The sequence below is a fragment of the Ochotona princeps genome, chromosome 15 (assembly GCF_030435755.1).
Source record: "Ochotona princeps isolate mOchPri1 chromosome 15, mOchPri1.hap1, whole genome shotgun sequence".
Lineage (NCBI taxonomy): Eukaryota > Metazoa > Chordata > Mammalia > Lagomorpha > Ochotonidae > Ochotona > Ochotona princeps.
In genome coordinates, this window is record NC_080846.1 from 25580172 (window position 1) to 25641119 (window position 60948).

Below are 60948 nucleotides of genomic sequence, written 5' to 3' on the forward strand. Positions count from 1 at the left end.
GTCAGAGTCAGAGTCCACATTCTTCCCCTTTGGTAGTTCCCATTCTACAGTTGGACCCCCCACATACTCTTCTGAATTTATGTATCCACCTGTACTTGTTCCATGTGCCAGCTAGCCTGCATTGTCTGCCATCACTGAACACACTTATTGGTCTCTTACTGTGGTTTTTGGCTTGTTTGTCTTGCTCTACCTCATCACTACTTCTCTCACCCCAAGTCTTGTCTCAGGTGATGAGCCTAGGACTGTTAGTTATCTGCAACATTTGTTCTTCCCCACTTCTCTTAGGATAAGAACCACTGATTTTTAGCTGGGCACATAGCTACTCAATAGAAACTACACTTGATCAATACAGTGTAGATGTGGTGAGGTATGTGTCCCTTGTAAATGTTCAATAGAAATGCGCATTCCTTTCTGCCCCTACCTCCTTCTTGATGGATGGGACAAGGACATGATGGCAAGAACTTGAGCAGCTATCACATACCATAAAGTAAAAGTTCTGGGTTCAAGATGGTAAAGCCTGGTAGTCAGAGATAGCCACCTTATCAAACCTGGACAGCCTACATATATACACACGCATATATATAAATTTATTCATAAAATAAAATGTATTTTATATATATGTACATTTTATGTTAAGGTATTATTACTTTTAACTTTTCACCACTATAGAAATCATTCTTTTCCTAAAAGTATATTATTTAGGATAATTTTCCAGTGGCCTGCTATGGGATCCACTTACAATTATATTAAGTAAAAGAGGAATTAACTAAGGAATACAAAGATTTCTCATAGGGAGCCTCACAAGTAGACTGGAACTTGGGATTGAATTTTTACGGAGAATTCAGCAAGTACATTTGTGTCTCATGTATCTTTATTTTCCCTCTTATTAAGACTGTTTATGTAATTGGCTTAAAGAATACATAAACACTTGCATAATGGAAGGCAGTGTGTAAGAGAGAGAGAGAGGTGGAAGATTTGGAGTCGATTTTTAAAATACTTTCCTATCTACATGTAGTTTGTTAAAGTGATTCATTTGAAGAGAATCATACGTTTTTATTCTTACCTCACTTTCAACCTTTTCTCTCTTTTTTTCACAGCTGCTTATTTTGAGATCATGTAAGGGGCCTGAAATGCCATGTCGCCCACAATTGCAAAGACACTTTACAGGGAGCTTTGCTTTCATCTTGGAATTGGAAGAGCCAAGTTTGATTTGAGCCCTGGACCTCAAAAAATTATGTTACTAGATAGGAAAGAACGTCTGATTTTTGATACAATTTCCTGGTAACCTGTGTTTTCCATTTGCATTGTTGTTATTTACTGACTGAGTTACCAGTTTTACCAGGTTTTCTTCCTTGAGATTTTCTTATGTTCTTGTTAGCTCACCGATGTGATCTGAGAAGAAGCCTTATCTATTTTATCCTGCACTTTGTGGCTAAGATCTTCATCTGTAAAGATGAAGAAAGCTACCTTTACGTTATAACTAAGCATAGGAACAACCTGAACATAATTTATTCAATTTAAACTTTCTGGATTTTGTACTCATCCTGCTTTCTTGCTAAAGGTATGAAATGGAAAGTCTTAGGCTATAAAAGAAATCAGTTTAATGAGTTGTATCAGACTTGACTTAAAATTTGGTTTTTATTAATTTATTATTTTTAAAGATTTTTTTTTTTTACTGGAAAGTCATATTTACAGAGAAGGAGATACAGAGAGAAAGATCTTCCATCTGCTGGTTCACTCCCCTGTGGCCACAACAGCTGGAGCTGAGCTGATCCAAAGCCAGGAGCCTCTTCCAGGTCTCCCACGCAGGTGCAGGGTCCCAAGGCTTTGAGCCTTTCTCGACTGCTTTCCCAGGCCACAAGCAGGGAGCTGGATGGGAAGGAGAGGTGCCAGGATTAAAACCAGTGCCCATATGGGATCCTGGCGCGTTCAAGGCGAGGACTTTAACCACTAGGCTATTGCGGCAGGTCTTAAAATTTGATTTTTAAAGAAAAGGAAAGGTGGCCAACTTGAATACCCTACAAAATCTATGAAGTATTTAAAGTTTGAGAAGTCTGTCCTTTTGATACATCAATGAGCAATCTAATGGAGCATGCTCACAACACTGTCCACTAAAGCAAAATGCAGGCTGAGCTAAAATATTAAGTGTTCTGGCTTCCATAACGTGTTGTTTTATGGGCTACAAGGACATTGTTAGCCGTAGTACTTTGTTTTGGATACTAGTTTGGTTGTCCCCCAAAGACCCATGTGGTACAGCTTTATCCCAGGGTATCACTATTGGAAGAGGATGGGAACTCTAGGATGCAGGATCAAGTGGCATGTACTTGTCACTGGGGCTGTGCCCTTGGAAGATCATTGTCATAAGAGAATTGTTAGAAAATCCTGAGTTTGGATCCAGTCTCTCTCCTTTCTGGCTCCATTTAGGAACACTTGTTTCAACCTATAGGCCTCACCATTGTCTTCCATTGCCCTTAACAGAGGCTAAAGCAACAGAATCAGCCAGTCTTAAACTTACACTTCCAAAATGATGAGCTAAATAAACCTTTTCTCTTTTCAAAATTAGTTGCGTTAGGTCATTAAAAAGAAAACAGTAAAACAAGCTGAGTAACACAGGCAAATACCCATAGCAATCTTGCCATTCTTACACTCTGCTAACAGGTTACGTATGAAGGGAACTACCCCGGGCACATTCCCGAGAGTCGTGTGGATGGTAGATGGTTTGCACATGGACTTATATAGGATTCAGGTGTGTGGCTATTTTCTGTAATGCATCATACTTAGATCTTCTGTAGGATGTATCATAGGGCCTTTAAAGATAGCATTTACAAAGACAGTGCACTCTGCATGTATGCCAGTCACGCATTTTTTGTTTATTGAGTCAGTCCGACTGCATGCAGGCCTTGTACTTGCTATCAGGAAACTCATACGATAATAAGGAAGATAGAGAAATAAATCTCCGGTTACAGTTGTATGTGATGAATGCTAGGAAGAGGTAGGATGCTCCGGGAGAACAGGCAGGGGCACCGAGTCCTTACTGGGAGGGTGGGATAGAGCGGTGTGGCAGGAGCAGGGACAAGTACAGCTGATGTCTGCTGGACAGTGAAGGAGAAGCTGCAAGTGGCAAGGTAAGAAAAAGGTGGGGCTCAGGACACGGGGACAAGACACAGCCAGACAGGAGTGGATGAGCTCTGGGCAGGACTGGGGAGCCCACAGTGTGCTGGCTGTGGGGCTCATCCATCCAGCTAGTTATCTGAGTCCTTGGTTGGTGGGACAGTTATTAACAATTTCTCTGTCCCTACAGCTAGGGCACACAGGTGGCACACTTATTTGATAAATGAATGCCCACCTACACGGAGTAAGGCAGTCCATTAACGAGTCCATTGTAAACTAGAATGCATAGGACTTACGACACATTGGAAATAGGGTATGCATGAGTTAAAGTTGACTTTGTACACCTCTGGCTTAATTGTAGGTGGGTACTAGTTAAAATAATCATTGTTAATATTCTTTAGGCAGTCTGTATCATGCAGTGAAGTTTTAGGCATATCAAATCACCTAAACTTTCAACAACTTAGTGAGCTACACACCCGTACTAGACTCATGTACTGGTGGGAAAACTGGGGCTACTAAAGATTAGCTTGCCAAAGCCACTCACACAGTCAGTATGCAGTGGATTCAAATCCTGAAGTGGTGATTCCAACAGGCACAAACATAACCTACAGTCCTTTACTGCCTCTAACAGACATGACCAGAATGTGGAATAATGGTCTAGTTCAATGTGTAACGTGCACACTAATGCCATCTTTCATCAAATTTATACATGCAACAGCCAACTGTCTCTTTTGGTCACTTTTCGAGCTTTGTTGTTTTCACTTTCCCTACCTGGAGGACTAGAAAAGGAGGTGGTGGGGCGGGGAAGTTTGATGACACAAAAGATAAGAGAAGGTAAGTACAGAAAGGACATTCTCGAACGTTCTGGAAGTTCCTGGAACACAGGGCTCTAGGTTCGCTCGGATTTCATCTCCCATCCCCCGCAATATACTCGCACACACTTTGTTATAAAGGTACATGTGGACACCGTCCCAGATCGGTTCTAGGGGTCATAGTTCGCGGCCCAGGTGCCTCTTCCGACGCCCGGCGAGACCAATGCGCTGGAAGCTGAGTCGAGGCCACGCGCGGGCCGGGGAATGTCGGCTTAGGCACCTTCGCGTCCGTTTCCAAGGAAACCGTCGGCTTAGGCACCGGGGCCCGGCCGCGACACCTGCCGCGAGCCCTGCCCTCGCCGGAGCCCCGCCCCCAGCCTTGCCCGGAGCCCCGCCCCCTCCAGGCCCCGGAGCCCCGCCCCCGCTCCGCCCTCCCTCCGCGGGCGCCGGCCGCTCTGGGCCGCGCTCCAGGCGCAGGCGCAGTCCTACGCTCCCTCGGCGGTCCCTCAGCGCTGGCTTCTTGTCGCCGCCGAGCGTAGCGGCTTCGATAAGCCGTCTTCCTTCGCCCGGGGCTCTTCTCAGGGAACGCTCCTTGCCGCTGAGCGCGGGCCGCGGCCGCGGTGGGGTCGTCAGGTGAGTGCGGGAGCGGGAGGCCTGGGGCGTGGAGCACCGCCCCCCTGGGCGCCCGCGCGCCCTCCTCCTGCCCGCCTGCCCGCCGCCGAGGAGCGGGGCCGGTGGCGGCAGGTGTGAGTGCCTTGGCGGCGAGGGCGCGGCGCGCGGCGCGCGACCGGGGCGCACCGGCTCTTGCACCCGCGGCGGCTCCGAGGGGTGGTAGGCTCGGCGCCCGGGGTCAGCCGGGCGCCCCTGGGCCGCTGGTGGCCCGCGGGCGGCGGCCCCTGCTTGTCCCCGGGCGCGTTACTTATTAACTGCGCGGTCCCGAGTGTCTGAGGCGGGGAGCCCGGAGCCCGGCTACCTGTGGGCTAGCGGGAGTAGCCGAGCTCTGGGCCCCGGGGTCGTGGACGGGGAGACCAGAGTCCCGAACCAGCAGGCATCCCGGGGCAGCCTTGGGCCGCTGCGGCCCGGGTCGTGGGTCACGCCCGGAGGTTCACCGGGAAGGTGTGCAAGGCGTCCCGCGAGGCTTGTGGAGGTCACCCTGGGGAGGTTTCGGTGAAACCTGGTGGGGAAGAGCGAGCCAGCAGCCTGCCCCTGGAGGAGCTGGGTCTGCCAGCCTGGTGCTGGGGGATGGGCTGGGCCGGTGGGGGAGATGGGGCACAATGCACTGCCCTCCCGGCCTTGGCTGCTCGCCCCGCGCCCCAGGAACAGCGAGTTTGGCCGCTGTGGAAGTGTTGGTTCCGGATGCAGTCTGCAGCAGGTGGAGAGCTGCCAGTTATTAGTCGAGTTGAAAAAAAAAATCTAATAGGGCTGAAGGGTAAGGTCCCGGAGAACAGTGCGGAGTCCGTGCACTTGAGTCTCGTGGGAGTGTTACCTGTTACATACAACATCCCTTCCCACTCTTCTTTTCAGGGTCAGCTGAGAGCCCCATCGGGGTGCTGGGGAATGGTTGCATAATTGAAGGAGAACCCGGTAAGAGGATTAGAACGGAATCCAGCTCTTGTCGGTCAATAGACCCACGTTCTCTGCCTTCCCCTTATTCTTGTGCATGCTGTTTTAAGGAAAACAATGGTGAATGACACATCAAGGAGGAAAGAGGCAGACTAGGTTTGTATGCTGGTCATAGCAAATATTGGATACTGTTAAATATTTCACTAGTTTTATGAGATCTTGTACTGTTAACTTTTGTTATTTATTGACTAGTCTTGAGTGTTTAGACAGGGCTTCTCAAGTTTGGTCAGACATGGTTATGTGCTCTCTGCTGCTAAAGCTCCTGTGGAATTCATGCGAATAACTTCGCAGTTAAACAGTATTACTGCTATGGTGTATTTCTTACTATTAGAAGAAACGCCTTGAAGTGTTTTCCATTACGGTAGTGTTAGGCATTCATGAATTCTTGTGTGAACCACAGTGCTTAGTGTAACTCTTGTGGGTTTGACATAGCACTACAACTCTTGTCTGTTAACAAACACCTAATTTTTCACCAGGATAGATACTTGATGTGAATCTGCTTTTTGATTAGATCCATTTGTACTTTCTGCATTCATGTAGATAACAAACTTCCATATATATTTAAATATGTTTAAAGATTAAGTTTGGGGCCTTGTGCAGTAGCCTAGTGGCTAAAGTCCTCACCTTGCATATGTTGGGATCCCACGTGGGCACCAGTTCTAATCCTGGTGGCCCTATTTCCCATCCAGCTCCCTGCTTGTGGCCTGGGAAAGCAGTCGAGGACGGCCCGAAGCCTTGGGAGCCTACATCTGTGTGGGCTCAGCTCTGGCCATTGCGGTCACTTGGGGAGTGAATCATCAGATGGAAGATCTTCTTTTCTGTCTTTCCTCCTCTGTAAATCTGACTTTCCAATAAAAATAAAAATAAATCCTTTTAAAAAAGAGATTACATTTGATCACTGGTGCTGTGACCTAAGTCTTTCCTGTCGTACCGGCATCCCGTATGGACACCAGTTTGTGTACCAGCTGGTCCACTTCTGATCCAGCTCACTGTTTATGGCCTGGGAAAGCAGCAAGAGGGTGGGCCAAGTTCTTGGACACCTGCACCCACTTGGGAGACCCAGTAAGAGGTTCCTGGCTTTGCACAGCCCATCTCTGATGACTGTGGCTGTTGGTGAGTGAACCAGCAGTTGGAAGATTTCTATGTCTCCTCTGTATAACTTTGCATTTCTTTTTTTTTTTTTTTAAGATTTATTTATTTTTATTACAAAGTCAGATGTACAGAGAGGAGGAGAGACAGAGAGGAAGATCTTCTGTCCGATGATTCACTCCCCAAGTGAGCGCAATGGCCAGTGCTGTGCCGATCCAAAGCCGGGTGCCAGGAACTTCCTTCAGGCCTCCTCGTGGGTGCAGGGTCCCAAAGCTTTGGGCCGTCCTCAACTGCTTTCCCAGGCCACAAGCAGGGAGCTGGATGGGAAGTGGAGCTTTCGGGATTAGAACCGGCACCCATATGGGATCCCGGCGCGTTCAAGGGAGGACTTTAGCCACTATGCCATGGTGCCGGGCCTTAACTTTGCATTTCAAAGAAAAATAAATAAGTCTTAAAAAAAAGATATATTTATTTTGAAAGTTTTACAGGGAGTGAGGGAGAAAGAGTGAGAGTGCATGTACTTTCATGCTGGCTCCCTATCTGGGTGGCTGATGTGGCCAGTGCTGGGACAGTGTCAGAGCCAGGAGCTTCATGCAGCTCTCCTACAGGGTGACATATCCTAAACACTGGGGGCATCTTCTGCCCTCCCAGGCTATTAGCAGGGAGCTGGGTTGGAAGCAGAATAGCTGGGACATGAACCAGTGCCAATATGGGATGCCAGTGACCCAGGCAATGGCTTGCACTATTGAAGCACTACCCTGGCCAGATTCGGTAATATTCTTCACCTCTGATTTTCCCTCAACTTGCTCTTCCTTCAATACAGGCTCTGCAAATGATTTTTAAACTGGAAACTTCTTAGACATCTGGGCCACCCCCGTGTTTTAATAGCGCAGGACAAAAACTTGGTAGGTTACTCTGGTTTTCCATTTAGTGCAGTGATTGGTAGACATTGTTTCCCACTCCCCAAGTGGGATTTGCTCAACAGTGAGTGAGCTGGACAAATGAAACACTGTGTAAGGCTCAGTTCCGTCACTTTGGCTAAGCACGTGACTTTGAGGAAGCCATGGCTCTGAGTTCATTTCTCCCTTTGTAAGAGGAAGTATCAGATCCCAGTATGTGTCATCGCCAGCACTCTGCTGGTGTTCATGTTCCAGCCTTGTGTGGACTTCTGCATAGTGGGAGGGGGATTTTATGAGGTGCACCATAGGAGATGTGAGAGCTGGCTTATGGGAAGCCAGGCTCAGAAAATGTGAGCCTCCCTCCTGCGGAGCTCTCTGAGTACCTGTTCCAGCACATCTGTATAAGGGAGTACTGCAGTTAACATAGGCACACTGATGACAAGTGTTGGTGTCATGTGCTTTCCTGATTGAAAACTACCCGAGGTTTCCGATGATGCCCTACTATCATTTTGGCTTGTGTTTTATATGTGAAGCCTGGGCCAGTCCCTGAGCCCTTTTGTGTCTCATAGGAGACAAGGAGCCAGGTGGCACTATCCCCATTTCACAGATGAGAAAATTGAGACAAGGAGAGATGAAGTCTCTTGCCTAAGGTTATGTAGCTAATTAAGTGGCAGGCCTAGATTAGAGGTCATGCAGCTTGCCTTTCATCTTTTTGCTCCTAAGTACTGTGCTCTCCCTGGCTTCATGGGTACTTTGTAATGTGGAAGAACTGTTTGCTGTTTAACCACTACCCTCTGCCATTTCATGTATAGGTTGTAATGCTGAAGAATTGTTTGTAATTTAGCTTTTATGAGATCCTTAATATTAGTGTAGCCTATAATTCCTACTGTGCCAGCAGAGATTTCTTTTTTTGAAGTCAAACATTCAGTGAGCATCTGCTCTGTGAGATATTGGGGGTAAAAGGAAATATTCATATTTGTAAGGTGTCTGGAAGGTAAGGCTAGGTACTTGCTCCCCTGTCTTGTGGAAGCTGCTCAGTTTAGAAGGTATATGTATGCATCAAGAGTAGTATAGTGGGCAGGGGAGGAAGGATGGGTGGTGGTGGAGATGTCTGGGCTTTGTGGTGTTGAGGGAAAGCTTTGAGGGATGTTGAAGGAGAACACTCTTAGACTGGTTCAGCAAAGGGGGAAGCAAATTGGTATACACTGATATCTTAAAAAAATTAGCTGAGTTTTGAGAATTCCCTCTGGTTATTTTCTAGCTTCTTGTACTAGTCTTCTGAATTGTACTAGATTGTACTCCCCACCCCCTGCCTTTTGTTTCTATACTACTGAGTACATGTCTGTTTTGGTATTTATAAGATGTCTCTGTTTTGGCATTCATTACTTTTGATATTTGCGGAGTTTCTATTATCAGTGCAACATGTTATTAGCAAGGTGATGTTTTCCTCTAGTGTACCAAGCTTTGAAGGGCTTATTGGGACCAATACCCAGTGGGAAATGTTTGTTGGCAGATGGGCAGTTGAGGACTGTTAGGATGTGTCGAAATTGATTGAACATTAGAAAGTAAAATGAGTGTTCAGAATGAGAATTGAGGGGGCGAAGGAAAGAGATATTTAACACATAACACTAATTTGATATTTCTATTTTTCCTTTCTCTTTCTGTTTACCACTAAATGAATTTCATAAGCTTCAGCTGTGTATAGTCATGATTCAGAAACAGTGAAAAATGTAACCAATTTGTCTTAAAATGTCAGCATTACAAAGTTAGATAGCTATAGTTGTTTTTTTTTTTAAAAGATTTATTTTTATTACAAAGTCAGATATACAGAGAGAGGAGGAGAGACAGAGAGGAAGATCTTCTGTTCGATGATTCACTCCCCAAGTGAGCCGCAACAGCCGGTGCACGCCGATCCGAAGCTGGGAACCAGGAACCTCTTCCGGGTCTCCCACGCGGGTGCAGGGTCCCAAAGCCTTGGGCCGTCCTCGACTGCTTTCCCAGGCCACAAGCAGGGAGCTGGATGGGAAGTGGAGCTGCCGGGATTAGAACCGGCACCCATATGGGATCCTGGCGTGTTCAAGGCGAGGACTTTAGCCACTAGGCCACGTCGCCGGGCCCAGATAGCTATAGTTGTAAGATACCATTATTTAGGGGAAGATGAAAATCATCAAGATAAATTCTTGAGATATTTGTTGTTGGTTAATCAGGATTATAAACCCAAGCATGGTGGTGGCTGGTGAAATTCCACTGGTGGGTGTGAATACATAAGCATGTATTCACATGGATTAACGATCTAAAACTAAGAAACTTTAATAATGCAGAGGGTCGCAGAAGTGTAAAGGAGAATACAAGTGATAACTTAGAACAAGTTAAATGAATGGATTTAATTTGATGTGTCCAGGTGAGAGTAATAACATTATTTGTGTTGGGTTACCTGTTTGATAGATTGGGCTAAAGCATAAAATAACGCTTCAAAAACAAATACATATACTGTTTTATTCCCTGTTGGGGGCAATTCATATTTCAGTTGTACATGGGGACTTGAAAAAAGTATGTAGGGAAGTGGAATTAAAAGATAAAAATATATACTTTATTTCTCAAGTTCAGGACACCTTTACGAAGGTGAGGTTGGCTGTTCAGCTCACCCCTAAGGAATGATGTCCTTTTTACATAATTAACTGAAGAAACATGCGTGCCCTTTACTAAACAGAGGGTCAGAGAAGCTAAGGTCAGGATTGTGACTTGGATGCCTCCTGGGTTCCCATGGAAACTCCCATTACCTGACCCTTCTGGTGAGAGGCCTGACCGTAAGCGTCATTGTGGGTGTGGAAGAACTCTGTTGAAGCGTCCCTTGGCATTTTTCTGCTGAAGTGCTGGCTGGTTTTCTCAAAACATTCTCCTAAAAAGCAGCTGCTGCTGTTCTTTGCCCTCAAGAACTTTTGCAAGCAAAATGTTTGTAGCATTCCGAAAAACTGTGGTCATAACTTTGCTCTTGACTAGTCTGATAGTTTTTCGGGTCATACCTACAACTTTCTGTGAGCATTATTTTCACTTTTTTAAAATTTATTTTTCATGATGTTTACATAGTTGATCAGGATGGGAAGGGTTGAGGATCAAAGGATAATGGGTGAGACCGTTGCTTACACATTTTCTTTTTCTTCTTCCTGTATATGGGGGAGAAGGCGATAGAAGAGGAATAACCATGCCCAGCTTCCCAACCACCACATAACCCTGGGGATTGGGGAACTGCCATTTGTTGTCATCCCAGGGTCCCCACTGTGGAGCATTTTCTGAGTATTCTGCTCATGTGGTTTCAGTAGTTCTGAGATGCTGCTGATAGTGCTGCTCCAAGATGAGGAAATCCTTCCAAAGTCGATTGGCTGTCATTGTCCACCTCTGAGTCTCCATTAGCCCAAAAATTTGCTGTCAAGGTTTGCTGGGGTAGCTGATCAATTTGTTCTGCCCTGCATCCTCAGCAAACTGGTGGGTGCTGTGGCCCGGCCCAGCCCTGCCCTCTACATGCTTGGCCCTCATGTACCACATGGGAAATTGCAGTCCAGTCAGAGCGAACCCCAATAATCCCCACTGTACTGGCCCTCCATCTCTGGTTCCTATGCCCGCCAGCATGTACAGTGGACTGGTCTGGTTTGCCCCACATTATATTGAGATCTTGTATACATCATCGGGCATTGAAGCCTAACTCAAACTGACTGGTTCCACCATGCAGCCCACATTCATGCCGGCAGGTACCACTGCCTGTGCAGTCAGGACAGGCCCAGTCCTGATTCTCGTGCTCACTAGTGGGAGTTGCAGCCCATCCGAGAGGAGCCCACAACCTTCCCACTGGACCCAATCTCTACCTCAGATACTGCACTCCTAGGTTGTTCTGCAGTCTAGTGTGAGCATTATTTTGGTTGTGCATTGTTTCAAGATTTTATTGATGAGGCCATGTGTCCTGTCTTCTGCAAGTTCTTCAAAGCAGTGCGTCGGGATCTTGATCTCACGTAGTGAATATGTCCACCTCAAGCTATGTGCTTGTCAGTAGCAGAACACACAGCAGTTTTAATACTTACCAGGCAGAAGGTTTGCTCCCATTTAGTTGTTTGTTCAGCATTGTGGCTATTGTGGATTGAGGGCTCTCATGCTGGCCATTGCTTTTTTTTTTTTAATTGGAAAGTCAGATATGCAAAAAGGAGGAGAGACAGAGAGGAGGATCTTCGTTGAAGATTCACTCCCCAAGCTCCACAACAGCCAGAGCTGAGCCAATCTGAAGCCAGGAGCCCACAACCTCCTCTGGGTCTCCTGCACAGGTGCAGTGTCCCAAGGCTATGGGCCGTCCTCGACTGCTTTCCCAGGCCACAAGCAGGGAGCTGGATTGGAAGCAGGCCTGCCTGGATTAGAACTGGCACCCATATGGGATCCTGGTGTGTACAAGGTGAGGACGTTAGCTACTAGGCTATCGTGCCGGCCTGGCTGTGCTTTCGCTGTTAATTGTGCATCTGCTTCATTTAGGGAATGGGTACAATTATCTTTTTTTTTTTCACAGATTGATGTCGATCATGTACTATTGTGGGCTTCGTCTTCAGTATTGTCTCATCCATTCTTGACAGAGTTGCACACCATAAACTGATGATACGTTTTGGGCATGTTCTGCTGATACCGCTCTTAGAGAGCATCTGTGATGTCACCTTTCTCTCAGGCATTTCTGTAAACTGAGTGTGTGTACCTGCTTCACGTTTAACATACTTCGAGTGGCTGTGATAGGGTTTCTCTTCTGATGTCTTATCCTTGGTGCCTCAAACTAGCTCCTGTTCAGATCTGTTACAATAAGCCAGTGTATGTTTATTTTTGTGCAGCACATTTTTGAAATCTATGCATAGTTTTTTTAAAATAATATACATTTACCCTGAACTTCTTGAAGACCCCTCATATTTCTTAGACTTGCTTTCCTCTTTAATCTTGGTTAAATGATGATACCTTTGTATTAATTACACAAACCCTTGATATGCTGTATTCCTGTTTTTACTTATTTCTTAGATCTTTACAAGTGCTAAACATTGTATTATGCTTTATACTCTTCAAACATTGTGTTGGTAATTAAGCCATGATATTCTAAAATGCAGGCAGGGAAGATAATAGTACCACAATTGTTGTCAATGACAAAATCTGAACTGGAGTAAGATTTTCTGAAATTAGTCTGATGAATGTTCAGGTTTTCTCAAACCTTAAAACTATTTTCTTGGGCCTGGCACAATGGCTCAATTGGCTAATCCTCTACCTTGCAAATGCTGGAATACCACATGGGTCCTGGTTCATGTCCTCGCTGCTCTACTTTGCGTCGAGCTCCCTCCCCGTGACCTGGGAAGGCAGTGGAGGATGGCCCAAGGCATTGGGTCTCTGCACCCATGTGGGAGACCTATAAGTAGTTCCTGGCTCTTGGCTTTGGATTGGCTCAGGCCCAGCCATTGTGGCTTTTTAGGGAGTGAACCAGTGGATGGAAGATCTTTCTGTCTCTCCTTCTCTCTGTAAATCTGTCTTTCTAATAGAAGTAAGTAGACCTTTTTAAAAAATAAACAAAAAGCTGTTATTTCTCATCTTGATAACTCTCCAAGGTGCTTATGGTTTTATATCTGTCTTTCACCAAAGGTAGCCTGTATTAACTGTCTCCAGTCGTCACTGCTTTGCTATTCATTCCCTTTCCACAGACTGAGCGTTCAGTTTTCATATATTATTGAGTATGTAAAATAAGGTTTGCACTGTCAAATGAAATTTGAAAAATTTTTTATTTGTATTTTTTTGTTTCAAGGATTTATAATTAAATACAGTATAACATTAGTGACCCAAACAGTTCAGAACGTTTTTGGAAAACCCCCATTGTGAAAAACTGTAACAACTAAAATCTCTAAATATATCAGTCTGTACATTGAGGAACTGTGGAATTAATAAATGAGAAATAGTTGGTGGTTTATCTTAACAAAAATGGAAAGATTGTATTGTTTGGCTACTTGACTAGTTTTTCCTTTTGATTGTTAATTAAGTTCGTTCTTGTAAACAGAGTGCTTCGTAAATTGCAGATTAGAGGGTCTTTCAGTTATAACTAAAATGCTGGTTTGGAAAGCTGACTTCAAAATTATAATGAAATTCAGCTCAGATGTTTGGTGCAGTGGTTCAGATGCCACTAAGAATGCCCATCCTCCATCCCGAGTACCTGCACTCCAGCCAGTTCCCCTTCTGATGGTACCTTTCTGCTGATGTCCCCCGGGAGACAGTAAGTGCTGGCTCAAGTAGTGGAGTCCCTGCAGTCCACATGGGAGGTTTGGAGCAAGTTCTTGCCTTCCAGGAAGTGTATGGAAAGCCTCTTTATCCCTTCTGCTTAAATAAAATAAATATAATTTAAAAGCAGTATTAGAAGTAAATGAAAAAATGATTTTATACGTGCATTTTTCTTTGTGTGTAGGTGTATATATATTTGGATACTCTGTAATATATTTGGATACTATTAGTTGGATGTATATCAATTAAACTTTATTCTGAATGGATCTGGACATCTTTTAAGAGCATTGTAATTCTGGAGAATTTCAAATAAAATAAGCAGACACAGTGTGTAGTGAACTTCAGAGTTCCTGTCATTCAGCACAGTGGCCATCAATAATGGTCAGTCTGCCTACCTACTTTTCTTCTTTTTGTATTATTTTTCAGGAAAATTAAGCAGCTGTATGATTCTTTTTAAATATATATTCATTTGAAAGGCTTGATTACACAGAGGGTGAGGCAGTGCTCAGCCTGCTGATTCACTCCAGATGACTGCAGGGCAGGGCTGTGCCAGAGGCACAGGTACTTGGGCCATCTTTCACTTGAGCAGGGAGCTGGATCAGAAGTAGAGCAGCCAGGACTGCACTGATGCCTTTATGGCCTGCTGAGGTTGTAGGTAGTGGCTTAGCCTGCTACTCTGCAATGCTGGTCCTGATTGTTTTCATCTGTAGACATGTCAGTCTGTTTTTCTAAAGGAAGTTAACTACATTACTACTACTATTATATTTTTATCATTATTTTTCATGATACAGTTTTGTAGGAAGGGATCCTCCTCCCCCCACTTCCACTCCATTTTCCCTGGCTGTCATTTCCTCTCCATATTATCACAGCAGTATGGTCCTTTAGTAAGTTACAGGTGTAATGTTCTGATATTTAAGTGTATCGTGGCTTTAACTACAGTAGTATTACAGAATTAAATATTCACATGCTTTTTCTTTAATACACAGAAAGCAGGGTACATCATAAAATCAAGATTGTTTCATTTTGCTTATGTGCTGTTTTTTTCTCCCCAGTCCTAAAGGGAGCTGAATAAGTATTTAAAAATCTCAACATAGCAAAGTAGAGAAGGAGGTGATCGTGAAGGGAATATATGAACAATAGAAGAGAGCAAAGAATAACAGCATGTGTTCATTTCAATAGCAGTGAATAGAGAAACTTACTTTCTGTTTCTGAAGGAGTTAAGAGATTAAACAGTATTTTTAAAAGAATTTATTTATTTGGAGGGCAGATTTTACACACACACACACACACACACACACACATACGTCTTCCATCCACAAGTTCTCTCAGCAAATGGCTGCAATAGCCAGAGTTGATCTGAAGCTGGGAGCCAGGAGCTTTGTCCCAGGTTACCCACATGGGTGCAGGGTCCCAAGGACTTGAGTCATCCTCTGCTGCTTTGCCAGACCATGAACAGTAGCTGAACTGCAAGTGAAACAGATGGGATAGAACTGGTACCCTATGGGATTCTGGTGCTGGCAGGCCAAGAATTAGTGTGCTGTGCCATTGCACTGACCTCAACGATAGTTTTCTGATAGTTGGGATAAATGAGGCTTGCCTTTGAGATCTTGTTTCCATCTAAACTTCATCCATTGCCCTTACCCCCATCAATTGTATCCTCTGTACGTCTCAAGTATAGTGAAGTCAAATGCTAGAATCAGGTGCACCAGGGTTGAAACCTTTTTTAATGGATTTAGAATGGATTTACCAATGCAGGTGTGGAAATTATATATTCATAGACAGCAACAGAAACTACAGGTTGCAGATGTTCTGAAATAGAATGTATTTCTGTGAGAAGGCATGATTAATTAATTATTTTGTAGCAATAATAACAGTCATAAAAGATAGACAATTTCAATTTTATGGCAAATCATTCAACATGAAAAAGTCCTTTTGAATTTCATTTTTCTGGTAATTAATTTTATTTTAATATTTATGTGGTTAAAAGCAATGCAAGTCCGTGTGGGTCTCTGATTAGGGTGGAGAGAGTTGAGATGTGGAGGAATACAGGGGGGACAAATAGTTAATCTTTCTCCGTTGTCTGCAATGGATGAAGGGGAGTTAATTACCCAGGGATGGGGGGCAGTCATTTGAGGATGCCTTAGAGACTCTGTGGGGGGAAGGGTGTTCCCAGGGTGTTACTTGTGTGGTTTTGCTGATTCTGAGATATTGTTGGCTTCATTGCACCAGGGTTGAGAAAATCTTTCCAAAGTCTATTGGTTGGACAGGTCCACCAGAGTGCATCCATAGGCCCAGGAACATGCTGTGAAGCTTGGCCAGGAGAGTGTTGTAACCCGTTCCACTTTCTGTCCTCTGATGAGGCAGTTAGCATCTCCTGCTAGCTTAAATGAGCTAGTTGGCTGTCTTGTTACCCTGTGTGTGTCTGGGCATACTGTCTACTGCACAGGCGTCAGCAACTGAACAGACCCAGTCCTAACACATGCACTCCAAATTTGGACCACATATCTTGTGATTTTCCCTCTGGCTGGAGTCAGACTAGTGATCTAGTTAGGGAGTCCCCCAAGAAACCTTGTCTGTGGTGACCTCGGACTTGACTTGTTCAGTCTGTCACCTGCACCAGCCACTGCACATGCCGATGGATGCTGCTGCCTGGACAGTTTTGCCCCCAGCCCCTCCTCTTGCGTCCACTGATGCACCAGGGTTTAAACCTTAACTCCTAGTTACTGACTGCTTGAGGCTAAATTGATGTCTCTCTGTCTGTAACATAGGAATAAGAGCTATTTTAAAGCCAGGATTAACCAGATTAATTGGATGTGCTTATGTAAATATAAGCAAAGCTATTCATTCCCAGCGCTTGACCTTGGCAGTTGGTCCAGCTGCCTTCACCTGTTTCAGTAACATTTTAACCCTTGCCTCTAGCCTGTCTTCCCTAGCAGAGTCCTTAATTGCACTGGGAATCATTTCTCTAAGGACTAAATTATAATATGCTTCTGGAAGGTAGATGTGCCTCATTTCTTCAGGGTCAACTCTCAGCAACATTTTCTGGGATAAGTACAGCTTTTAATGGTCTGTCGTGATCTGCCTCTCCCACCTGAATTTCTGTCACTCTTTGATGTCTGTACTGTCAGATCCATGTTCCCTCACTGTCCCAAAGCTGTTTCTCTGTCTTGTCCATCTGTTAGACTCCTCTTTAGCTCTTAAAGCCGAGCATATCTCTCACTTCTGGAGAAGTAAGTACTTTCTCGGGGAAAGCCATCACTTAGTAGCTCCTGTCGGGCTGTGAATGGTCTCTTCCATTTGTGCCTGTGTTAGAGCTTTGAGAGAAAATGCATTTGATTTCCCCTTTCAATTACTGATTTGTCGAGCTACTAGATTTCATCTGAGCTGTATGTATGTTCATATATATACACACATACATACAGATCAAATATATATACACACACCCGTTTTATTCACATCTTTCAGATATTTAATTTTAGCAAGAGTTCACCTCAGTTTCTTGTAATAGGGATGCTATTTATGTTATAACCGTTTGGAATTGGACAGTTCATTTCAGTTACAAAAGGATTGTAGAAGTTTGTAGGGTTTTTCTAGCTACTTATTGGATGAGTTAATAGCTATGAAATTCTTAACACTACCGACATAATTAATTTTAAGTAAAGATCATCCTCTGTGCTGTGATAATACTTTCTGAAAGAAAAATTAACAATAAATGCATTTATTAGGATTCTGAAGCAAATAGCTTTGATTAATTTTTTTTCTTGTCAGTGAAAATCAGCTTTTGTTCTCAGCTTGAGTAATAAGGCAGGCTAAGTTGTGTGAATAATTCATGTATAAGAATTTAAGTAGGTTGTATGGTAATGATTCTTGACAAGTTTAGTTTCTTTGGATAATTTGAAATTCTATTTGAATCATTCATTGCTTAATGCAACACTACTGCTTAGAAATAATAGATTTTACTCATACAGATGCTTTATGGGATAATTCCTAAGGCATCCATATATTTTAGGAGTAAAAGAATTTCATACCAGTGAGAGGGAGCTCATTACCAGCACATTTTTAGAAATTTCACCAACAGGGAAAAAAATAGACTAAATTTATTCTTAAAAATAATCTTTTTCAGGAGTGCCTGACTTGGATTTAAACCTTGTTTATATGCATCTCCCAAGTTGAAAACACTGTAGGTAGATGAGTTGCTCAGTTCTTTCCTGGGCCCCGCACGGCAGCAAACGCAGGGATACCACATGGGTGCCGTTTTGTGTCCTGGCTGCTCTACTTCCCATCCATCCAGCTCCCTGCCTATGGCCTGGGAAGGCAGTCGAGGATGGCCTAAAGCTTTGGGATTCTGTACCGCATTGGGATGCCTGAAGAAGCTCCTGGCTCCTGTTTCGGATCAGCTCAGCTCTGGACATTGCAGCTACTTGGGGAGTGAACCAGTAGATGGAAGATCTTTCATCTCTTTATGAATCTACCTTCTCAGTAAAAATAAATAAGATTTTTATTAAAAAAAAGTGTTGGTCTAAGTTCTGTAGTCACTTGCTTTAATTTTCATCCTGCTAGGAAGAAAACCAAGGCACAGATTGCTAGATAGAGTGTCTAGGCACCCACAACTCCAAGAGTTTGGCAGAAGCGGGAGTCCAGCGTGCCTGGCCTTGAGGCTCCTTGCTCCTGTTTGGATCCTCACTCCAGCTGAGGCAGTGTTTCTGTTTTCCCTGGATAGCCTTCTTCCCAACCTTCCACTGCCTGGCAGTCCTCTTGCCTTGCATCCGGCTTATTGCTGGTGTCTTGTCTTTGGCTTTATTCAGGGCATCCTTTGCTTCATTTGCCTCTGCTGGGCGATCTGTTAGTAATATGCTTTACATCTTCTGTGGCATTTTCCCACTGTATCATTGCTTTTGTCAGTTTCTCCTAATATTTTCAGGCAGTTTGAACACAGAGCAGCTTGTGCGACTCTACCCAGAGCCTCGCACTTGCTGAGTGGCTGAAATGCCATGTTTATGGAGAGGAAAGATAGTGTCTTTTACAGAGATGATGCGTTTTCATTCACCATGATGAGAAGCAGTTTCCCAGAACAGGCCTGCAGAGGAGTAGGAAGGCGGTCCTAGTCGCAGTAATGCTTCCTGGTGGTGAAGGGCTTGGTGGTACTTCTGGCTGTCCCAAGCTGCAGTTTGCTCAACCTTACGTGGACTGGAACTATACCTCATATTTAGTTAAATGCTCAGCGGATGTTGGCTTTTATCGTTGTGGAAGATGCCACCTAAAGCTTCCCCGTGTGGTTGGGACTGTTACTCCTCATGCTTTGTCCCTTCCCTTGGATTGATTTGAAGCAAATCCAAGCCATTTTTATTTCATATGTAAGTACTTCATGAGGTATTTTTAAAAGATAAGATGTTTTTACTCCATCGCTATAATTAAATTTTACCCCTCCAAGTTGATCACTAATAACATAATGTAAAAAAAGATTTATTTTATTTAAAGGCAGAGAACGAGATCTTGTGTCTGCCCGTTAAAGGCTGGCTCTAAACAGAGGCTGCTGCAGCTTTTCTGCCATCTCTCCACGCTGGCTCCAACACTGATTGTTTTTCACAGTTGGTGTCGGACTATATTTAATTGTATCTGAATTCTCTCTTTAGTATCTGTAAATTCTGTGTACCTAATTTTAAAAAATTTGTCTTCCTTTCATTTTGAAAGGCAAATACACAGAGATAGAGAAAAATATCTTATATTCATCATTTCACTCCCCTAATGCCTGCAACAGCCAATGTTGGGAGCCAGGAACTTGGGCTTGGTCACCCACACATAGCCATTGAAGCTATCACTACTGCCCCCTCAAACTGCGTAATTCAGTGGGCTGGATTGGAAACAGTATGGAACTCAAATCGGGCACTCTGATATGGGGATAGTAGCCTTCCAAGTAGGATCTTAACTGCTGACCCAATGTCTGCCCACCCTTTTCCCTTTTACAATCTGTGTATTGGGAAAAATGGTGATTTGTTCATGAGTATTCTCCAAAGTCTAGATTTTACAGTTTGAATCTGTGTTTCTCTCTCGTTTTTTTTTTTTTTAAATTACTTCTTTTTATTGGAAAGGCAGATATACAGAGAGGAGGAAAGACAAATAGGAAGATCTTCCGTCTGATGGTTCACTCCCCAAGTAGCCGCAACGGCTGGAGCTGAGCCGATCTGAAGCCAGGAGCCAGAAGCCTCTTCCGGTCTCCCATGTAGGTGCAGGGTCCCAAAGTTTTAGGCCATCCTTGACTGCTTTCCCGGCCCACAGGCAGGGAGCTGGATGGGAAGCAGGACTGCCAGGATTAGAACCAGTGCCCATATGGGACTTTGACACATTCAAGGTGAGGACCTTAACTGCTATGCTGTTGTGCCAGACCCTCTCTCTTCTGTTTGTACTACAAGCTAATGGGGACTTAGAGGAGGATTGTTTTTCCTTCTTAGTGGGCCAAGAATGAATCTTTATTTACCACATAGCACACACCACATAACCCCTTTTTATTATAGGATGTCATAAATGGTCTGTTCTGTTGGCCGTGTGTTTGATCTGTTAGCCATGAAGTTCCTCATTACCTTGTCGTTTCAGTGCCTGTCAACAATTATTATCCACACTGATTATTTCATTAGGATTACAAAGTTATATTTGTTAAGTGTGACTCTTCTAAAAATAACATTTTCTGTTGAACTTTTTAGTTCTGTGTTGTGAAGGAAGGGCAGAGTGAATACTTCATTCTTTTGTTAACAAAGTTTGAAAATAATGAATTCCTTTCATAGCACTGATCAAAAGGGAGACAAGTGAGTTTTTTTCAATATTGTTAGGAACTCATGTGTTTAAAGATATTTGGCTTTTGGTTCTTTGTAGGTGCTGTGCTTTCTGATGTTAATGTCGTCTGATCTTTAGTGTGTAGGAATCCTTGGCCTGTCACTGCTGCAGTTGTTGATGGCTCACATCTGGATATGATATTTATTTTATTTTCATTACAAAGTCAGCTATACAGGGAGGAGGAGAGACAGAGAGGAAGATCTTCCATCTGATGATTCACTCCTCAAGTGCTGCCCCGATCTGATCTTGATCCAGGAGCCAGGAGCTGTTCCGGGTCTCCCACACGAGTACAAGCTCCCAAGGCTTTGGGCCATCCTCGACTGCTTTCCCAGGCCACAAGCAGGGAGCTGGATGGGAAGTGGAGCTGCCAGGGTTAGAACTGGTGCCCATATGGGATCCTGGTGAGTTCAAGGCAAGGACTTTAGCCACTATGCCACGGTGCCGGGCCCACACACACAGACTCAAGCTCCAGCTCCTGGCTCACCACTCTGCCTCCTTTGATCCTAAGCTGAGGCTGCACTGTTGTCTGTACAACCCATTTTCCACTTCCGTTTCAAGCAGTTCCCAGGATTAGGGAGACACCAGATTTCCTATACAACTGGGTTGTTAGTGGTACTGATCTTGCAGGAACCTGCTGGTGCTTAGGTCTGACTTGGAGGATGCCAAAGTCAGTATTATTTTCCCTGTGGGACTAGTGCAATGCACTGAGCTCAGTGAATTCACTCCCAGCTCAGCACATGTGCAGCTAACTGTTGTTCCTGCAGTCTTAAAGCTTTTGCCACACTGTACAAAATGGCACCTGATATGCCACTGTTGGAGTTCTGGATCTGTTGGCCTTTTGGTCTGGGGCTACCTGGCCTGATTTTGATTGGAACTTATAGGATGCCGTGTTGGTGCAATATACTGAGCCAGAAATAAGTTAATTCCCAGCTTAGTGTATGCATGGTACTGTACCATAGCCTTTGCCTCCATTCACAAAATGGTGCCTTTTGTGGCTTCTGTCGTTTGACATCATTTAATTATTACATAGCTATCCTTTTTAAAAATCTCTTTTACTGTAAGCTGATAATCTAAAATGGACTGTTAAACACATTTTATAACTTACACATGTTTCTTTATAGTTTCAAGGTCAGTGTCTAAAACTGCTGTCTGCCTCTTGCTTTAGCAGGTTATTTTATGATGAGGCTTTTGCTATGGCTGATGACCCCTTGGAAGGCTTCCATGAAGTAAACCTTGCCTCACCTACTTCCCCGGACCTTCTCAGTGTGTATGAGCCGGGAACCCAAGAACAGACTACCTCGCCAAGTGTCATCTACCGGCCATACCCTTCAGCTTTATGCTCTGCTCCTATCCAGGCCAATGCATTGGATGCTTCTGACCTGCCTACACAACCTGTGTATTCATCCCCCAGACGTTTAAGTTGTGCAGAAATCGCTGGTGTCAGGTAAGAGGCAATCAAAATGTTAGTTTAGGCTGTTGTTTTATAAAGTTTGCTTGGTTACTTCAGCTAAATTGAGTACTAGGAGTTTGTCCATGTAGAGCAAAGACATGTTAATGTTCTAGAGCAGAAGTTGGCAAACTTCACGTAAAGGGCCCAAGAGTGAATGTTTGAGGGTGTGAAAGCAGCTGTAGACAATGTGTGAGTATTGCTGTGTGCTAGTAAACTTACTTGCGGGGAGACAGTTTTGAATTCCTTACCTTGAAATACTTTTGATTTCTTCTCAGCCACTTGAAACGCAAAATCTCCTTTGCTGTCAGCCTTTATGAACACAGGTGGCCAGCATGGTTTAGCCTGCAGGCCACAGCGTGCTAACTTTTGTGATTAAGTAGCACCATCCAGTGGAACTTTGGAGGTGGTGAAAATGTTCTGTTTCTGTGCTAATATGAGTGATAGCCATTAACCAAGTATGGCTTTTGAGTGCTTGAAATGTAGCTGGTGTGGTGGGGTGAGTGGCATTCAATAAATGTAGAGGCTGTAACATTAAGAGTGCAATTATGTTAGTTCTTCTGAGCTTATCCTGATGTTTTCTGAAGTTTTTCCCTTTTTTTATAGTGTTCATGTTACCGACCCAGCATCTTGTTCTACCTCTGGAGTCACAGCGGGGTTAACTAAGTTCACCGCGAGGAAGGACAGCTGTACTGCAGAGAGGGAGTTTTTACAGGGTGCCACTGTAACGGATGCTTGTGATGGCAGTGATGATATCTTTGGGTTGAGTATTGATAGCCTGTCTCGTTTACGAAGCCCCTCTGTTTTGGAAGTTAGAGAAAAGGGCTATGAAAGATTAAAAGAAGAACTTGCAAAAGCTCAGAGGGTAAGAAATAATACTTATTTTATGATTTTGTGGGTTGTCATAGAAGTTGCCATTTCTCCATGGGTGGGGCAACTCAAATGAAATCATTCTGGTTCTACCCATGGCTTTCCCATGCGCCCAGCCTCTCAGCTCCTGTCGGGCCACATTTAGGACCTGTGAAACGAACTGGTGGGTAAATCTCATCTAAGAATACTAATTGGGAAAATGAGATTCTGAAATTCTTCTGTGTTCCATGCATCGCCTGCTCCCTGTCTCGCTCCTTTGCTGCAGTTAGTGGGTTATGAGTCTCTGTCAGGTTTTTTTCCTCATTACTTGCAGTCATTCAGTCTAAGTCTTTTTTTTTTTTTTTGAGTTGTTTTACTATTATTATTACCACTTTTGTTTTCCAGTTGAATTCAGATATTTTCTGTATTTTCCTTGTAGGTTTATGGATAAAGTATTCTGTTTTCCTTTTGGTCTTTAAATTTCTACTAGTGATTTCCAAATTTGTGGCCATATGTTAGTGTTTTTCTCAGATAGTAATTGAATTTCAAGGGGAAATTCATGGCATAGAAAGAGGAAATAGGAAAAGTCTCAAATGAGCGATGTTAACATCCACTTTAAGAATCTAATAAAGCAACAAGGAATTAAGATACTAGCAGAAATTGTGAAAACAGAAAAAATTTTAAAGAGTGAAATAAAGTGCAGTTAAAAGTTGATAAGCCTCTGGCCAGATTAACAAAAAGGAAGGATAGAAAACCTAGATTATCAATCGCAGAAATGAAATGGAGTATTATTGCTGATTTCAAAATGAACAATAATGGAATAATATAATTGACATTTAGAAAATTGAGATGATAGGGCAAACACTGCAGTTGTTAATTCCAGTGTTCTGTCATTTCACCAGTATTCATCCACTCCTGCCGTTTCTCTACCATACATGTCTCTGAAGAGTAACATATTTGTTTTTTTTTAAATCACCAGTGGCTAATGCAGTATAGTACAGTATGTCTTTGTCGGTGGTTCACTAAGCAGTCAGGAAGACATGTTAACACTATTTTTGGTCAAAATGTTTTATTGGGAAGAAAAAAATGGCCTTTTAAGTCTTCTCTCAAAGGAAGGAAATACTGTGAGATGTGCTTGCATTACTTCATGTAATTTGGTATAGACTCCTGTCTGAATACATGATATTCTAATGAGATCCCAGATTATATGAAGGTAAACTATTTTAATACATAATGGAGTTATACATATGATGTAATATGTCCATTTCTGAGAATATACTGTGATGATTTACTGATCAGATGGCTAATCTCAGTTGAGTTAGATTTCTTTTGGAATCTTTTATTTGCTATATTTAGAAGAATTGTTGAGATTACTGAAATGTTAATGATTTGTGAACATATATATGGCAAATTTTATATAATGAAGAGTACAAAACAGTATTTTTACTTAGATTTCAAGGATTGAAAGACTCTTGAACGTGAGAAAATTTCCTGAATTATAGCAGTTTGTCAATCAGAACTGTGTCATTAGCTATTTTCTTTTTTGTGATTATTTTGAGAGACCAGAAAATTGCTGTTTTGCTATTTTATATCCTTTTTCTTTACCTTATTTGTGTCTTTCTATTTAAAATCAATTTCTTTTACACAGTGTATAATTGTTTTTCTTGATTATCTTAATCTCTGCCTTTTAATTGGTGTGGTTAGACCATTTATATTTAATGTGATATTGATATGGTTTAATTCAAATCTACCATCTTATTACTTATTTTCTATTTGTAACATCTATTCCTCTGGTCTCCTTTTCTTTCTTTTATGATCTCTTGAATTAATTACATATTTTTATGATTTATCAGTGGGCTTATTAATGATGGCTTCAGGATTTATAGTATCTAACTTATCATTATGTAGTATTCAGTATTGGTGCATTAGCTCACATACAGTAATGGAAGAACCTTATACAAATGTATTTCTGTTTTTCCCTCTTTAGTTTTTTTATCATGGTTATCTTGTTTTAATTCTGCATGTATTTTAAACTTCACAATGCATCCTTACTAATTTTTTTATAAATAATTTAAATATTAAGAAAAATTGTATTTCTCACCAAAATGCCTAGGTAGCTACCCTTTTTGGCACTCTTCATCCCTTCTGTGGATCCAGATTTTCCAGCTGATACTGTTTTCCTTCTGCTTTAAGGCAGATGTTAAATGTTTGTTGTACATGTGTGATGGGGACCAATTATTTTAGCTTTTGCATACCAGCCGAAGTTTCCTTTGATTTTTTTGAGACGTTTTTAGTGAGTGGGACATTTTAGTGTGCTATTTTTCCCTCCGCCCTGTCAGTGCTAAGGATGTTGTTTCAGTAGCATTGTTTCTCACAGGAAATTGCTCTTACCCTTTCCTTTGCTCTTCTGTAGATGTTGTTTTTTCTGTGTGCCTGTTCATTGTTGGCTTTGAGCAATTTGGCTATGATCTATACTGGTGTGATTTTCTTTAGGATTCTTGTGCCTGGGATTTGTTGAACTTAAATCTATAAGTTGTTAATTTTTGTAAAATTTGGGTCATTTTTGGTCATTTTTTTCCCCAAAAGATTTACATTCCTCCTGCATGTCTCTCTTCCTTCTGGATTTCTAAACTATTAGTATGCTTAAAATTATCTACAGTTTATGGATATTTGTTAAAATTTTAAACCCTTTTTCTCCATGTTTCTTTGAGAGTTTCTGTGCTGTGTCTTCTGTGTTACTGGTCTTGTCTTCTTCAGCGTCTAATCTGTGAGTTGTCCTGTGCAGTACAATTTTTAATCCAGATGTGGTGGATGCCCCAGGAAAAAATAATGCCAGAAAGTTAGGTGAAAAGCCTTGACTGTCAGGCTGAGAAATCCTAACTGGCTGGTTAGATGTATTTGAAAAGCATCTAGTGATAGATTTTCAGGATTGCTTTGTGTCTTTCATGACTTCACAGCTCCTTTCTTCCTAACACTGACTGATATTCCTGGGTCTGAATGAACTATAGTTGGTTGCTTGTTTACTCGCTGAAAGACATCTTGGTTGCTTCCAGCTTTTGGTAGTTATAAAGCTGCTGTAAGTGTCCCTTTTCAGGTTTTGTGTGGGCATTTCAACCTGGGTAAATGTTTGAGTATGGTTGCTGGAAGAAAGAATGCTCTGCTTTGTAAGAAACTACTAACCTGTCTTTCAACGTGGCTGTACCATTTTCATTCCCACGATCAGTGAACATGAAAGCTCTGTCGTTCCCCATCTTTGGCAGTGTTTGATGTTGTCCATGTCCTTGATTTTGGCCATTTTCTCAGATGTATGGTGGCATCTTGTTTTTAATATGATGTAGTACATTTTTAATATGCCTGTCGTCTGTACATCTCCTTTGATGAAGTGTCTGGTTTGATCTTTGACCTATTTTTAAAAAATATTTATTTTTATTGGAAAGGTAGATTTACAGAGAAAAAGAGAGACAGAAAGAAAGATGTTTCCATCTGCTGGTTCACTCCTCAGGTAGCCAGACCTGAGCCAATCCAAAGCCAGGAGCCAGGAGCTTCTTCTAGGTCTCCCACGCGGGTGCAGAGTCCCAAGGATTTGGGCCGTCCTCGACTGCTTTTCCAGGCCACAAGCAGGGAGCTGGATCACAAAAGTAAAGCAGCTGGGATATGAACCGGCAGCCATGTGGGATCCTGTGCATGCAAGGCGAGGACGTTAGCCATTAGGCTACCACACTGGGCCCTGGCCTGTTTCTAAATTGAATTGTTCTTAGTATTGAGCTTAACAAGTCTTTGAGGGAATGCTTATCAGATATATCATTTGTAAGTATTTCCTCTCAGCCTGTGGTTTGCTTCTCATGCTCTTTAACATTCCCACTTTTTAACTGAAGTTCTGCAGCTAGTTATACTTCCTTCTCACTGCCAGTCTTTAATGTGAAAACTTTTTCAGTGTGTTCGCTTTTCTGTTATCTGAGACTCACTCTGTATTTCATTAGTCAGGCATTCTCATGGGATAGATGTTTTCTAAGGTCTTATGGGCTTTTAGCTCATTGTCACCTTATACTTGAAGAACCCTTTGGATTTAAAATATTCAGTTCAAATTATTTTTCCTGTGACTGTCTTGTTTTCTGGCATAAAACATTGCTGTTTTAGTTTACTATCAATCTGATTTGTTTCACTTGTAGGTGATGTGTTTTGTGTGTGTGTGTTATTACTTTTAAAAACTGACTTAGCGTATTTGTTCTTGTTTTTAATGTTTAAATGACTTGGATTTCCCAGGTCAGTGAGGAAGACCTAGAAGGTCTTGGGAAGGAGTAGATGAAGTAGTGACTGTGCTGTTTAAGCGTGAAGGACTTTGCCCTCTGTTGTTATTGGTGTGTCTGCAGCTTGCCTGTCTCCTTCCCTGTTCCTGTCTTTCAGAAGTGAGCCTTTTTCATGAAGGTCTTGGTCTTCTGGTGCCTCATTTCTGAGAATGTCACAGTACTAGCATCAGATACTTCCTCTTCATGGTACTTTCTTGATCTGTTTCCTCTGGAGTCTTGCGATCACCCCTTTTCAGCTCTCCTCTCTCTACCCTGTTCTCACCATATCCATTGTTTCTGGCCTGTGAGTTGGTTTCAGATTCCAGCAGTTTTTTTTTTTTTTTTTTTTTAAGCTATAGTGGGGACACTCCTTTGGAGAGGGGCTCTTTGCTGAGTACTTACTCCCGAGGTGTCTGAGAGCTGACAGTTTCATGGCACTGTTACTGCTTGCAGGGGGTTTTGATATTCACCTGTAGCTCAAGCCCTTCGGAACCTGGTTGTTTCCCTCCAAGGATCGTGTCCTGCACTTCTGGAGTGACTGTTCAGAGTCTGGCTTCTGAGTCGCCTTTCGCTGCCTGCAGTTCCTTTGTGTGCAGAGGCCGACTCTGTACTGTTCGCAGCTTGGCCACAGTCTTTTATAATCTGGGGCTTATAAAGATTTTCTTATATCCAGTTTTTCTTTTTAAAGATTTATTTGTTTAAAAGGCAGAGTACAAAGGGAGGGACGAGAGAGTCGTTCCACTTTCCAGCAGAGAGCAGGAGTTGTTTTGGGGTAGTTAAAAGCCCCATGATAGGGTGGGTGTTTGGCACTGTGGGTTAAGAGGCTGCTTGGGACTCATGCTCCCATATTGAAATGTCAGAGTTTTGAGTCCCATTTTTCCTCCTGATTCCAGTTGCCTACTGATGTGCACCCTGAGAGGCAGTAGGTTATGGCTGGAGTTCATGGTTGCACACCACTCATCTGGCTCCTGGCTTCTGGCCCCTGGCTCTTGCAATCATTTGGAGAATTAATTGGTGGATGGGACTTCTTTGCCTCTCTGTCTGTCTATCTTTCAAACAGATTCCAGATAATTTAAACCAACAACAAAGCATTATGCTGCTATTGCAATCACAACATGATTAACTCATTTTAGTAGTGTAAATGTTGTTGGGGGAAAATTTTTTTAAACTCTATATTTGAAATGTTAATTAAGAGGCACTTTAGCAAATAAAATTGCTAACCCTAACCCTAAGTCTACTAACTCTAACACTAAGCTAAGCCTAATCCTAACCCTAAGCCTAACCACAAGTCTTCCCTAAGCCTAAGCATAACTCTAACCCTAACCTAACCTAAGCCTCACCCTAAGCCAAACTCTAACCATAAGCACCACCCGAACAGTAACGCTAACAAAAAACCTAACTTAACCCTAACCCTAACCCTCAGCCTAACCCTAACCCTAACAATAACCCGAAGTCTAAGCATAACCCTAAATCTAACCCTAAATCGAAGCCTAACCCTAGCGCTAACCTTAAACATAACCCTAACCCGAAGCCTACCCCTAAACCTAATCCAAAGCCTAGGCCTAGGCCTAGGCCTAACCCTAACCCAACCATAACCCTAAATCTAATCCTAAAACTAATCCAAAGCCTAAGCCTAACCGTAGCACCAACCCTAACCCTAAGCCTAATCCCAACCCTAACCCTAACCCAACCCTAAGCCCAGGCTTAACCCTAACCGTAACAGTAAAGGTAACCCTAACCCTAACCCTAATCCCAACTCTAACCCTAACCCTACCCTAAGCCATGCTTAACCCTTAATGTAACAGTAAAGGTAACCCTAAGCCTAACCCAAAGCTTAACCCTAGCCTAACCCTCACACTAACCGTAAGCATAGGCCTAACCCTAAACCTAACCCTCATGCTAACCCTAAACCTAAACCTAATCCTATCCCGAGGCCTAACCCGAATCTTGAGGCTAACCCTAAGTCTAGGCCTAACCATAAGCCTAAGCTTAAACCTAATCCTAACCCTAACACTAAACCTAACTCCCTAAGACTAACCCCTAACCCTTCCTTAAACATAACCCTAAGCCTAACCCTAACTGTTAATCTAACCCTAACCTAAGCCTAACCCTAAACCTAAGTGTGACCCTAAGCCTAAACCTGACCCTAACCAAAAGCTTAAGCCTAAGCCTAAATCTAACCCTAACCCTTAGCCTATGCCCAACTCTAAACCTAAGCCTAACCCTAAGTCTAACCCCAATTCTAACCCTTACCCTAACCTTAACCCCTAACAATAAGCCTAAATCTAAGCCTAACTCTAACCCTAAGATAACCAAACCCTAACTCTTAGCCTAGGCCTAACTTTAACCTTAAACTAACACTAACCCTAACCCTACCCCTAAACCTAACCCTAAGCCCAGGCTTAACCCTAACCATAACCCCAACCCTATCCCTAACTTTAAGCCTATGGATAAGCCTAAACCTAACCCTAACCCTAATTCTAACCCTAAGCCTCACACTGAACCTCACCCTCACCCTAATCCTAAGCTTAAACCGAACGCTAACCCTAAGCCTAAACATAACTCTCTCACCAAAACCCTTACCCTAACCCTAAGTCTAAATCTAACCCTAAGCTTAACCCTGTCCGTAACCCTAACCATTAGTCTCACACCAAGTCTAACCCTATCCCGAACCCTAAGCCTAACGGTAACCCTTTCCCTAACCTGATGCCTAACCCTAAGCCTACCCCAACCCTAACCCCTACCCTAGGTGTAACCCTAACCCTAACCTTAAGCCTAAGCCTAACTCTAACTCTAACCCCAGCCCTAAACTTAACTCTAAGCCGAACCCTAAGCCTAACGGTACCCCTAACCCTTACCTGATGACTAACCCTAAGCCTACCCCAACCCTAACCCCTACCCTAGATGTAACCCTAACCCTAACCTTAAGCCTAAGCCTAACTCTAACCCCAGCCCTAAACCTAACTCTAAGCCGAACCCTAACCCTAACCCTAAGCCTAATCTTAACCCTAACCCTAACTGTGGTTACTCTTACCCTTATCCTTACCTTAACCTTAACCCTAACCCTAATAACCAGTACCAACCCTAAGCCTACATTTAAGTGCCATTATTATTTAAAAAATGATTTGTAAGCATATATATTGTGTAAATGTGGAATGTCATTTCTTTGTCAGTAGTATTATTTAGGTTTGAATGCTAAAGGGCATTGTTTACCTGTGTTTATAGTGTTAATGGGTTTATCTTCCTAGAGGAAATTTTAGATTAATTACTGTATGGTACTTAAAGCTATCTATAAAGTTTTAAAATTAAACATGAAAAAAACTGATTTTTGGTGAAATTAATAAGGATAATGACGAAATTGTTTTCTTGATGAAAGTAATGTTTATATAACAGTTAAGGGGAATTATGAAATAATTTTATTATAGATTTTTAAATATATGTTTATATATAATCTTTGGATATTTTATGAACAAGTGTGAGAATTTAATATATTGTGAAAACTTAATACGTTAGTTGGGATTATTTGTAACTTTAGACCTAACTAATATCCCTCCATTATAGCACATACTAGATAAACATTTTCAATATGAATATAAAGATGAGACAGTATTGATATTTTGTAATTTTATTAATTAAAGATCATATAGTTTGCTGAATCTAACTTTCAACTATGAAGATCCAAAATAAAATTATTAATTTTTCATAGGAACTGAAGTTAAAAGATGAAGAATGTGAGAGGCTTTCAAAAGTACGAGATCAACTTGGACAGGAATTGGAAGAACTCACAGCTAGTCTATTTGAGGTTGGTCTGTTTACATCTTGGCCAACAATAGAATCTTGATTTTTCAATATTGATAGTGTTAATTTTTGAGGGAATCTTGAAAAGGATATACTTAGCTTTTTGCTGATTTCTAAGTTCTGTATAGAAACAACAACAACAACAAAATCTCTAGGACATGTGGAGTCTGCATCTCAGAGCTGTGTGAAAAGACCGGCACTCTGGTCTGCCAGTATTAGGTTGTTGAAGAATGTATGTGTGGGAAGGAGGTGACTTTCAGGTTTGGGTTTTATTGTGTTAAACGTTTATGGGCCGCTTTAGGGGATATGACAAACCCTCAAGTTAAGTCACTGCACATCTTGGGATTGTGTGAGCAACGTTAGTAGGCATCCCTCTCTTACTCCAGCTAGGTACCAAGTGCAGTGGTTGTCAGTGGGACTGTCATCACACTGCACGACATTCAGCATCCTTAGTGGGTTAACAGGATTCTGCAGAGGAACAAGCAGTAATGTCACCTACGGAGAGAGACAGAGGGAGCCCATGTGAGAGGCACTCATTAACAAAGAGTTAGTTCACCTGATTATGGAGACTGGTAGGACCCAGGAGCTGCAGTGTGTTGGCAAGGTGAGTTGGCAAGTTGGAGACCCAGAAAGGCTGAGGTGATATCATCTTAGTTGAGTTTAAAATCCTGAGAACCAAGTCTGAAGGGGCAGAATTTTCCTACTCAGGGAAGGCTAGTTTTCTTTCATTCTGTTTAGGCCTTCAGATGAAAGGGTGGAGGAGGGAAGCCTGCTCCCACCATTTCGGTTTTACTCACTTTACTGATTGTCAGGCTCACCCAAAAACACCTGTGCAGAAACCCCCCCCCCCCCGGAGAAAGTTTCAGTATATACTTCCCACCCTGTGATCCTGTCACATGGACACATACAGATAACCATTGCACTAGACTGCCTAGAAGGTGCTGGTCTCATTGCCTGATGGCTTTGTTGACTGTGGCATTCTCTAGTGATGAGGAGAGGGTGGTACTTCTGTGGTTAGGAACTTTTGTCATGAAGTGTCTTCTGTGGTTTAAGACCTTGAGTCTTTGGAATGTCCTTATCAAAAACACTGATGTGTTGTTGAATGGCTAATGCCATTATCATTTAGCAGTACTTTCTTTTCTTTAAGTATTACTTTAAAACTTATATTTTAGTAAAAAAAAAACTTAGGGAAAATTATGTTATCTTCTAAAATTTTGTTTTATGCGACATTGGTTTCCATTTTAGAGATATTGCCCATTTGTCTTGCCTGGTGTAATCCTAAAGTGTATTCTTTTCAGATAATGTTTTTCATCTTAATATGTAGTCACTAATTGTAATGGTGGTCATAAACTATCAAGTGTATATCCACAGAGTTTATAATTTCAGTAACTTGCAATGCATATGTTTAGATATGTAAGGGTTTCTGTGACCCCTCTGTTTCATACCCTTTTACTTTCTCCTGTTATTTTGGGACCATATTTCCTCATGATTTTTTTTCAAAGATTTATTTTTATTGGAAGGACAAATTTACAGAGAGTAGGAGAGATAGAATATCTTCATCAGCTGTTTCACTCCCCAAATAGCCACAGCAGCTGAAGTTGAATCAATCAGGAGCTTCCTCCTGCTTTCCCACATGGGTGCGGGGTCCCATGGACATTTGGGTTGTCCTCCATTGCTTTTCCAGGCCATCAGCATGGATCTGGAGTAGAAGGCAGGACCCAAATTGTGCCTGTATGGGATGCCAGCATTTGAAGGTGGAGGATGAGCCAGTTGAACCAACGTGCCAGACCCCTCATGAATGGTTTTTTTTTTATTATTATTGTTTGATGATACAGTTCCATAGGCTCTAGGAGTTCCCTAACCTCCTCCCCAAGTCCACCCCCTCTCCCTCACTGATCTTCCCTATATTATTATAATAGTATACTTCTTCATAAATAGTTGTAAGTCCATTGTCTAGGGAAACCGCAGAGGTGTGGGAAGGCTTGTCCTGAGCCAGGAGAACTTGAGAGACAGAACAAGAGGCGCAAAGGAAGGGGCGAGACCGGAAATCCCAAAAGGCCATTACATAAGGCATTTCTTTTTTTTTTTTTTTTTTTTTTAAAGATTTTATTATTATTGGAAAGCCGGATATACAGAGAGGAGGAGAGACAGAGAGGAAGATCTTCCATCCGATGATTCACTCCCCAAGTGAGCCGCAACAGCCGGTGCACACCGATCCGATGCCGGGAACCAGGAACCTCCTCCAGGTCTCCCACGTGGGTGCAGTGTCCCAATGCATTGGGCCGTCCTCAACTGCCTTCCCAGGCCACAAGCAGGGAGCTGGATGGGAAGTGGAGCTGCCGGGATTAGAACCGGCGCCCACATGGGATCCCAGGGCGTTCAAGGCGAGGACTTTAGCCGCTAGGCCACGCCGCCGGGCCCTACATAAGGCATTTCAAACCATTTGCCATTGTAGCTATGTGAGGATATCAAAAGTAAATGTGCCGGGCCCGGCGGCGTGGCCTAGTGGCTAAAGTCTTTGCCTTGAACGCGCTGGGATCCCATATGGGCGCCGGTTCTAATCCCGGCAGCTCCACTTCCCATCCAGCTCCCTGCTTGTGGCCTGGGAAGGCAGTTGAGGACGGCCCAATGCATTGGGACACTGCACCCGCGTGGGAGACCTGGAAGAGGTTCCAGGTTCCCGGCTTCAGATAGGCGCACACCGGCCCATTGCGGCTCACTTGGGGGAGTGAATCATCGCACGGAAGATCTTCCTCTCTGTCTCTCCTCCTCTCTCTATATATCTGACTTTGTAATAAAAATAAATCTTTAATTTAAACAAAAAATTAAATGTGCCCTCCGCTGGCCGCTTTGAATTCTTGTCTAGTGAATATTGAGGCCACTCCACAGTCGAGTAAAAAACAGGACACTTGCAGCGGAGGTCCCAGCCCAGACCCAGGATTTTGAAACTGGCCAGTAGACACCCTAACGGAGTCTTGGGGTCATAGGCTGTTGCCCATTCTGTCCTGAGTGCCTCAGCACTAGTTTGGATATGAGGAAGGCGTCCCTGCCTAGGAATGTGAACTAGGCAGAAACCTGATTCTCGGGTTTGAAAGGTGGGTCAGTGAAAGAGATGTCTCACATCACTGGAGGCCCCGAGATGGAGGGACCAACATGAGAGGGATGTCTCCTTGCTCACAGAGGGTCTTGCCAAAGGAGGACTGGTGTCATATGACTCCGAGGTCCTGAACTGTGAGGACTTTTGGGACAGGAGGGGCTAGGCGGAGGGACTTAGCTTTCTCAAGTCTGTCGGTCCTGTGGCAGGCAGAGATCTCCGAAGTCAGGGAGGAGGAAGCCTCAACCCTTTGGATGGTAGGTGGGTTAATGACCCCCTCCTCCCACTTCCCAGTCAGGGAGCCAAAATGTCAGGTTTGCTGACCACCAGAGAAAGAAAGGCCTCAGTCAACTGTTGGAAAGAAGCCTTTATTGGGGGTAGGAAAGTCTGTTTTTGGGCCTTTCCTCTGCACAGCGGAGATGCAGAGAGAAAGCAGGAGGCACAGACGCAAAGGTGCATAAAGATGCATGCAGGAGGCTTTTATACTCCTGACATGGGAGCAGGTGCCCCTGTGGCTCTTCTTAGGAAAAGAAGTGCCAGCCAGAGTTTGTCATTGGTCCTCCAGAGCTCCCTGGCGCTGATGACGTGCCAGATTTACGCCACCATTTCTGGGTCTGGCCAGAGGTCCGAGTGACCTGTAGGGTGGACACAGACTCCACCCACCTCGGTGACCATGGAAACCATCAGAAAAGATTATGAACAATGCTTTTCTAATACTCATTACTGACCCTTGCATTGAATATAATGAACATAGTAAGTGGCAGCTCTGTTTCCAGCCTTGGGCAGCAAGGGAATTGAGGCCTCCCTGCTTCATCTAGTTGGCAGACAGGAAAGTCTTGTGATGATCCCTCAGAAGATCACGTAGACTGTCTCCAGGCCCTTGGGTCATGGGCCTGGGCTGATAGATGCTGAACTTTTCAGTTCTGTACCTGACCTGCCAACAAAAATCTGAGCATGTTTTATAATATCACAAACATTTTTTATTCTCCCAGAAACATTTACACACAGAGACACACAAATAGACATATCTCATATATATTTAGTGAGAAGAATGTGATTACATATGTTACTTCATTTTTAGAAATCTTGTTTTACCAATTTACGATTCATATGGAGCTCTGAGTTCCTTTTTAAAAATGAGTTGGTAGGCTTGTTTTGGTAGCACTTGTGCTTAAAATTAGTTGCAGTGTTGTTGATAACTTACAGATATGTTAGTCTAGTATAAGAAGTATTTTTTTCCATACATTAATTAATTATGTTTTATTGTTGATTCTGTTGCAAGTGAAATTTTTTCTCAGAAAGCTCTTTAATAAATTTGTCTTTATACTAACAAATTTCTTGTTAATTAGATTAATCAGATATTGCATTTAAACGAAGGAATCTTGACTTCATTTGAACTGTAATATTGCAACTAGGTGGAGGAATCCACCATGGGGGGAGGGCACGGGGAGGGGATGGAGAAATCCCAGAGCCTAAGAAACTGTGTCACATAATGCGACGTAATTAATAAAAAAAAGCCTGTTAAAAAAAAAGATTGCATTTAGGCATCATTTTTTGCAAAAGAAGGAAAGATACTATGTATTTGAATCACTACTAACCAGACTGTTCTCAAAGTTTGTAAATATATATATGAACATCTAGAACTGGGGGGATTTGAAAACTACCATTGAGGGGCAAAAGTAGTCCGTATTTTTGGACAGCCTGTGAATTAAGGATGGCTTTACAGTTTTAAATGGAGAACAAGCAGAAGATTAATTAGTGACATATTAGAATTTTAACACTAGTATAGGAGTTAGGCAAATAGGAAGATGATTACAACCACAAACGTTTGCCAGTGGAATCACAATATAGAAAGAAGGGAAGTTGAATGTCAGTTTTATAAAGTGCATGGCTGTGGATGGAAGCAAAGTGTAGAGTGTATGCCATTGAAGTTAAGTTCTTATCAGGTTAGAATAGCCTTCTGTAATCGTGGATCCTGTGGTCAACACGTATGTCCCCCACCCCCAAATGTATAGTAGACATACCAAAAAAAAGTAGAGTACTTCCCCTCCCCTCCAAAAAAACCACAAACAAAAAAGCAAGGCATTAAAATTAAAAAACAGGCAGAAAGAGATGAACAAAATGGCAAAAATAAGTCATTACCTTTCAGTAATTATTTAAAATATAAATAAACTAAATTCCCCAAAAAAGACACAGTAAGTAGATGATTTAAAAATAAGTTTTTTAAAAAAAATAATAGAAAATAAAAAAGCCTTAAAAAAACCACTGACAAGTAAACTTGAGTTTCTAATCAGAAACTTCCCAACAGGGTCTGGAGGAGCCTGGGTTTCTTGGCCCAGGTCACTGGGCTCACCTGTTCGTGGATGCTGTATCCATGCCCCAGGGTTGGGAGTTATAGAGGGGCCCAGATCACTGGGCCCACCTGTGTGGTGGATGCTGGGTCCATGAGCCCCAGGGGTGGAGGAGTTCAGCGGGTCCTGGGTCACATGGCCAGAGGCTTGGGCCCGCCTGCATGGCAAGTGCTGGATCCATGACCCCAGCGGTGGCGAGTCCAGCTTGGCCCAGTTTGCCTGGCTCAGCTCCATGAGCCTACCTAGGAGAACTGGTTCTCCTCAGTCTGAAAAATGGACTGCTGGATGGCAGATCATCATGCTCATAGAAGACATGGTAGCCTGTTGGGGCCTGTAGAGGACATCTGGTATGATAGAAGAGAAACGAGGATAGAACATATGGACAACTACCTCAGCCAAACAGTGACAGCAAATATCTGGGTGAATGGAGACTATAAGGTCGACTGTGTCAGCCAGTGGACATTGGAAGGGATTCCTCATCCATAGATCAGCGAGATCCACAGCATTTTAGAACTATTGCATATCTGGGCAGAACCTTCTGAGCATTTGCCACGTACTGACCCTGGGTTGATATCGGGTGACCTTTCCACATCCTTGGGTACTGGGATGGTTGGGAGGCTGAATATGGCCTATCCCCTTATCTCCCCTCCACCCCCAGAAATGGGAAGAGAAATAGAAAGTTTGGAAACAATGATCACACCTACTTCTCCCTAACCCTAGATCCTGCCCACCATGATCAACTATGTATACATCATCTAAAATGATTTAAAAAAAAAAGAAAAAGAAAAAAACCCTTCCCAACAGAGAAGAGACAGATGACTCAGATGGCTTCACAGCTGAATTCTGCCAGACTTTTGTAGCGGAATTATACAATTGTTTCTTTAATACTTCCAAAAATAGAAGAGAAGACCCCTCCAAATTCATCTTACAAAGCCAGCATCATCCCATTATCAAGCCAGCAAAAATATATAAGCTCGAGACCCCTTGTACAAATATTAGCCAACAGAATCAAATGTCATATTAAAAGGATTGCATACAATGATGAAATGGCATTTACTCTGGGATGCAAAATGTTTCAACACAAGCAAATCAACCACTGTTACATAACAAATTAATAGACATAAAGCACGTGATATTCACAATAAAAACAAAAAGCATTAAAAAAAATTCAATATGGGACTCAGCGTGGTAGTCAAGTGTCTAAAGTCCTTGTCTTGCATTCACTGGGATCCCATATGGGAATCAATTTGTGTCCCGGCTGCTCCACTTCCATCTAACTCCCTGCTTGTGGCTTGGGAATGCACTAAGGATGGCCTAGGCCTTGAGACCTTGCACCCATGTGGGAGACTCAAAACAGACTCCTGGCTCCTGGCTTTGGATTGGCTCAGTTCCAGCTGTTGTGGCCACTTGGGGAGTGAACCAGTGGATGGAAGATCTTTTTATCTCACCTTCTCTCTGTAATCTGTCTTTCCAGTGAAAATAAGTAAATCTTTAAAAATAATTCAACATGATAAAGTTGAAACTAAGAAGGAAAATAAAGCTCAGCACACATGAATATAATATGTGAAAATAGAACACTGTATTCAATGAGAGAAAACTTTGCTCTAAGATCTGGTGCAAGGAATGGATGCTTATTCTCTCCACCTCCACTCAGCATAGTACTGGAATTCTCAGGCAGAGAAATTAGACAAGGAAAAGAAAGACAAGGTAACCAACTTGAAAAAGTTGTAGAAGAATGATCTCTGCTTGGGAATGATGTGTTCATGTATTTAGAAACTCTTAAGGTTTCAGCAAAACATAAAAAAGTTGACAAATGAATTTAGAAAAGTTGCAGGACACAAATGTCAGTAGCATTTCACACACCAAACAAGGAGCTGATAGTGAAATTAAGAAAATATCTTTTTCAAAGCATAAAAAGATCTAGAAATAAAAAGGTGGAAGACTTTTGAACTAAGACACAGATATGTGGAAAGGCATCTTATGACACAGATTGAAAGAATTACTGTATTTAAAATGTCCATTTGAAAGAGATCTACAGATACAGTGTAATCTATCAGAATTCCAATTGCGTGCTTTACACAAATAGGAAAAAAAAAATCCTGAAATTGCCAGGGACCCACCCCACAGAGGATCTGAACAGCTACATCAATCTTGTTGAAGAAAAAATAAATCTAGATTTGTAGCACTTCTGGATTCCAAAATACATTATGAAGCCACCATAATGAAAACAGTGTGACAGTGATGAAAAAACAAACATAAAGATCAGTGGAATAGAATAAAGAGCCTACAAATAATTTCAGTACTTATAGCCGATTGATCTTTAATAAGGATACCAACAACGCACATTATGGAAAGGATTGTCCTTTCAATAATTAATGCTAGAAAAATTGGATATGCGTATGTAGATGATGATTGGCCTTTATTTTATTCCATAATAAAATTAAATAAGATTAAAGACTTACATCTAAGACTTGAAGCCGTTAAAAACTAGAAGAAACATGAAAACCTTGATAGCCTCTGGGCAATGACTTTTAAAATATCAAAAGGAAAAACATAAGTGGGATTACATGAGAGCAAAACTGCTGCACAGCAGTCAACAACATGAAAAGATAACTCGAATGGGAGTAAATGTTTGTAAACCTGTATATGATAAAAGGTTAATATTCAAAATAAAAGGAAGTCTGTGAAAATAGAAATGTAGATAACCAAATTAAAAACTGAACTAAGGACCTGAGCAGTCATTTCTCTGAGAAGTCATACTGCTGACCAACAGAAACATTGCTCAGCATCATTAGTTATCAGGTGAATGCAAATCAGAACCCTAAAGGGATATCACATCATGCCTGTAAAAACATGAATGGTAGCAAGTGTAGACAAGGATGTAGAGTAAAGGAACTCTTGGACTTTGTTAATAGAAATGCAAATTGATACAATCATGATACAATCATTCTGCAAAACGGTGTGGGAGTTCCTTTTCCAAAAATTACAAATAGAATTACTGTAAAACCCAACAGTTCCATCTCTGAATATGTGTGTCTATTTGTGAGTGTGTATATCCAAAGAAAATAAAATCAATATTTTTATGTTCTCTGTACTCTCATGTTCATTGCTGTGTTACTTTCAGTAGTCAGGATCATGTGTGAATGAAGTAAATATGGCATATTAAAAGAAGTAAATCCTGGAGCTTGCAGCAACGTGGACAAACCTGGAGGACGTTATGCTCAAGTGAAGTAAGCCAAACACGAAGAATACGTGCTGCATGATTGAGCAGAAGCACAGAGGAGATGGGTGCTTCAGCTGGGCAAGGCCTGCGGAAGTGGGAGATGCTGGACAAATGATAAAATCCTTTGGTTACACATGATGCATAAATTCTGGAGATCTAATAAATACACAGCATGGAGACTGTATTATATGTTTGAAATTTGCTGTGAAGATACTTTTAAATTGTTCTCAGTACCACTGGAAAGAGAAAACTGTGAGGTGATGGGTATATTTTAATAAAACAGAGTGGTATGAAATGAAAATTGCAGTGTCCATAAAATTTTTGTTAAGACAGCCACATTCTTTTGTGCATCAGCTAAGACTGTCATTGAATAATTAACAACAAAGATCATATATGGTGCTTAGAAAGAAAAATGTGGAAAAAGTGCTAACTCTCAGGACATGTGGTGCGTTGTATTCAGTTTCAGAAGGATAGATGGGAAAATGCTCAAACTTCATTGGAAGCAGCCTTTGATGTCTTGTTGACTTGCAGATCCTGTGTATATCTTCTGCCTCAGTTTACCTTCCTGCTTTCCTCCTGGGACTCTGGCTTTTGTCTGTTGTACTTTTCCTCTGCATTGCTTAGTATGTTTAGGGGAAAGTCACCTTAGCTACCACCTCATTCTTCTGGAGCTTGGTCTATGATTCATACTACATTGGTGGCTCTCTATTCCTGGATACTTTTTCTAAAATAAAAAAAAAAAACTCAGTTTTTCTGATTGCTTTCGTCTGGAAGTTTGATGCAGATTATGTAGTCCACTATGGGTGTAAACAGTTCATTTCCAAATATTTAAGCAAGTACTCATTGCATGAGTTACTCTTTAATTTATGGAATGTTGCTCATCTTGAAGGGTAGTTTTAGCTATCATTTTTTAAAAAAATCTGTTGACGTGTCTTCTGTTGACAGCCACTTACCATTCTTGAAATACTCAGCGTTGTTATTCTTAAAGGAAAATTGCTTAGTTCCTCATTAAATTTGACAGCCCTTAAGGATTTTATTTTTATGGTTAGTCTAATGAATAGTACAGATTCTTTTGTTTAAAATAATGTAATGTGTACATTGACATTCAAAGACACAGAGACTTCAAATCCTTAAAACTAATTAGAGGAAACAGGTAGAAATGTCCGAGTTGGATTCTGCTCTGGAGAGCTTCTGTACCACTGAGCAGTAGACACACACAGTGAGGGAGCCATTGTCAAACCGCATATTTATTAATGATCATTACAGCATACCTCTTTGCTTTTCTCTCTCCTTTCAGCCTTTCTTCAAACTTTCAAAAAATGCAAGTTAAACTTCTAAAGTACAAGTTCTTATAACCGACCCTGTGCACTGTCTCAATTCATCTAATCCCTTATAAATATACAAGTGAGATCATGTCACTCTCATTAAAAAAGAAGTAAGGCCTCATATTTGCAGTTAGAATAAAACCTCTAATCTTTTTTTTTCCAATTTATTGTTTGAAAGCCAGAGCAGCAGAGATTGAGATGTACACACACATGCATGCGTGCACGCGCACGCACACACACACACACACACACACACACACAGAGAAAGAGAGAGTGAGTCTTTTGTTTGTTGGTTTACTTCCTAAATGACTACAACAAATGACTTAACTGCGAAGTCTGGGCCAAGTCAGGGCCAGGAGCCAGGAACTCCAACTGGTTCTTGTGTGTGGGTGACATGGGCTCCAGCACATCATCCACTGCTTCTCCAGGTGCATTAGCAGGAAGCCAGATTGTGAATAGAGTAACTGAGGACAAGAACCAGCACTCCGATGTGGGATGTTAACTTCAAAAGTAGTGGCTCAGTGTGCTGCACCACAACACTGGCTCCAAACCTGTAATTCTTGGTACTTATTGTTTATTAGATTGCTGTGTAACTCTTTAGTTCCTTAAGAGCAGGAACTTTTTCCAAGAATATTTTCAGTACCTAGGACAGTGCTGAAAGAGCATATGTAAATCTTTGATGAATAGGTCTTAAATAAAAGAATTAAGTACCTGGAGTTTCATATTGTCCATATATACTTTTTCATGATAAGTTTTCTGTGAACTTTTTAAAGATTTGTCATATGCATGGATTTCAGTTTTCTTTGTACCACAGTAAAGTTTTAATTCCATTTTTTCACAGAATAAAGTACCCTCATGTGTGTATCAGGACCCAGTTATAAAAATCTTAATTGCAAGTGATTTGGCTTTGACAAGTGGGTCATTGTCTATTTTCCTTCATGACATTTACAGTTCTTACATAAGTATTGTTCATAATGATTTCATTAAACTCCACTATCTCAGTAGTAACAGGTCTTAAAAGGAGTTCCTTGTTTTAATTCCTAATGGTGTGTGTGGTGTCATCTGCTTTTTCTGTAATATTGGATTTTAATTTTCAGGCCTTATTTTGCTAGATATTTTTGCTTCAATTACATTTAGTGAAAGATTTGTAAAAATAAATGCTAATACTGTTTCCAAGATTTGAGATGTTGATTTTTTTAGGAAGCTCACAAGATGGTGAGAGAAGCAAATGTGAAGCAGGCAACAGCAGAAAAACAGCTGAAAGAAGCTCAAGGAAAAGTAAGCTTCTGTTGTTTCTACACTGTGGAATTTTAAGAAATTAGTGGAAGTTTTAAAATATTTGAAAGTGATTGTATTTTGTTCTGATTGTGAAGGCTTGGATAACACAAAAAACAAAGAAAATAGCTACTGTGGGGATAGAAATAGTTTATATTGGTGTGTATTTATATTAGAGTTGAGTGATTTAAAGCTTTTTAGCACATACATCATCGAAATTATATGACTGCATTTCAAAGTTAATATTTTTCTTACTGAGCAGAAGAACCTGTATGCTAGATTTTATGGTTTTAGAGTGAACCACTACTGGTTGCAAGAAAGGATACTTGGAAGATCTTTGAAGATTTACAAAAAATACATATTAGCTGTTTTGATAGTTTTATAAATTGAATTTGACATGGTTAATAGTAGCTGAATCTGAGTCTTAGGAAAGTATCATGAAGCTTGGTTTTGTCTTGCTGCTCACAGGAAGTACAAATTGAACTGAAATCCCGTCTGTGGAAGTGTTTTGGCCCACGTTGCTGTCATTGAGGGGCACCTGTCACAATACATGCAGTCCTTATGCCTGTGTTGCTTTCTCTTAAAGATCGACGTTCTGCAGGCTGAAGTCGCTGCGCTGAAGACGCTCGTCCTGTCCAGTTCCCCGACGTCACCGACCCAGGAGCCTTTGCCAGGAGGAAAGACAGCTTTTAAAAAGGGACACCAGAGGAACAAAAGCACGAGCAGTGCGATGATCGGCAGTCATCAGGACCTCAGTGTGATCCAGCCGATTGTGAAAGACTGCAAAGAGGTACCGCCCCAGGACTGTCCCTCCACCTCGGTCGAGAACTGTAGTCCTCAGCGCTGTACTCACAGTTAGAGGTCTTGCCAGCAAAGTTCGAGGACAAAATGTTAAGACGGGGGAGGCTTGACCAAGAGTGGCTGCGCTCAGGGGTCCTTCCGTTCCTTTCTCACCTGACTGATGGGGAGAACCTGGTGCATGACTGCAGGCTTGCTCGTCTCAGGCTTCCACCTGGGCAGCAGCTGCTGTGGAGTGCAGGAAGGAGACCGGGTGGCTCCAGCGACCTGGCTGGTCAGAATGTGTTTCTGGGGTGCACTAATGAAATACGAATGTGAGGAGTGAGTGAAAACAGGCTGATTTCTCGCTGAGTGGTGTGTACTTTCATTTATATTCTGGGAAAAAACAGAGTTTGTTATCAGTAACAGAACTCCAGTTAATAAGCTGTGAAAGTCAAAATTATGGTAACCTCTTGCTTTTAAAATTTATATAGTTAATTGGGTCAATGTACAATATTTTGATTTATTTGGAGTAAAACCTATGTAATTATTAATAATTTAATTGATCAGTAATTTATGAATCATTACTCCCCTGTTTTTTTCTTGAAAACTTAGTTCTGCATCACTGAATTCAAGTCTATTATTAATCTTGAAGAAGCTGTGTATACTTGCTCAGTTTAAGTTTGGCATGAAAGCCAGGATTTTTATCAAATTGAATAGGCAAGATTATTATCTACTTTGTTTAATTATTATTAAGATAGATGCTAATAAGTGAGAAATGTAACACTTGATGAAATTTGAATGTTATAAAAATCTGAAGTTCACATTGATTTCTGTTGAATGTTTAAGAACTTTTAGTCATTTCTTAAATCTGATTTCTTTGAATTTAAGTGGCATTTCTATTACATTTCTGCGAGTCCATAGACAACAGATTTCAAGAGTTTAATATATACAACTGCAAGAATATGATACTCTACCCTCTCCCCCTGCCTTTTTTTTCTTTCGTCTTAAAAAATTTTTTTTTAATAATGTAAGGTCAGTTTGCTTTGTAGTAACAGGCTTAAAGCTTCTGTAAGTGAAGAACTCTACAGATAAAATGTGGATATTCCACTGTTCCACACAAGTGTAGACAGCAGATTTCAAGGTGTAAGTTTAGCTCAATGTACATTAAGTTTATTTTTGTCATCTCCGTGTTATCTATAGCCAATAATGGAAAATACAGCATAATTGTCTTTTTGTGTTTGGCTATTTTTACTAAAAAGGATGATCACCAGTTGCATCAATTTTGTTGCAGAATATCGTATATGAGTAGTATTCCCTTGTGTATAGGTACCACATTTTCTTTATCCAGTCATCAGTTAACGGGCACCTGGTTGAATCCAAATGTTAGCTATTATGAATTGGTTAAGTAGCTTTTTTTTTTTTTAAAGTTTTATATATTTTCATTTAAGAGGAACTCTACAGAGAGAAGGACAGACAGAAAGATCTTCTGTCCACTGGCTCACTTCCCAAATGGCTGCAACAGCCGGAGCTGAGCCAAAGCCAGGGGCCAGGAGCTTCTTCTAGGTTTCCCACGTGGGTGCAGGGTCCCAAGGTTTTGAGCCATCTTCTATTGCCTTCCCATGCCACAGCAATGAGCTGAATGGGAAGTGGAGCAGCTGGGATGTGAACTGATGCCCACATGGGATGCCAGTACTTATAAACAGAGGATTAGCTGATTGAGCCATTTTGCCAGCCCCAGATTAAATAGCATTTTTAATTGCTCGGTGTATCTTGTGTTTTTGCCATTGTTTTGATTCAGTATATCTAATTTTGTACTTTTTCCACTTATAGTTCATATTAAGATAATTAAAAGTTTTATCAAGTAACATTTTAAATAGTTCAGTTTTGAGATCCTGTAAAATGTCAATAGGCAACGTATAACTTCAAACTAATAACTTTTTGTTTTTTGCGTATATGTTCTGATATTTTGTAAAAAAAAAAGGCTTGTTAAGTCTTATGTGACAAAGGAAACATACGAATTTGGCCTGTGTAAGGCTTGTCACAGGTAGTGTCAATATTAAAGATGACTTGTGCTCACCTTGTGTCTCTGTGGGAAATGAAATGGGGCCTCAGTCATGGCATTAGCAGTGCATTTCCTGAGAACGTTCAGGAAACAAGCATGTGGACTGGGTGTTGCAGTGCAGCTGTGGCTGGAGATGCTCTGTCTACACTGGGCTGCCTGGGTTCACACCCTGGCTCTCCTTCCAATCCCTGCTTCCTGTGAGTGTATACTTAGGAAGGCAGGCAAGAGTCTGCCACTCGTATGGGAATGCGGCTAGGATTCGTGCGTCTAGGCCTCAATGTCAACCAGACATGGGTGTTTCGGGAATTTGGAAATTAAGCCAACACATGGCAGGTCTTCTCCCTCTCTCTGAATCACACTGCTGTTCCGATAAACAACAGCAAACCCTAGCACACATGTGTATGTTACACACATACACATATGAACTGCTCAGTGCTTTGGGGTCAAGCTGCTTAGGTTTGAATTTGGCCCTCAGTACTTTCTTGCTGTGCAACCTTGGGCAGGCTGTGTTAGCTCCCTTAGCCCAGCTTCCTTATCTACAGAATGTGGGTCCTCACTGCTGTGAGGATGGGGTGTTGAAGTTGCTTACCATAGTTTTGGCGCAGGATTACTTCTTAGGAAATTATTTAAATTGTTGCCTTAAAGTATCACTTAACCCAGTTTGGGGTTTATGTGCATTTTCTCAGTAAGCTTTACATAGGGAATTAATTTGAAAATGTAGAATTATTCATCTGCTAAGACTGATGATGCCTTTGTCTTTATTTTGATCCGGGAGATTTATGAGTTGGGATGAAAACAGGTCACAGTGACGCTTCGAAAGAAAGTCTGTAGGAAAGCTTGGATAAGCACAGCCTTCTCTCACTTTCCACAGTCTGTGTGCCCCCTGGTTTGTTGCTTTTCCAGTGCTCTGTGCTGGCAGGGCTGGTGCAGGTGCAGCTCTATGGCCCTGTGGATGGTGCTCATCTGGGTTGAGAGAGTCTGAGAATCTGTAGGGAAGAATACTCGGGGGAAACTTGCTGCAGAGAGGAAATGCTAGAGTATGAAACTGTACCATAAAATAATACATTTTTTAAAAATCTTGACTTTTAGTCCATGAACAGGAGATGTTTATACTATGTTTTGGCTTTATGGAGTGGCTTTAGGTTAATGTTTTTAAAGAAAGCTCTCTTTGTGTTTTCTTTTGGCTTCTTTAGGCTGATTTGACTCTGTATAATGAGTTCAGATCCTGGAAGGATGAGCCCACGATGGACAGAACATGTCCTTTCTTAGACAAAATCTATCAGGAAGATATCTTTCCATGTTTGACATTTTCAAAAAGTGAGGTAACTTTTTTTTTTTTTTTCATTTTAATGGGACTGCATTAGAGTTGTTTTTGTACTTTTTTTATTAAGTCAGGTCACATATTTTAATATCTGATATAAATAAGATGTAATAAAGTGTCATGCTCGACCATTTTCTCTACCCCATATTAGGATCATAATCCTGTGTTATTTGGTTACTGAACATCTTTCCTTATGTGAGCAGAGGAGCGTTCATAGAGAGAGGCACGTATTGTGTTGGAGTGGAGGAACATAAGTCTGTGAGAGTAGGGCTTTTGATTCACAGTCCAGAGTTCTCCGTACACTCCGCTTCAGGCATGTGCTGCGTTTATCTGCACTTGATAAAATCTCACTTGGTTTCTTCTTCAAAGCGGGAGAAACAGTGCCTTCTTTGTCTGCTATAAGGGTGTTAATAACACTAAAAGTATTCCAAGGAACAAGTTTCTCAAACATGTGCGGACATGTACAAATGTAAAGATACATTTTAAATTTGTTCTTACACGTGAATGAATGGTTTGTCCATATATGTCCTGTCACTGTTTAAGAAATTTAACCCCCAGAGTCTCACGTGAGATCTTTCAAGGATTTAATTGCAACAAAATCCTCAGATCAGCAGTGCTATCTTTCTGATACATACTGATCTTATAAATTTCCTGTATTAAAAAATTGTGTGTGTTTAGTACAATAAGGCATTAGCATATTCATTTTAAAGTGATGTTAATAGTAGACATTAGTTGTGGGTGGGGAGGCTATAGACAGTAGAATTAATATCAAAAGGATTAACTTGCAGATCAAAAGAATAACAATTTCACTATAACTGAATTGTTTCTTGAAATGGTGTTTGAATTATAAGAGAAATCAAATCAAGATTATGTAGTGTCTTTCTTTACCAACAGCTAAGGCCAACCTAGTAGAACTTGGGGAAAGAATAATTTGTCAAATTAGTTTACTTTGAAATACAATTTTGATGTTTTCCTGTCAGCAGAGTGTCTAATACTTTGTGTGCTTTTGAAGCTGGCTGCAGCTGTTTTGGAGGCTGTGGAGAACAATACTTTGAGCATCGAACCAGTGGGACTGCAGCCGATTCGATTTGTGAAAGCCTCTGCAGTCGAGTGTGGAGGACCAAAGTAGGTTTTCACACTTGGGCCTCGTGGGAGGGACTGAGGTTTTGAAGTCTCGTGTTTTGGAGTTAGTTTGTCAAGGTGTCATACCAGTTCAGTTTCTTCTGAGGTTCCTGCTGAGTCTGTTCAGCTCAAAGACAAATCCCCAGACAGTGTGAGATGTAGCATTTCTAACTTACTTTCAAAGGAGAACCTTCTAATGCTGAAAACACTCACACATGATAGGGATCCAGGAAGAACAGTTACTAGAATGATGCCTTTTTGCTTGTTTTTAAACTCTGTGTTGTAGCCTGTTAGTGAATTGTGAAATCCATTTAGCAGATTATAAGCAGAATTACTGTATTTATGTGTGTGTATATATGTGTGTGTTTGTGTATATGCTGGTTTTTGTGTAAAACATTTTTTCCTTGAGGATCGCTTCAAAACTAATTGGGAAGATACTGAATTATACCAAGTATCAACAAGCAGTAGGTTTCCAAAAAGCCTTGCTTAGTCTCTCCATGCTTTGTAGTGGTCAAGAGTTCTCACTTGATAAATAATCCTGTCTTTCACATACTGAGAGCTACTCAGAGAGGAGACTCCTTCCACGTTTCAGAGAGTTGGCTTTGTTCCATCCAGTCAAATGAGGGAAGACTGAAAGAACAGTATTTAAAACCTTCCAAAACACACACATTTTTTTTTGCATTGGTTTCATGACTTGGAAAATTTCAGAAAGCTGATTTGTTCATGGTTAAGAACCAGGTCAGTATGGCAAACTAGAGTGTAGGAGAACTTAGAGAAGATATTGATTGACTCCTGTTAGAGTTATTTTGAAGCCTAAGAGGAAAGATAGGCTGAGGTTAATTACTAAGTGTGCTGAAGCCTGCTGTAGGAGCTGTGTGGTTCTTCTTGCTTTTTGTTGTGCACAAGTGTTCTCAGCAGGATGACGGTGCCAGTGTTTAGGGACCCTTGCTATCTGTTTGCTCTGTGGACCCCACATGCACCTTAAAGTCTGTCATGAGTAGCACTCCTCCTATGCCAATCCTGTGGCAAAGCAGCTTCTGAATTTCTGAGAAAGGATTTGCAGTTCTAGATTCTACAGACACCCATGAGTTTTTGTCCTAATTCTTCAGAAAATGGAGAATCTTCTTGGGGGAGATTTGATCTGGGTTTATGAAGCATGAGTAGAAATCAGAAAAAAAATGATATGAAGGCTTGGAAAGAAGACAATAAAGTATGTTGAGGATGGTGGCATATGGAGTGGAAAGTAAAGATATGGCAGATCTTAAAAAGTTAAATTGAGTTGGGGGATGCTTAGAAGAGAAATGGCTGATTGGGGGAATAATTACATAATTTTGGAAATTAATTGGAAAGGCGATTGAGGAGGTTCAGGTTGAGGAAGACGATTACAAGCCTAGGTTTAGACATGTTGACATCGCCATGTGAGAGTGGCAAGCAACAGCTTGACATCTTGGGGGCTGGAGCTGTGAAGAGTTGCTACGGTAGTAACATATTAAAATATAAACTTGGAGCTGGAAATCAGAAAATTTAGTGTTGAATCCTGGCTCAAATAAAAAATATACTGGGTTTGCCAGTTTACAAATGACTTCAGAAATGAGGTCATTTAAGAAACTACTTTTTATAAAATTATTTTGAAATTATATTAGTAGAGCAGGTGATTGGTATATATCTGCTGGTAGAAGAATTGTGTGTGTGAATTTTATTTTTTGGAGTTGATGGGTCATTTTCCTCTTGTGAAAATTATACATTTCGAAGTCCTGAGGACTTTAATACTTGTGCCTTGAGTTGTTTTCTGCCATCAACAAACTATTGCTGTTAAATATTGTTACATATTAAAGAAATGTATTAATAAAGGAAAAATGAGACAAAATCCCCTGAAAGATAAGAATTGCTTTGTGATTTGGATGATACCCTAATAATACCCCTTTTCAACTGCATCTGAAATTTAGTGTTGTTTATTTAATGTATTTGCTTTGTTATATGATTTGTAGTGTCACCTCAGATGCTTTTGGCCATTTCATTTCACTGAGAGTGGTGCTCATTTTGCACTGATAAGGACTGTTTGCTGTGTTCAGCCAAGTTCCCAGCTCAGGAGAGTGACAGCTAGGCCGCTGAGGGTTCAGCCCGATGGACAAGCCAGCTGCATTTCATGGAGCACTGGAGCGACAGGTGGCACATCACTTATTCAGCCGTCACTCAGTGTGTGTTGTTTGCCAGGCATATGCTTGGTGCCAGATATTTAAAGATCAGGAAGACACGGTTTTGCTCTCAATAGGCTTAGAGCCTAATCCAAGGCAGAAAGGCCTGATACCAAATTTTAAAGCTTCTAATATGCAAATAGAAAAGGTAGATGAGACCTAGGGCATTCTTTAAAATACCCTAACTTAAAATTCTGTGTTTTTATATCCTTGTGTATTCCTTTGTTCTTGCCCTGAGGTCCTATATTATTAAACGCAAATAAATCCCCCAACCTCAACTGCAACGTGCCCCATCTGGAAGCTGTCAACCCTGCAAGCTATTGGAACACATTTTGAGACTTGGACTATGGTTATTAGGTTTTTGTTTCTTGAGAAGTGGAATTCCTAGTGGAAAGCGGAGGTTGCCCTGCAGCTGATTGCTTATTTGCCCCAGGATAGGAGTTATATTGAAGACCTCTAGCTTCTGTTTCAAGAACATGGCTAATGTGTGGTATTAACCTTGTGTACTAGGATCTTAGTCCTGTAAGGTCAGGACCAGGTGCCTTTGCCACTGTAGCCCCGCGTCTACAGCAGGGCCTGGTACATAGCAGGTTCTCAGATGTAGTCTTAGTGAATGGGCAGATCTCTTCTACAGGGGGAATGCTTCTAATCATAAAAAACTGAAATTCTGTCATCTTTATTTTACAGAAAATGTGCTCTCACTGGCCAGAGTAAGTCCTGTAAACACAGAATTAAATTAGGGGACTCAAGCAGCTATTACTATATTTCTCCTTTTTGCAGATATAGGGTAAGTGGCTTACCCATGATTTTTAGTAAAATTTACTTTGATATGAACATTTCACTACTCATGGCATTTTTTTCTTTTGGCCTAGATCACTTCTGTGTGCAATTTTTTTACGTACATTCGATATATCCAGCAGGGACTTGTGAAACAGCAGGATGGTGAGTGTTTTGATTGATGTTAAATAGTTACATAAAAGTAAGTAATAGGACATAGTAATGTTCGCATAAATTGTAGTAAGCTTTCATAGGACTAACAAAATGTGTGGAGAATATGAGGGTATACCTTTAAGACATGTTTAATTCTATTATTTCCCTCATTTTAATCTTAATTTTGAATTTTAGGCAGGACCAGTTCTGACTGTCAGGGATTCATGAGAAACGAGGTGGTAAATGTAGAGAGAATACAAAGCTCATTTGGATCTGCTTCCTGCGAGGGAAGAATGAACAGGCTGTGGACATGCTCGGTTTATTTTGCTAGCTAGGAACCATGACAAAACTCACTGTGTGAGCTAGGATAGCTCAAAATGGAATAAGGAATAAAGGTTGCCATCTTCTCACCCAACAGAGACGGGCAGATACTCTGTCCAGGAGAGCCCAGCCGCCTGCCAGTGTGCTAATTTTCGCATTCCAGTCTTCCATGATTATTGATGGTTTCTAGCCACATGTCTTAGGCATAAAAGCTGATATGCCCTGACAGCTCCAAAGCAGTATTTGTTGAGTACACATAGTTGTTTTAAAATAGTTGTTTTAAAAAGCAGAAATATCAGGTGTTGAGTTAGGGGCAGCTCTGTGCTGTTTTGTGTTTGATGTTGGAGGAAATCTTGTGGGTTTTTGTTTTGTTTTGTTTAGGTATTGAAGTTATTCTTGTGCTTAAAACTAGTAAAAAACATACATTTTTTTCAATAAGGTAAACCAGCAATTCTTTCTTCTATGAAAAAATTACCCATGCTGATGAAAAGTTAGTGTAGCTCTGATATGTTGAAAAAGCCCTATTGACTTAAAATACCAGTTGTGGAATTTTATTGTCTACAATGTCTAAAAGAGTCAGAATGAAACCTGTCACTAAGTAATGTTTAATTTCAAAAGGCTGCATAGCATAAAAATTGCCTCTAAACTGGGTAGTAAGTACTTTTTTGTAACTTTAATGAAAGTGACATCTCTTTTTATACCTATTGATGAATAATATGATTTAAACTGGAAAACAGATGACTTGTGAAATTGTCAAGCATGTTTTTCTCTTTTCTTAAAAGGTTCACAGAGAAGATTAATGTAGGGTAGTTTGCTCTGTGATAATAGGAAGAGAGTGTCAGAGGGCTGCAGGGCTGGAATACAGGCATATCTTCCTGGTTTCTGTTATCCTTCCTTTTCAGACTGTTTGAGAAACACTGTATACTATGAGCGTTTGTAGTTGCAGAGTGTTCATTTTAAAATCTGCTTATCATCTTTGCAACCATAGCTAAGACCAGGATTCTCGACTTTGCTGCTATAGGTCGAGCAGTCCTGACCCCAAATCCAAAACATTTCACAACCTAAAACCTCTTGGTTCTCACATTGACCCCTTACTTTATATGGCAACTTGCATTCAAAACACAGGCACATTAGAAACATTTTATAAAATTGCTTTTAGGCTGTGAGTGTAGGGTAGCTATGGATCATACATGATTTTCATATTTAGAGTTAAGTACTATCCCCACATACCTCTTCATGTATATGCAAATATAAATCTAAAATCTGAACAAAAATTCCCCACTACTGATTATCCCAAGCATTTTAGATGAGGGATACTCATGACATTTTGAGCTGGAAGATTGTTGGAGAGGGCTGGCCTATGTTTTATAGCATCTCTGATGTTTGTTCATTGGATGCCAGTAGCAACTTCCAAGTGTGAAAATGAAAAATGCATCCAGACATTGCCAAATGGCCTTAGACTTGAGACTTCTGGTGGAGAACCACGGGTCTCGGTCAATCTGATCTGATCGTATGTCAAATGAAGATTTTCCTGTGTCAGAAATACACAGCCAACCTTTTCCACTTGGAGTGGGGACTAGTTTACAGAGGGTCCTTTACAGTAATGTTTATTTCTAGGTTGAGCCTTAACATAAAACCTTTCCTGTTGGTACAAAGAATGTTATAGAGTTTTTCAATTTATCTCTTCTTTTTTCCTACTCAACCTGTTAGTGTTGGTGAAGAGAGGAATGTCCAAGATCTAGCAAACAAAGGCAAGATCTCTGAGTTAAGAACTCTTTTTTTAAAAAAAGATTTATGTACTTATTTAAAAGAGTTACAGTGAGAACTTTGCACTCACACACTCACACACTCTTAAACAGAGAAAGAGAGAGGTCTTCCATTTATTTGTTTACATTGTAGATGGCCCAGGCACGGGCCAGGATGACGCCAGGAATTTATTGCAAGTCTCCCATGTGGGTATCAGGACCCAAGCACTTGGACAATCTCCTGTTGCTTTCCCAGGCCATTATCAGGGAGCTGGGTTGAAAGTGGAACAGCCGGTATGGGAAACTGCGCCCCTAAGGGATGCCGGATTGTAGTGGTAGTTTACCGCTATGCTACAACAGTGGCCCTGATAATACTTCTAAAGTAAATCAGTCACCGAGTACATTCTTTATGAAGGGAGGCACCAGTGTTGCTGTCCACTCATGACACTGAAATGTCTACTTTTTCTTGGGCTAGGTGATAGTCTGCTCCATCTAACAAACAGTTGTAACAAAACAGATGAATTCTACTTATTGACAAAACCTGGATGCTCATGAGAGTAGGGCAAGTTTGTGTGAAATGATGAAACAGTGTCTAAGCATCACGATATCGTTAGGATATGCCCAGCTGGCATTTCAGCTACTTCTAAATTCTCATCAAAACATTAAAAATACCTGATGGCATTTTATAATTTACATGTCATTTCTGTTTGTCAGTTGATCAGATGTTTTGGGAAGTTATGCAATTGAGAAAAGAGATGTCCTTGGCAAAGCTGGGGTATTTCAAAGAAGAACTCTGATGCTCGGCGTGGGACCATGCACGAACCTCTTGGAACAACTGGAAAATGACTGCATATTTTTATGGTTTCTCAATATTTATTTCCAAGGAGTGGGCCCAAGACTTTTCTCCTCTTTTGCAAATTACACTAAGAAATACTGTGATTTCTTTTAAACTGACTTATGCTATGTTTGCATATTCTTTAGTTGAACACACTGTGAAGAATTACAGGTGTACACTAGTGATTGCAAAAAACAAACAACAAATAAATAAATGTTAGATTGACTGTGTGCGTTTTCTCTGGCTCTAACACGGCAAATGGAGTCTGCAGAATGTATTAAATGGTGATTTTCAAACTGCGTGGCAGCTTGAGAGAGGCTGAGTAGACAGCACTCAATTTCTGTGCTTTTTATCTATTTTTGTCAGTTATAAAAGTTTTATGTACTTATTTACTTGAAAGGCATAGTTAAGGAGAGAGGGAAAGACATCATGCTTGGGGCGGAGAAACATTTTCCACCCACTAATTCATTCCCCAAATTGCTATAACACCTGGGTTTGGGCCAGTCCAAAGCCAGGAGCTTGAAATCAGATTTGGTTGGGTGGCAGGGGCTTTCTCAGGCACATTAGCAGGGAACTAGAGCAGAAATGGAGCAGTCAGAATTTGAACTGGTGCCCTATGGGATGCCAGCATCACAGGCAACCTGTTGTGCGTTAGTGCTAACCCTCTGTGTATTAGAATTTCAGAAAAAGATATAGGTGATTTGAATAGAGATTTCTGCTGCTAAAATATTTGAAAGTTACTCTTTTAATTTTTCTGCAGTCTATAACGAATCCCTTTGTAATTGTGATTGTCAAATACAGGACATTGAGACAGTCACATCTCATTCTAGGGATGTAATGTTGAGCATCTTGGTATAATATATTCATGTTTCATGTATATCAAGCACCATAGTGACTTTGGAGGGATATGGAGATCAAGGAGTCAGGTGTATGCAAGGAATTCTGAAGGGGTGTGGGTTGAAAGAAGGTTCTCAGGCCGGGTGCACTCTCATCATAAATCTTCTAAATCCTTAAACTTGCTCAGGTAGAAAACCTGTTACAATTACTTACGCAAGTAAACAAGGTCATGGTACATATATAGTAATTACAGAGGAGGAAAAATAAGGGAGAGAACAACTTCATTTTCTCCACTTAGAGAAAAACTATTAATATTTTTGGCAAACAGCCTTTTGGTTTGCAAATATATTCTACGTATGTACACAGATTTTTGAAACAATAAGTCTTTCTGCTTTTTAGCTTATGTATTATTTTTCCTTTTTTGGTAATATAGTTGCACATCTTAATCCCTTCGTGTTGATTATAAGAATTTGAACAGGGTCCAGCGGCGTGGCCTAGTGGCTAAAGTCCTCGCCTTGAACATGCCAGGATCCCATATGGGCGTCGGTTCTAATCTCGGCAGCTCCACTTCCCATCCAGCTCCCTGCTTGTGGCCTGGGAAAGCAGTTGAGGACGGCCCAAAGCCTTGGGACCCTGCACCCGTATGGGAGACCTGGAAGAAGCTCCTGGCTCCTGGCTCCTAGCTCTTGGCTTCGGATGGGCTCAGCTCCAGCCGTTGCGCTCACTTGGGGAGTGAAACATCGGATGGAAGATCTTCCTCTCTGTCTCTCCTCTCTGTATATCTGACGTTGTAATAAAAATAAATAAATCTTTAAAAGAAAATAATTTCAACACAACTTCTTGTGTGGGAGATGTAGATAGTCTTCATTTTTAAAAATCCTGTATGCTGTAATGAGTTCCATAGGTGAGCCACTTAAAGTAAAATTTTTGGGTTAAGACTTCCCCATGTGCTTAAATATTTGCTTTACTACCTTGCCTTCCAGAAAAACTGAACCAGTTTTACATTCACAGCAGCAGTATGTTGGAGAGACAGATGATACTCTGAAGATGGTGTTGGTTTCAGTGCCATTCAGGCTGAGTCAAGCTTGCTGATGGAAGCCTCAGTCAACAGGCTACACAGACACCTGAGCGGATATTTGAGTCTGGTGACAGGGTTGTAGAAACTCTCATTGTTATGCTCAGTTCAAGAATCTGAAACTGAACATGAAAAGAACTTGGAACCTAGAAATCGATGTCCAGAAACATGTTTCTAATGTGGGCTCATACTATTATTTAAGGCCTCAGAAGATTTCCCACACAGAGTATACAGACAGAAAAAGAAATCCAGAATGCTGTGAGAGGATTGAAGTGTGCTCAAGTACTTAGGTGAAGTTTGTTGGTGATTAGCCATTAGTAGGGGTGAGTGTTAGGCTTAGTGGTTATGTGACTGCTTGGAGTTCTCACATTGTACTGGTTCCACTCCTGATTCTCCCCTCCTGATGCACACCCTGTGAGGCAGCAGAGAATGAGTGAAATACAGACTTATGAGAAGCAAGGCAATGCTTGCACAGAACAAACCCTCATCTCTCGATATTTATCTCAGCATAGATGTAGTGCAACTTGCAAGCCACATCTCAGCATTTCATCTGGAATATATGGACTCATCAGAAATTTATGTGGCAAAGTGAAGGTTGGAGAATGACTAAGACACATCTGAAGAAAAAAGAGAACTTCCTGTAAGAACTTTCTGTGAAGCTGAAACACTTAAGAGGATATGGTGTTAGTGTAGGTTGGTCAAGCAATAGCACCAAAGCAAAGCCACACAGGTGTGTCAATTTCATATTGACAGAGGAAATAGATCAATTCATTACATGGAGCCAACAAAAAGTGAAAAATTAGAAATCAGATCTCTTCCTTATACCATATACAAGCTACTTTAAATGTTAAGCTTTATAACTTCACATGTGGAAGATATGGATGAAATTATGATTGGAAGTATAGATGTCATATATTTAGGAAATACACCTAAATGTCAGAGATGAATTAATGGAGAACTCATCATGAGAAGTCTTGCAGAGCTGGATTTATTATTGAAGTAGGACGGCCATCATCTTACAGGATGACACACTGAAACAAAGCAAGTGAGAGTTTTTAGTACTTTTACAAAACCTAATGCAAGTGGTGGGCAATCTGGTTCAGAGCACAGATTAGCTGAGTTTTCACAAGGTCAGAGCAGCCCATAACAGTTCCAAGCAAAGGGTAACTAAGTAGCTCTCCTGTGGGAAGAAGGAATCCGGCAACATTCCAAGGAACAACAAAATAACAGACTCTTGAGGTCAGATCTGTGCATGACTCCAAGCCTATATACTGCTATGCATGTACACAGGGTGTCCTCAGCTTTACGTCTCTCTTGGAATGTCTGCCAGGCATCTGCATCACCTGAATATTTTCCCAGTCCTGCTTAAGTAAAGAGAAGTTTAAATTGGAAGCAGAAAGTATAAAAGATAACTATGAGTGTAAATAGTTGTATTGTTTTTAAATCCAAAGCTTGTTAATCTCAAGATACAATAAAGCCAATGTACTAAAAAAGAAAGATATGTATGTATTTGTAACACAGCCAATAATAGATTAGTATTAGGAATATAAATAGAACTGCTATGACCCTCCATATTAGAAATACATATCTGGGATTGGTACTGTGGCACATAGTAGGTAAAAACTACTACCTGTGATGCTGGCATTCCATATGGGTGCTGGTTCATATCCTGCTGTCCCACTTCTGCTCCAGCTTCCTGCTTATGGTCTGGGAAAAGCAACAAAAGGTGACCGAATGTGCTTCGGTCCCTGCCACTCATGTGGGAGACCAGGGTGAAGCGTCTGGGTCCTGGCCTTGGCATGGCCCTGCCCTGTCCTGGCTGACCATTGAGGCCATTTAGGAAGTAAACCAGCAGATGAAAGAGAATTCTATCTCCCTGTCTGTCTGTCTCTAATCCAACCTTCAAATAACTAAATAAAGCTTAAATGTTTATCTTTGTTAATAAACAGGGAAACAAATTAGGACTACCATAATGTGTTTAAATACATTCGGCAAAAATGAAGAAGCCCAACACAAGTCAAGTTTTGGAGATTTTAGTCAATAGGATAACTCACATATGCTAACAGGAATGCTTGGTTATGTGATAAAACAAGCAGTAAAATTTCAGGATAGTAGCCTCCTCTGAATGTTGGAGAAGTGAGAGGAGGGGACACAACAACAGGAGTCACTGTTAAGATTCTAGTTCTGATTAGTGGGTTCATGGCTGTTGGTCATTAGAAGTAAGTGCTGTCAGGAATAAATGAAGTAGAAAGTCATGTGTAGATCACTGGTGGTGTGTTACAAGTCAGCATTATTAGCCCCAATACACTAATGTTCGTCTGTCTCATAACATGAAAAACATGTAATGGGATGGATGGTTGAAGACTTGCACCCTGCAGAGGGGAAAGGAAAGAAATCCAATATGAATTCTAGTCTTGGCTTAAGCAGTTGCTGCAGTTTTGCTGAGTTGAGGCACTCTATGGAAGGAGCAACTTTGGGTATATATGCAAGTGGAGATGATAAGTCGGTAGTGGGTGAATTTATGTTCAACATTAAAGTCAGGACAGGAGATAAATTTGAGAGTAGTTAGCCATTGGACCAGATGGGTTACTCTGGAGACAACTGCTGCACTGAGCCCTAAGTTACTGTGACAACGGTACTGAGTCCTCAAAGAGGAGGAATCCTTAGTAAGGCAAGAGAAGGAAGAATTAGTATGATGGCTAACTTACACTCAGGACAGTATATCTAGATGGAATTAAGTTGCCAGTATTACCAATTCTAAAAGCATTCTTGCACTGTTTGTTTTTTAAGGTCCCCAAGAGGGTGCACTGTTTCTGGAGGTAATGACAACATCAAGTCCTTGTGTGGTCAGAGAAAGATCCTATTCCACCTTTCTGCTCCCAAAATGTATTTGCTATGTTTTTCTTTGTTAGAGAATGTATGAGATACTAATCTGATATGGATATACAGAAATGATGCTTGGTATTAGCCAAAAGGCCTAAAGGTGATTAAGTTTTGGAAAAGTTTCAGAAATAGATTTAGGGCTGAGCAGAGAGGCTGGCTTAATGGCAAAATCTCTGGCTTGCGAGTTACTTGGGAGACCCTCATTCTGGTCCAGACTTGCAAGATTGGCAAGTCAGGCAGATCAGTAGGCCTCTCTGGCCTCTGCTATAAAGACTGATTCTCGTGTTCTCTGTGGTCTCCCCCAAGTCTTGGATAATCATAGCCCCTGGCTGTATATCATAGTGTAACATCGGCTGGAAGAACAAAATTTGGTTTCTGAACACTAGACCTTAGTACTTGAAGAGCAGAACATCTGGTTCAGGGGCCATATAAGACCCACAAAATCATTTGGTCTTGACTAGCCAAGGCAGTTGTAGGTGGGACTTGAACTCCACTAACTATGTTGCAGGCTTTTAAAAATATTTATTACTATTTTCCATGATATGGTTATGTATGTGTTGGGATTTCCCCCTCAACTCCCCTTTCTCCACATTCCCCTGCTCCAACCTTTTACCCTGTATTACAATTGTACTTCAACAATCACAAGTTATACATACTGCTATTAAAGTGTATCATGGCATTGTGGGTATAGGCAATACTTGCCAAGTCGCCAGTGGGAGTTGCAGCCCATCAGAGAGGTTCCTAAGGTGGGAACGCTTGTAAAATGAATTGTGGTAAGGCCCTGTCTTGGGAAAGCAAAATGGCAAGGACAGCATTCTAAAGCTGATACAAGCAGACAACAGAGTTGGCATATTTGAAAATTTGCAAGGAGACCTCAAGTAACATCTAGTGGTAGGAAGAGCAGTAAGAGAAGGTTGGATGGGATCAGTCCGAGTAGACCTTTGCAAGCCATGACTGGGAATTTGTAGTTTTTCTGTCAGTTCTGATCTGCACTTGCCTTTGTATTCTCTTTCTCAGCTTAGCCTTAAGACTGGAATCCCCTGAGTTTGTCTTGGGTCCTCTTCTCTTCATCTAAGTCGTCTGTAGGTCATCCTGTCTAGACTCACAGCTTTAAACATGACCTATATAGCAGTCATTCACAACTCTGTCTCTAACCCTGACAACCCCCTACTTAGCTTTGGACTTCTCTTTCCATTAGCTTACTCACCTGCCACTTGGATTTCCAATGGGCATCACTAAAATGGATAAACTCTTGCTCAAGAGTATAATCAACATTCTAGGGCTTGTTCTTGGTTTTTCCATGTCTACCATCACCACCTCAAGACCCACCTATCAGCAAATCTGAGCTGTCTCTGAAACTTATTCCCAGTCCATCCACTTCCCTCCGTGTCCACCACAACTATCCAGCCCAAGCAGTTACTATGTTTCCCCTGGACTGCTGCAGTAATCTCTTTCTTGGTTCCCTTGCCTCCACCCCTGCCCTCCTTCAGTCACCACCGAAACAGCTGCCTGCATCTTCTCAAGACAAAATCTGGATCATGTCACTTCACTGCTTAAAGCTCTATAATGGCTTTCCATCACACTGATGGAAAAAACCCCAACTCGACAAAAAATCTTCATTGATTTTTCATAATGGTGACTGTTATATAAATAACAGTAAAAGTCACCATTAAAAGATAATTCATGAATGTTTTTAAAGCTGCAATTTTTAAAGAAATAAAACTATCAGGCAACTTGCAAAAATATTGAAAATAAGAGGAACAACTTTAATGTAGTGAACTTTTCAATACTTTAGGTAGACCACCTGGTAGAGAACCATCTTTGGGGAGGATTTATTTCAGCTCACAGTTTGGGGCTTATAATTCAAGGCCAGATACTACCATAGTTTGCTGTCTGTGGAGGCTGGATATGATGGATGTGGAGGCATGCCACATGGTGAGTTGTGGACAGAGAACCTAGGGCTTAAATTGAAATTATCAAACCTCTGGAAAGCCACCCTCCAAGGGCATGCGCTCAGTGACCCAAGGATCTCTCATTGGTCCCATTAGCCATTAACATAGGACATCAGAGTTGAGACATCTGCATGAGTTTTGGGGCAACAAATCCTATTCAACCCATAAAACTTTCCTATTGGCAGCCTCTCGGGGAAGTACCAACTTAGGTCCAGTCCTGGGGGAAGGACCGCCATAGTGTCTGCTGCATTCTGGAGGTACAGGTTTCAGGGACAGACTCAAGAGGGAGACTTAAGTTCCCATCACCACATTCCCAGCTTAACCACCTCCCTGGAGGTAAGCACAGGTGCTCGGGTTTTACTATTATCAATTGGAAATCTCTAGGCAATATTAATATCAAGATAAACCTAAAGCAGAGCTGAATTAGATTGCTACTCAAGAGAATGTGTTCCCATTGAATTGAGTCAGGTGAGTCAGGAAGCATTAGAGGAATAAGGATAAACCAAGCAAATAGAGTATTTGTTATTCAGTAAAGGGGGGGATTTCTACTTAAATGTTACTTGTACCAACCGGATGTGCTCTGCATTCTCTATATATAGTGACAGAC

General features: G+C 41.4%; 1 protein-coding gene across 3 annotated transcripts; it reads left to right on the forward strand.

Moving 5' to 3' along the window:
• Window positions 1-4752: 4752 nt before the first annotated feature.
• RAB3IP (RAB3A interacting protein) lies at window positions 4753-53713 on the forward strand. 3 transcript variants are annotated; one of them, XM_058673491.1, is made up of 12 exons: window positions 4754-4772; window positions 5448-5642; window positions 21804-22079; window positions 22689-22947; window positions 30924-31019; window positions 42209-42286; window positions 42870-43073; window positions 46319-46447; window positions 47459-47571; window positions 50451-50550; window positions 50636-50705; window positions 53474-53713. In XM_058673491.1, the coding sequence occupies exons 2-12, from the start codon at window positions 5611-5613 to the stop codon at window positions 53554-53556; spliced, it is 1440 nt and encodes a 479-aa protein (XP_058529474.1). In that variant the 5' UTR covers window positions 4754-4772; window positions 5448-5610; the 3' UTR covers window positions 53557-53713. The 3 variants fall into 3 exon arrangements, with proteins under 3 accessions (XP_058529475.1, XP_058529474.1, XP_004583077.2); XM_058673492.1 differs by lacking the exon at window positions 30924-31019 and having other exon boundaries at window positions 4753-4772; XM_004583020.3 differs by lacking the exon at window positions 4754-4772 and having other exon boundaries at window positions 5448-5507.
• The last annotated feature ends 7235 nt before the right edge of the window (window positions 53714-60948 follow it).

Excerpts from the sequence above, each read along its gene's own strand:
- RAB3IP (XM_058673491.1), top strand. The coding sequence starts at position 5,611 with ATGACACATCAAGGAGGAAAGAGGCAGACTAG. Across the intron at positions 22,080-22,688 it reads GCAGAAATCGCTGGTGTCAG|TGTTCATGTTACCGACCCAG; the intron begins GTAAGAGGCAAT and ends CTTTTTTTATAG. Across the intron at positions 31,020-42,208 it reads TCACAGCTAGTCTATTTGAG|GAAGCTCACAAGATGGTGAG; the intron begins GTTGGTCTGTTT and ends TGATTTTTTTAG.